Source organism: Stegodyphus dumicola, chromosome 2 (genome assembly GCF_044657685.1).
Source record: "Stegodyphus dumicola isolate Sdum_Otavi_A_Nest chromosome 2, ASM4465768v1".
Classification (NCBI taxonomy): domain Eukaryota; kingdom Metazoa; phylum Arthropoda; class Arachnida; order Araneae; family Eresidae; genus Stegodyphus; species Stegodyphus dumicola.
Window position 1 is genome coordinate 142,564,540 of NC_140769.1, and position 72,089 is coordinate 142,636,628.

Sequence of the window (72,089 nt, forward strand, 5' to 3'; positions counted from 1 at the left end):
CGTACTGTATAATGTATTGGCAAAGAAAATGAAATTATTTTGACTATTCGATTACTTTCCTTTTATTTAAGCCATTCCGAATATTATTCCTTAGAAAGCTAATCTGTGTAAAAACACACCCATTTTTGGAAGTTTATCTATATTTCAGTAGTTACTGCAACTGTATTATTATAAATATTCATACATATGCTCATAATATAAGCATAACGATCATAATAAACACGAATATGAACTGACCACGCGGAACGAGAACAAATTATTAAAATCTTGATAAAAATTCAAACGTGTGCAGTATTTGGGTGGGAGGAAAAGAATACTAAATGTACCGGAATTTTCTACCGTTTTCAATTCTTTGGCCAATAGAACGACGTGCACCTGTCTGTACTCTCGCGCGCACCATAGGTTACGTTGATGCAGAGGAATGGGGGGAAAGCAATTTCCGGGAGTATGATTCACCATCTGACGTTGAATATAAGGAATATAAGGATTTAGTTTCGGCTTTGGTACGGGGAAAAAATGCGCGTTCATTAAAAACAAAGGATTAAAAAAAAAGCACTAAAAGCAAAAAAATAAGGGCTTTAAAGAAAAAGTAAGCACCTATAAGAGCCTATATATTTTATTTTCAAATATAAGGACTTATAAGCACTTGTAAGGATCGCTACGAACCCTGTAAGTAGCTCTACCATGGCAGCTGACCATACGAGGCCCCTAGTTATGTATAATTTAGAACTGAGATTATGTGCACTTCATTTATTTTGAGGATTTTTCTTTTTCACGTTTCTCAGATTCTGTTAAGATCCAGACAGATGTTGTTTCCATTACTTGCTACCAGTGATTGTGACACTAAATAATGATCTTCAGTCTTGACAAGGCAAATTGCTAGAAGATTCTGGAATGGTGGTAATAATCCTGGAACCAGTGTATTGCTGAACAAGGGGTGATTATTTTGAAAGACTGATGTTTAAACTTAGATCAACGATGTATTCCCCCATCAAAGCTAGTCTAGGAAATTTTTATTTATCCTTGTAAATATAGAAGTATAACTTTTTACTACAGAAATACTAAAATTTGAAAATTTTCATTTACCATTGTTAAATTTTCCATGGCTTTTACCCTCAATTACGAGGACAAGCATTATCATGCAAGAGGATAACCCCACGTGACAGCATGCCAAGTTGGCAGTTCTTGACATTCTGTCTCAGTTTCTGCAATATGGCACAATACATGGCAGCAGTGACAGTCTTGCCCATAGGTAGCCATTCCAATACTAGTGGACCATTGATGTCAAAGGCGCACATTAACATGACTTAGTAGCTCTAGTAGATGTGAAAACCTTCTTTAAATGTGGGCATGAAGAATGTCACCATTCCATGCTCATGCTTTCGGTGGCTGTATTAAAGTGATGGCACCATGTTTCATTAATGACAATGATCCTTGAAAGGAATTGGTTCCCCATTTCATGGTACCGCATGGAAAGATGTTGCATGGAAACAGACATACAATGAATCTTTTCTGCTCCTCTGTCAAATGTTTTGGCACCTATAGCACACAAACCTTGCGGTATCGCAACTTTTCGCGCAGTATTTATTGTGTGCACACTTCCTATGCTCATAGACATTTCTTCCACTATTTCTAAAGTGCTGATTAGCCAATTCATTTTCATGAGACGATCCACATTTGCAACTGCTTCCTGGGTGATCACCACATGTACTTGACCAGGTCGTGGCCTGTCGTCACTGCTTTTTCCACTATGAAAATCACTACACCATCGGAATACCGATCTGTGTTTCATACACTTCATACTTTGTATTCGATGATAGATTTCAGAACTCACATTTTCCGATGTAAAAAATTGCACGACCGCATGTTGACACCGTTTGGAGGCATCCATGATACATAAAATGCCTTTAAACGGGCTTCGACGTTATCGCACAATCGTTTGGTGGGATCTGATGATATCACATGCATTCCCAGCACTCTGTGCCCTTTATAGGGGCATGCGCAGTCATCTTTCTCTTCAAATAGCGGAGTTATTACAGCAATGCCACTTTCATTTGAACGGCCTTTATATAAATCAAGTTCCCCCTTTCCCAATTTTATACTTTTCACTGGTATATTTCTATTAGATAAGTGTTGCATTACATTGCATTACTAATGAAAACTGCTGCTTCTACTAAGTAATACAAAGTACTGATATAACACAAATTATAATATGTAGTAACAGGTTTTCCACTGAAATTCAGATTTTAATTTCCTTTACTTTTTCATGACCAAAATGATCAATTTTCTTGACCAAGCATAATGAAGTAGTTATCAAATTAAGTATGAATAACTGATTAATTTTGTCACATAACTAAAAACATTACAAAAATTTAATTTTCCTTACTTATTATCATGAAGTAAGTGAAAGAAATATTTACAGAAAGTATGAATTAAATTGTTCAAAAAAGATACCTGATTTTTTTAAATATTTCTTTTTAGAATTTGCTATTAAATTCTTGAAGAAACCATTGATTTTGCAAAAGAAATTTGTAACGGTAACTCACTCATATTCAATATTACTCTTATGATGTTTTAAAATAAAGCAAAAGAGCTAAGTTAACCCTATGAAGTGAAAAAAATATTGAATTATTCTAATTAATGTACAAAAACATTTCTTAACTATATTACTCATTTTTGAAGGGTATTTACATTAACAGAAGAGTGAAATGCAGCTTATAAACAGTACAAAGGAAAACTACAGGTTGATAAAACTGCAACAGATTTTCTGAAAGGAAAACAACGATTACAATAACTACTTTTGATTTTTAACTTTCTTTAATTTTTAGTAAAAGTTCCAATTCCTCTTAACTTTTTAAAAATTTTCAATGAATTTCCCGGATAGTTTATTTCCTCAACTTTGTAAGTGACTTTTAATTTTCTTTATTTTTTAGTGAAAGTTCCAATTCCTCTTAACCTTTTTTAATTTTCCAGATAGTTTATTTTCTTAACTTTTAACAGGTGGGTAGAACCTGATATAAACAAGAGCAACACATCATTCAAACTTTTTTTTATATATATTAATAAAAAAGCAAATATTCATATCAACAGTTCATATAAATTTACACGCTATTTATGTTTGAATTTCTTCTTCTTGAAGCGATTTTTGACACCTTTTGACTCTTCTGTATCATCATCGTCTGCATTACGATGTCTTCTCTTCTTATCTTTACCTTCGAGTTCTTTCATTTCCTACAAAATGAGATAAACACAAGTCACCACATCTAAATGTAGTTCTATATGACAGCAAAATATACCATGCAATTCACAATGAATTGTTAATTATTTTTAAATCACTCATGCTATGACTAGAAATTTAGATATCTACACCATTTTGACCAGGGTTGGGTTTCTTGCAGGACAGAAAAAGAAATTAAAAATGATGCACCTATAGCAGTGGTGGTGAACCTTTTTGGAGCTGCGTGCCCAAAACCTCTTTGATTAAATCCCTATCCGAGAGCGTTTTACCATGTTTTGCAAGGCACAGTGAAATTTGACAGCTGGCAATTGTTAAATGATTTGTTTTAGATAGATAATTGCAAAAACCAACTTTCTGGTAATTATAATTCTTCAACTTTCCTTCAATAAACAACTTCCGCTCAGCTTCATCAAATTTGGCAACAATCTTGTGGCTGGTGCTAAAGTGCTGTCTGACACTAGATGGGCGACACACAACACTTTTCCCACACGGAATGCATAATGCTTTCCTACTGCATACCTGCCAACCTCTAAAGATAAAAATTCAGAAGATTTCTCCCCCAAATTCAGAAGAACACGAAGAATTAATATCATGCGCTTTGATATTAAAAAAATAACAATTTATACAAATAGAAAAAAGAAAATTGTACTTACATTAGTAAATCTCAATTAAGTAGTAACTAAAAAATTTATTAGGAAACATAAAACAAGAACTTAATGTTACACAAAAAAATTATTGCAATGAATTTAGAGTGCATTTTTTGGCTTTAGCCAAAAATTCTTTGGAAAATTTCCTGTCATAACAATTAGTTTCTTCATAACATTTAGCAATTAAAATGTTTTCTAGAGTTTTTGGTGAAATTGAAGAACGAAACATAGTTTTGTTTTTCTTCACACACTGAAAACTCTCTTGCACTCAGCATTACTGTGTGGAATTATGAGAATAGCACATAAAACTCTTGCTAGTCTATCATATTTTGATGTTCCACAGCTCTTTTTATTCTTTTTAAGGTACCAACGAGGACATCAAGTCTATCTTCTCCAGAAGTGGCAAAGTCTTCAAACTGTGCAGCAGAAAACTGGTTCTGTAGTTCATCTAAAGCATCATTATGGCATTCATTTTCTTTAATTGTTAACAAAAATGGAAATTTATCAATAAAAAAACGAATCTTTTCAAAAGATGAATTTTCACTTTGTTTCAAATTTGCCACTTCAGCATTTAAGAGAACTTCATTTTGCAAAGGAAACTTCCTTACAATGTAATCACAGGCTGAGGAAAAGTACTTTCTAACACATTGAAAAAATTCTTTTTCTCATGATCTTTCAAAGAATTTACAAGTTCCCTGGTTTGATTTCTAATTATAAGATCATTGTCATTCTTTTGATTTGCCAAACTATTATAGGCAACACGAATCAACATGCTGTTTTTCACAACGGACGGTTTTACAAACTTAGTATAAAGTTCTTTCCAAAGATCATTAAGAATTTGGATAAGCAGGGGAGATTTTGGCGAAGCTGATTGTAGAAGGGTAGTTACACTTTCAAAAATCTTAATGGTACTTAACACAAAACTACAATATGCTTTGTTCAAATCCGAGGAAAGAAGATAGAAAATCCTTTCCTCCCGGCTAATAGAAGACTGTTTCTTCTTCCCTTCAACTTCTTTAACAAAGTTGACATTTGAGGAGTCTTCTAAGCATTTTCTTTTTAAAGGGTTTGATTCTGTGTGTTGGCTTTTCCCTTTTAAAGCATTTTGATTAGAAGCAAAGTTGGTTTTCGGAATCTTATATGCTGACAAATTTGATGGGATCTGTGGTTTCGTTTTGGTCTCTTCATGGAAATATTTTAGCAATGCATCCCACTGTTCAATAAACCTTCCCAGCGCTCTGCCTAAGGATAACCATCTCGTGCATACATGTTTCAGAATCTTTCTCATTTCACCAGAGCACACTTCTTGGAAATTCTTTAGGTTTTCTTTCCTTTTTACACTTTTTTCCAGATAGAAAAACACATCAATCAGAAGCTGGTCAATATTTAATGGTAAAGCAGCTGCAGCTTTTTCTGCTGCCAAATTAATTAAGTGGCATGGGCATCCAATAACAATTAATTCATTTTGTTCTTTTTTGAGGAAAGAGGCTACACCACGACACCTTTTTGTCACCCACCACGACATGAGCATTATCTGCACCAAATGAAATGCAATCTGATATTGCAATGTTAAGTTGTTTCAACTCATTAATTACCAAGGAGGCAATATTTCCCCCGTAGCGTCTCCGTTTAACAATGGAAGATGCAAAAGATGAGTTTTCATTTCATTACAAACATCACAGAAATATGTGACAACGATGGGGTAAAGCTTCCAATCGCTGTCGTTGCTGCCATCGATTGACACCGAAAATGCTGAATTCTGGAGTGCAGCTATCGTTTTACTTTGTGCATCACAAGCAATTTCGTTCACAATAGAAGATGTTTTCGTGCGAGCACAAGCATATTTCTGAGCAATCTTGGAGTCGGGAAACATACGTCTGAAAAGTTGACCGCTGTGATTGGCAGCGCATAGTGGCACGTTGTGTTCGATGAGGAATGCAGTAAACAAACACTCTGCCAAAATGACATCGGCATCCGAATTCGTAGCCTAATTTGAAAAAAAATCATCCACTTTCTTGACGTTGTCGAAGCCGAAGCATTAACTTCATGCTTTTTAGACTTAACATGCTTCACAATGTCGCTTCTTCCACCGTGACTTATTATGAAGTCACACACGCACACATTGCAAAATGCATAGTTATTTCCTTTGAAGGATTCTTTAATTGTTGGAAATTCGGCTTTGTAGGCAGGCCAAAAATATTGAGAATATGGTTTTTTTTTAACTCATTTCGTAACAATGACGTATTAACAAAATTCGTAGCACGTGCAAACAAACAAACAAACAAACAAACAAAAACAGAATGCGACAATCCACGCTAAAAAAATAATCTGGCGTCCACAAAGAAAAGAGTGTGAGAAACAAGTTCAGCACATTGGATTGGCTGGTTAAGCGGCGAGTTGGGAGAAACTGCAGGTTACTGGATCCGAAGTAGTCGGTAGTTGGCAGTAAAACACGATGCAATTGGCGAAAATCGCTGAATTGGCGAAAAATTCTAAAATTTCGACAAAAATCACTAAAAACACTTGAAAAAGTAAAAAAAATCATAAAAAATGGATTACGATCATAAAATTGTAAAGATAAACGCATTTTCGTAAAAATTACGAAAAATTCGTAAAAGTTGGCAGGTATGCTATTGTGTTCAATAGCTCCAAATGATTCTGTCCAGGTCTCTTCAAATGATCTTCCACTATCAATGTTTAATTTTGCCTTTTTTGTTGGAGTCATTTGTGAGGGTTCAAGACCTGGAACATAGAAAATCTATTTAGCATTGAAAGTATTAAAGCTCACTGGCAGTCTGCAATAAACTTGAATTTGTTTAGCAAACATTAGCTGCTTCAACTCTGGTGTATTCTTTGCCATGTAACAAGTAATATGACTGGCCCAAATAATTGAAATATCATAAAGTGGGTCAAAAAAATATGTGTATCATTTCTATGGCGATATATGAAAATCTTATATCTAGGCTTAAGCCCTATTCCAGTGACATTATGTGATAAGTAAGCAAGTGAAATGCTCAAGAACAGACTAAAACACTTATTTACGAGGGTTGGAACTTTAATAGTGGCAACTATTTATTTACAAGGAATACAAAAGTGATTCATGTCACCATGTTTTACAGTTCTTCAATATAGTCGCCAGCATTGCGTACAACCCGTTTCCAACGATGTGGAAGTCGCAGAATACCTGTAGCAGCACCTGTTTTGTTGATAGTTTGAATGGACCAGTCTACTGTTGCAAGAATCTTAGGAACAGTTTGGAAGAGAGTGCCACGAAGTGGTTCCTTCATCTTAGGAATTCATCTTAGGAATTAGTCACAAGGGCTTAGATCTGGGGAGTATGGTGGATGGTAAAGCACTTCCCAGCCCCATCGCTTGAACAAATCAGTCACAGCTTGTGCTGCATGTGGCCGAGCATTGTCATGCAAAATGAGAGGGGCATTCTGCAGAAAGTGTCGCCGTTTTTTTCTCAAAGCTGGTCGGAGATTATGCTCCAAAAATGAGCAGTAATACTGCGCAGTGAGTGACAGTCTGCTGTGGGGGAATGGTATGCATTGGGATGACACCATCACAGTCGTACACGAGAATCACCATAACTTTCACATTGCTGGGGTTCTGACGAAATTTAGAACATTGTGGTGACCCGTGATGACGCCATTCGTTTGATTGGTGTTTCAGTTCTGGCTGGTACGATCAGGCCCAAGTCTCATCCAGCGTAATGATACGGAGTAAAAAAGCATCTCCTTCGTAGCACTCCAGGTGGGTTCGGGCAGCATCGTATCGTAGCCATTTCTGCATTTCCGTCAATTGATGTGGAACCCATCGTGAAGCAATTTTTCTAATGGACAGGCGTTCCTTCAGAAATTGCAGCACAGTCGTATGCGCTAATCCTGTTTGTCCGGCCAGCTGACGAATCCTTTGGCGGCGATCACTGTCCATTAGTGCGGCAACAGCTTGCACGTCTGCATCGCTGACACTCGGACGACCTGGCCGCAGCATGTCTGCCACGTTTTGGTGTCCTTCATTGAATGCTTTCACCCATCTTGCTACGGTTCTGTAAGGCAATGCAGATTCCCCGCAAGCCTCTTGATGACACTGTTGTGCTGTACGACCTCTGGCACATTCAATTTTTATCCAACATCGTTATTCTTGTTTTGAAAACATCCTGACAACACTTACTTTAGACCGCGAGCTAAGACAAGGATCCGTTCTTCGTGTCACTCCGCATGCTCGTGACGTAGGCAGGACGAGTCTTTTTGCTGAGAGGTAAGGTAGGTATGTAGTTCACATGTGGTATACGCGATATTCTTTGGTTTCGTTGCGTAGCGTTTTTTCAGCTGTGTTGCCACTATTAAAGTTCCAACCCTCGTAAATTACATAGTATCATTTTATTGTGATTATTTATTAAGGAAGTAATATTTTAGTCGTGTACCGGCTGATGAGGCTCTGCGTGCCATAGGTTCGCCATCGCTGACGTATAGGAGGGGAAATTTACTAATAACAGTTTAATTTATTTGGAAATTTTTTATTATTATTTCTGCAATTATTTTTTATTTTGTTATTACTTTTTTAATTATCATTTACTTTCCCTAAAACATCTAGCAGAATGTATGGTAGAATTCTTACAGATTTACAATATGTTATACTGTGTTGTTGATGTAGATTCACTTTTTTAATAATTAATTCAGTTCTCTTTTCTTTTCTTTCTGAATAAATATGTTAATTTCCTATTTTTACTGCTATTATTAACTGAAATTCAAAATCCATCCAAAAACTCATAGATGTGAAAGCAGATTCCAAAGCAAACTATGAAAGCATACACATACAAAGCCAATCACAAAAAAATATATGCACCCAAAAGGAAATGAAGGATGATCATGAAATTTAACATGTATGTAGTGTATCAAGAGATAAACAAATGATAACCAATTTAGAACAAAAGATAATTTTATTACGAAGTTATAGCATGAAAAATGTTACAAATCAGTTAGTATAGCCACTTCTGCCAGCTATACAAGCCAAAACACAGCGTGGCATCAAATCACGTAGGTCACCTATGACGCCCTTTGGAAGATCATGCCATAATCTTTGCAACTGGGCAGTGAATTCATCAATATTCCAGCTGCAATGGCCTTCCAAGCATGTCCCAAAGTGATCTATTGGCGAGAGGACTGGTGACGTGGCAGGCCATGGGAGTATGTCATATCCTTGAAGACATTGTTGGGAGAGCAGTGAAGTATTAGGATGAGTATTATCTTGCTGATAAATGGCACCTGGGCAACTTGATAGCAGTGCAACCGGCATTACAATGTCGTCCACGTAACTGTGAGCCATCATAGTGTCTTGAAGGACAACTAGATATGACTGTGTGTCCTAACAAATCGCTCCCCTACTGTCATATCTTGTGTAATCACCATATGCCCCTCGACAACAAATGCCAGACTGGACTGCTGGACTGGCTGCCTCAACATGCATGTGCGTTGGTCATCAGCACTGAGACTGAATCGGGATTCATCACTGAAGGTCACAAGTCTCCAGCGATCACACTTCAATTTGCCCGAGAGTTCAGGAAAAATTCAATCGACATTGCCTATGATGTGGGGTCAGTAAAAGGCATCTCAATGGATGTCGGCCAGTCTTTTCCAAATTATTTCCCTTTATACCAAGGGATGCCTGGAAGGTGGGAAGTGGCTTCAAATCGATGCTAGCGATGTTGTTGCACAATCATAAGATATGACCGCTCTTATGATTATGCAATCCACGCACTCATTTGTGTTCCTGGGATGCCCTGATGATTGTAGACTATCTTTCTGTGATCCACTGTCGCCAACACTGAGCAACTACCATATCGTTCTGACCAAGGTAGCAGCCGATACACCTGTTCAACCAACCTGCCTCTCTAAGGCCTACTACAGATGGAGGACAAAATAATAAGAACACCTGTGAAATAATGGAAAATCTTTATTAATAGAGGGTTGGACCACCCTTTGACTGAAGTACAGATTGAATGCAACGTGGGATACATGCACAAAGGTCTGGGGAATAGTCACATGGGATAGATTTAAAGGAATATTATGCCATTCCTCCTACAAAGCAGTCTCTAATTCTGAAAGTCTGGATGTAGGTGGATATCGAGAACAAAGTTTGGATTCCAAATATTTCCATAAATGTTCAATAATATTCAAGTCCAGAGACTGAGGGGGGCCAAGCAAGATGTTCAATTGCATTGTCATGCTCTTCAAACCATTCTTAAATACATCTAGCAGTGTGGATAGCGGGCGTTGTCGTCTGCAAAAAGTGGTCGCTCCCTAGAGAATACAGTCTGGACAAAAGGGTGGACATGATCCCCTAGAATGCTTAGATAGTGATTGGATGTGATCCTCCCATGCAGAATAACAAGTGGCCCAAGACCGCGCCAAGATAATGCACTCTATACCATAATGGCGCCATCTCCATGCTGCACAGTTGGCAAAAGGCAGTCAGGATGAAATGCTTCTTTGGGCATTCTCAGAACATAAACATGTCCGGTCATCTGAAATAGGGTGAATGACGATTCATCTGACCGTATTACCTGTTGCCACTGCTGTGGGGGGCCAGCCTTCGTGATCTCTGCACCATTGGCGTCACTTGATTAGTTCACTTCATTAGTTGCTGTCACCAAGGGTTTACAAATTGCCACTCTGCCATAAATGTTCGCAGCATGAATTTTCCCTTTGACAGTTTTTGTTGAAACAGGGTCCTGGAGATGAATGTCCATTTCGGTGTAATCTAGGATAATGATTGCTTGTGCTTTCGGGCTACTATGCACTTCAAGACCCGTTTATCCCTATCAGCCAGCTTTGACTTTCAGCCAATGTTGTGCTTTAAAGATATCATCTTACCCTCTTTCATGTACACTGTCATAACGGCTAATACCCTACTCCTTGCACACCCACAAGGTTTGCTGTTTCCGTAACTAATGCTCCACTTAAACGCGCTCCAACTATCATTGAACTCTTTGAAACTCTTTGAAACAAAAATCATTGAACAACTTTGAAACTCTGACAGGTCTGACATTTCAACTTCTCACAGACAGTTCGATCGAAGCATGCAATGCAGGTGACTGCTGTTGAGAAACTGATACCTTCCTCTTCACGCTCACTAGGTAGCAGACTTCTGTTGCAGGTGGCGCTGCTGTACTTCAGGTGTGAAATATACTTTTTCACAGGTGTTCGTATTATTTTGTCCCCCATATGTATATGCCCCTATAATATATGTCAACAAGTAAGTCCAGCAACTGTTTGTACTGCTGCCAGTTACGTCTCAGAGACATCTTTAGTTAGTGTCCATCCAAGCCAAGAGATTCATTTGAATAGCCCTATGGTAAGAGCAATCGTACTTTTAAACTCTTCCAGCTGCATATCTCATATGCACATAGCATACTTACCCTTGTCTCATTAGCATCAAAATTTAAATCATTTGCATATCTCTTGCCAGACTACATTCCTACCGCGTTTTCATGATTATGGCTCGATGGAGGCATATATTAATATGATGTGGTTCCCCTTTTGCATATACAACAGCCTGCATACATTTGGGGAGATTTTCCACCATTTTTTGAGAATTGGCCATAGCAATTGACTTCTCGGCATCCAACACAGCTGAAGTGAATGCTTGCAGCGAGGATGGTCGATTTTTCTGGCTATGTAATCTGCATTCTAATTTGCTTCAAAGGTGTTCCATGGGATTAAGATTGAGGCTCTGAGAAGACCAATGCAGTTTTTGAACACTCATTTCATCAAACTTCGCAAGTCTCATTGAGTAACGTAGCAGTTATTCTGCTAGAACGGAAATGAGCCTTCCAAAATATGCATCAGAGTTTTATTACTACAGAAAGTTACTGTATGTAGATAAATGAAGCTGAATGCATATTTCTGGTAATGTATTAAATGGCAGTATTCTATAAAATACCTAAGCATTTTATACAATGCCTGGCATTCTTAGGCAAAGAATAAAACAAAAATTATTGCATAGGCAATTTATATAACACCTAGGCATTCTATAGAATACAAATGCTATTTAGCCAAAATATGAAAAAAGGTCATGATAAAGCATTATTTAAAAAACATACATTTTTCAAAAATACAAATGTTACTTTGAAAAAAGAATGAAAAAGTGCCACTTTTATTAAAAATACATAAAGAAAAATGAAAGTACAAAATAAAATTTACACCTTTCTTGTTAAAGAAAATGAAGTATGAAATTACAGAATGAATGTATTAAATGTATGGATATTCAAAAGGAACCCGAGAGATGTATTTAATACTTTGCCAGTTTTTCATTTGGCATTCTATAAAATGGTTTTATGCATTGCCAGCAATATATATAAGAAAATATTAAAGTTGGTAAGCAATATAAAAGTGTTATATATGAATAAAATATAAAGATATTACTATTAACATTTTGAGGCAGGGGCTTTGGCAACTCTAAAAGCCTTGAAAGGACGGTGTATCTTGAACTGAATGCTCCCCCCTTTAAGAAATCAACAACAAAGATCCTTGTAATTCTTGTTTAATGGATTCTCAGAGGGGTGCATCTGTGTCACAAAAGGAAGGAAAGTATAGGAATTAGTGACCAGACTTCAAGATGCCTTTCGTCATTGAGGGAAAATTTCATATTACAGTTGTTCCAGACTGAGACTACTGCACGTTGTGCAGAAGGAACTGTGTAAACTTCTGTTGGAAAAAAATTTATTCTTTATATTATAATACATTACTTTCATTTTTACATAATTTTGTTTGTATTTTAAATTACACTGCAAAATTACGTGTCTTTACTAAGTTCATACAATAATTATTTCTGTCATATCTTTATATTAATGTTATGTCACAAAACTATTTCAACTATTTGATTATTTCATAGACAATTTAAAATTTAACTATTTGTTTTGGTATATATTATCAAATACAGCTATATCTTTGAACTTTCTTCCATATAAGAAATAATTAAAAAATAAACGCTTAATGCTATAGAAATGATTAATATGAAAGTTCAATGGAACTGTTAAAATTATGCTCTACAGGCGCAATGAAATTTTAATTTTACATAATTATTAAAAATCTGATTGATAACAAACATACTACTTGAGGAGGAAACTTTTAACAAATTAGAATATATATGATTTCATTAAAAATTATTTTGTTTTATTGTAGACTGTTAATATTCCAATGTCCAACTACGTAAGTGTTTCTAATTTAAATTCAGTTCTTTTCCAAAATATGTACATAATAAAACAGAAGCTCCAAAACTATTTTTTAGAATAATATATTTTAATTTTAAAAATTAGGAAAAAAGAAATATTATTTAATCATGTACAGTTTTATACTGTTTATTGAAAATTAGTAAGTGATATATTCAGGTATTAATAATAGAATCAATTAAAAGTAATTAAAAGTGCCAAATTATTTAGTATGCAAACCCATAATTCAAAACGTAAATTCCATTTGTCTTTTTATACTAAATTCCCAGCCTCATTTAGGGAAATGGTTCTCTTGGGTATCAAAATTAAAGTAATTTCTTAGTGCAAAATGTTTTTCAAATTGAACGGAAAATTGTTTGTCGTGTCTGAAAAATTGCGGGACAAAAGTTACACACTTCAATGTTGTATTATATTATTCTATACTTTATTATGCTACATAATTTAGCACATTAAGAGAAATTTCCAGATAATGTCAGGTGCCCGGTCAGCAAAAATCTCTTCTGTTTGAAATCGTTGTCGCATGTGAATTTTTCCATTTCCTCAATTGTCTAAACCAATTTGTTTCAACTCCAGACTGTCTTTGTAGCAGCTTCGGCATCAACCGTGGCAGCATATTTTACGTGGAGAAATTTAAATTCTACTATATATTAGCGAGTATCTTTACTAGCAATTACTGAAAAAAAAAATTCATTGTCAAGTCAAGCGAATTCTATACCAACACAGTTGAATTAACTGTTTTCCCCCTTTTCTGTCGAAAATTTGGCAGCTATTCATTGGTTTCATTAAAACCTTGGTCATTATGCTGTATAATCAAAACTATTTCATAACTGAGTGACCAAGGAATTTTTTTCTGAGCGTAGTTGCTGAGATAGGTTGAATGACAAAGGCTCAATCAGTTAAAAGGTCAAGGTTCAGAAATTCAGATGGGGAACATGTGTTGTCTTAGAACAATGATTTGTACATTATTTGAGAGCTTTTACACCCTGTTTGTTTCCTTGGAACTCAATGGACAGTGGCATTTCACAAACGCTGCTCTAATCCATTCTGAATATCTTATTTTAAAATTATTTTACCATGAAATTGAGACACTAATATGGAGGTACCTTATAAAATGTGCCATCAGTACATCGGTAATCTAATGGCTAGATGTGAACCTCAAGGAGAAACACAATGAAGAAATTCCTCTCCTCTACAAAGGCAAAAGCTTTCAAACTGATTGATTAGTTTTAGTGTATTTATGATTTCCAGGTTTCAGACTGAAATTGTAAAGCTATTCTTGTTTCTTTGACACAATGGATAATGGATATCCTTTGTTTATCTAAACTCTAACGTTTATCTAAACTTTGTTTATCTTTAACGCCATGGCGCGCAATGAATTGGAAGTTGATCTGTCAGCACTATCCTTATCTTCACGGCAGATGTTTTTATTTTATTTGGCTTGTAATTCCTTACCAAATGTAGTACTTCATCTCAATGTACTCTGTCTTTGATACGATTTAAATCAAATTCCTTGTCATTATAATTCGCTTCCGAAAGCGAAGAAAGTGACAGAGGTTATTGAAAACGAAAAAATTTCGACTGACAAATTAGTCGGTATTCTCGACACAGCAATTATAGGACTTGAACAGCGGAACTTTGTAACTGAACAAGAAATTATGTCTGTTTATAGAATTAAAGAGAATGTATTATCACATAAAAAAACGAAACAAATTAAACAATTTACATTGAAAGAAATGTTTAATAAAGTAAACAAATAAATATTAAGCCTTTTTTTTTTTTTTTTTTGTAAATTTTGATACCCTTTAGATCATAATTGTTCTTTATTTCATAAATTACTGTTTCATATTTTTAATTTTATAATTTCTGCATGCCATCTTATCAGATTTAAATTGATGATCTATAATCTGGAATCGCCGAAGTCCCGACGAGTCCGGATTAACGACTTTTGACTGTATATATAAATCTGTAGCATTATCTCTTCACTTAGAATCAACTGTAGTCTCACAAAACAAATCTTCCTTTTTCATATAAATTTTCTGACTACACTATTTTTTTGACAGACATGTGGCCCAAGGATCTTTATGAATTTATTGATGTGGCCCTCCGGCATGAAAGGTTGAAGACCCCTATTTTAGATCATATGGGTGAGGCAAAAGCTTTTTCAACTTTGGGACTTAAACATGGGTTTTTCCTTTTCCATATTCCCGTAAAGGTGCTCGAAATGTTTGGCAGTTATTATACAATATGAAATTTTACTAGATATTTCATCAACAACAACAAAAAAAGAAGTGTGAATGAAAATTAATTTAAGGTGACATTGTAACAGTAAAATAAAGTTCTGAAATATGAAAAAGCTTAATTTAGAAGTCAAACAACAAAAATCAGTGTTATATTTTAAAATTTTCACAGGACTAGTTTTGATGGTTTTACCGAACCATCATATCCTCAGCTGCAAAAGCGCAAATGAACGAGATAAGATATAATGATTAGATAAGATAAGAAAGTCTGGACATGAGATAAGCTACTGGTGCCATCTGGTGATGAAACCAGAACTAAACCATAATTTCTTTAAAGGCTGAAGGCAAAGATAGATTGGAATTAGGGTCATTAACTAGAACAGAAAGATTTTTTTGAATGTGAAATGCCTTTGGAAAATCCAGTTCACCAAGAAGATGTCTTTTGAATAATTTTTACAGCAGAAAAATTGAAAGTGTGAAAAATTTAAAGTGTGTTTTCTGCAGCCAAAATTATTCAAAAAACATCTTCCATTGGTGAAGTGCATTTTCTAGAAGCATTTCACATTCAAAAAAATTTTTCTGTTCTAGTTAACGACCCTAATTCCAATCCATCTTTGTTTTCAGCCTTTAAAGAAATTATGTTTTAGTTCTGGTTTCATTAACAGATGGCACCAGTAGCTTATCTCCTGTACAGACTTTTATCTTAGCTAATCATTGTATCTTATTTCGTTCATTTTCGCTTTTGCAGCTGAAGATATGATGGGTCGGTAAAACCATCTAAACTAGTCCTGTGAAAATTTGAAAATATAATGTTGATTTTGTTGTTTGACTTCTAAATTAATATTTGTTCAACATGTTATTGTATCTTAATTATGAAAAAGCTTATTGGCAGTATTGATGGAAACAAAGAAAACAAATACAATATGCATGTCTAAAGAAAACCTCATTAAACATTTAAAATGAACCTCCAAAATACTAACCTTGTTAGCAAAAAGTTGTGCTTCTGTTACTCTGTCTAAAAGAACCATTACTTCCTCTGTTACTGTTGGATATAAAGGAAGCTTTTTGTCTATCAGACTTTCAATTTTTTGGTATAATTCAACATCATATCTGTAAGAAGATTACAATTTAAGTAATTTTGCATGTTATAAAATTAAGTGTCCTATAAACTGAACAAAAGAAAAGGAAAAATCATTCTAATGCTGCGAAGAGAAAACTTTTTCTATCTGATCACTTTTTAGATACAAACTATGAATTGCTTTATTCAAAAAAATTATATTTAATAAAAACATGAATATAATTACATTATTCTGATATAAAATTATATTTTAATTACTGTACAAACAAATAAATTACGGTGTACACCTTTGAAAGTGTTGCATTTTTGACAACACAGTTTTAAAATAGCAATTTGAAAATTTCAGATCACAGCACACTTGCTCGAAACAGAGATTGTAATTAAAAGTTTAAAAGGAAAAAATAATAATATACATGAAAAATATTTTTTATATAAAAAAGTTATATAAATCTTATACTTTTCTTCTTAATAGAAAATAATGACTGCTGTTGACAACTAATAAAATTAATCTTTATGGCTAAATAAAATTAAAACTCACCTTTAATTTCAAAAAGCTCTAATTTTTGTCCCTGCATTTCTCTTCAGATTGTAATACAGTATGAAACAATAAATACCAAAAGTATATTACAATCTGAACAAATTTACAAGAGAGATGCAAACTATACATTACTACTATAAAAATTCATTAAAGTCTTTTATTTGTAACGCAGATGATAGTGTACGAAGCAGAATGACCCAAATCACCCTATTCGAGTGTTACAAACCTGTTTCACTTATGGTATTTAAATAGTTGCTACAAAATATTTAAAAAAGAACAAATAACACATCGTTCAATAAGTCCCGGGACTAACCAGCAGATGGTGTAGTAATATCAACCTGACTTCGTTGTTCGAAACAATTAACCTTCAAATGACACATGTCTGATTTTCATGGCCTTCGGACCGGAAACAGCACAGCTACTATGGTGAAAGTGATACTACTTGTTCATTTGGGGACAAAATGGAGAAAAATTAATTTCGAGTGTTGATTAAACATTGCTATTTAATGGGCAAAAATACCGTCCAAGCTCAGCAATGGCTTGAAAAATCCAGACTCTGCTCCATCGAAAACAACCATTTGTTGTTGGTATGCTGACTTCAAGCGCAGTCACACGGATACAAATGATGCGGCACGCTCGGGTAGGCCAAATGAAGCAGTCACTTCGGAAAATGTGAAACAAGTGTTGAAAATCATGATGAATGACCGCAAAGTGAAAGTTTGTGAGATTGCCGAGATCATAAACATATCAACTGGAAGTGTAAGTGTGATTTTACATGAAAAGTTAAACATGAAAAAAGTGTTTTCCAAATGGGTGCCACGTGTACTCAAATTGGAACAAAAGCAATAACATTTAGATGATTCACAGAGCTGTTTGTCTCCAGAATCGAAGAGGCAGTCAGCTGAGTGGCGTGCAGCCGACGAAGGCTGTCCAAAGCGTCCAAAAACGCAACAGTCAGCTGGCATCAGTGTTTTGGGATGCGCGAGGTATAATTTACATCGACTACCTTGAAACGGGAAAATCTATTAATAGTGCCTATTACAGCGAGTTACTGGTGCATCTGAAGAACGAAATTGCAAAAAAAAAAAGACCACACATGAAGAAGAAAAATATCATCTTCCATCAAGACAATGCCCCTTGCCACAAGTCAATTCAAACATTGGTTACATTGAACAAGTTGGGCTTCACTCTGCTTTCCCACCCACCATACTCCCCAGATCTAACCCCTAGCGACTACTGGTTGCTTGCTGATCTGAAAAAGATGCTCCAGGGAGAAAGATTTGGCTCAAATGAGGAAGTCATAGCTGCCACTGAAGCTTATTTTGTGGACGAGGACAAATTGTTTTACAAGCATGATATAGAAAAGTTAGAAAATTGTTGGAATGATTGCATAGCTCTTGATGGTGATTATGTTGATGAATAAATGTTAATTTTGTGAAATGGATGTTGTTTTCTTAGTTAGCCTCGGGACTTATTGAACGATGTGTTAAAATTATTTTAAATGATTAACTTCAATGCTGTATAAAGCAAAGCACTTCTATAATATCTAAAGTAATTGAAAGAAATGAATCAAAGGCATTGCAATCAATAAATAAAAATATTCATTGCTAACTGGTAAATAATTACCTAATTATATCAGGCATGATTTTATTGAAAATGAAAATAATAATACCACTTCAATGTATTAATAATGGTACTAATAATAATGTTCTCTAATGCACCCTCTTCCAAAGACAGTCAAAATTGTCTGAACCTGTAGTGCTAAGCCTTAGAGAGGTTTTATTAACTTTAACATAAAACACATCTTTATACTGAATGCTTAAATTTCTAACAAAACCTTTCATTAATATCATTTGATGCAAATTAAAAAAACTTACAAAATTATATAACTTTTATAGAATACTAAAAATATAAAACGACACGAATTATATATCAATATGTATTTATGTGTTAATATAAAAAACATCTAAATCAAAATACTAACTTTAATTTGCAATACTTCCTTAATGCTTCATTTTAATTTGGCTATTTTTCCTTTCTGTCCTAAAAACAGTTACTGCTTATAATAGCTGTTTCTATAAACTGTCATTTCAAAATGAATCCAATCCATAGCATATGATTCTTACATAATGCTCATAATGCTAACAATAACAATGCAAGTACTTGTATATATGCTTCATCAAATAAGATTTCAGTTTAGAAACCAAAAGTTTTTAATAGCACACCGGGAAATTCATTCAAATCACTCTGAACCCAACTTTCATTTCGGACATACCACATTATTGCTCTTGTCAGGTTCCCTGCCAACATGTCACTAATTACCTCTCTTCCATCAACTGTATTGTCATAAGATATAGAAAAGATAAAAATGAGATCAAGAAAAAGCTATCAGATTGTACCCATTGCAATGTGTTATTCATATTAAGATTGTGCTCCTCAAGAATAAAGAAAATTTAAAATCAGCATGACTGCTAACACCAAGTTCATTCTCTCTATAAATCATGTTCACCATTCTTTTGTAATATTAACTTCTACATCATTACCCATACATATATTTCATCTGCAAAAAACTAAGCCTTATTAACAGTGTAAATTTATTATAACACATACTTACTGTGTTACAAATGTGATTGATTTCCCTCCACGTCCAGCTCTAGCTGTTCGGCCAACTCTGTGAATGTAGTCTTTAGAATGTGAAGGAATATCAAAGTTTATAACCACATCTACATGTGGAATATCTAGACCTCTAAAAGAATAATTACATAAATTCAATTTCAATGAAATAATAGACTACGAAACTGTATAGCACAAAAAGAACAAAGGAGTTACTATACCTGCTAGCTACATCTGTAGCTATTAATATTGATCTTGATTTAGCTTTAAATTTTTGAAGTGCACCTAAACGTTTTGCCTACAATTACAAATCATGTATCAGTCAGTCATAAAATAACAAAAAAAAAAAAAAAAATTTCCAGTTGAGAAAACACACAAAGCATTCTGCAATGATGGCCTAAAATTAGTTTTATTAAAACTAATATTACTAATTACATTTTAAAAATTCTTTGTTTTAACGCTATTATTAGAACACATTTTTAACATCTTTAGAAAATACTGAAGTACTAGCGGCCAAGCCCGCCAGATCAGTGGGCAATAGTAAAAGCAAAATTTAGAAGTTCTAGGTACCACTGAAAAGCAAATGTATAAAAACATTTCAGTACGAATGAAATCAGTTTATTCTTTCCAAGCAACAACCAATTTATAAATAAATTTGTTACTTACACACCAGGAAAAAAAAACTGTTGACACTTCGGTTAATACGTACGATGTCATGATTTAAATTTAATGTAATATAACAACATTTTCTCAATATCAATAAAAGAATTAATGTGGCATTAATATATCATGTCAGTTATACTAAACTGAAACACAAAAGTTGTTAACAGCAGCTATTTGTTTAAAATGCTAACATAATGAAAAATTTTTGACATACAATGACATAGCATGCAACCGTGTGCTTTCTGCAATGGCAGAATATAATCTTATATAATAATAATATGTTTAAAGTTTGGCAATGGTATTATTATTTCATATTTTGTAAAACTTACAAATTTTTTATTAACAAACTCTGCTACATAAAAGTGAGCAGTGGCAACAATTTTCGATGGGAATGGTCAAAATGGCTTCCCAAGAATTTTTAGAATCGGGAATAATATATTTAATGTTTGGCAATGCTTTTCTTGTTTCATAGTTTGTAAAACTAAGACATATTTTATTATTATATTCTACAATTTGAAAGCGAGCAGTTGCAACACTTTTTGAAATAAAGCAGGTAATATCTCCAGCGTGCCAAACTGTTGCCACTCGGAAAAATTAGGGTGAAACTTAGCATTTTTAGAGTTTTTAATTACTGTTTTGGCTAATTAAAGTCGTACGAAGATGAGATGAGTCAAAATGGCTTCCCATGAATTTTTGGCATACGAGGGTACCTCTCTCAAAGTTCAACTCCCCGCCATCCCAATAATGCCACAAACAAACATACAGACATGCACAGATTTTAGCAGTATAGATGTTGATTTACAGATTGCACAGATTTTAGTAGTATAGTGTTGATTTTAGTAGTACAGTCAAAAGTCGTTAATCAGGACTCGTCGGGACTTCGGTGATTCCAGATTAACGATTTTTCCGGATTATAGATCATCAGTTTAAATCTGGTAAGATGGCATGCAGAAATTATAAAATTAAAAATATGAAACCGTAATTTATGAAACAAAGAACGATTATGATCTAAAGAGTATCAAAATTTACAAAAAAAAAAAAAAAAAAAAAAGGCTTAATATTTATTTGTTTGCTTTATTAAACATTTCTTTCAATGTAAGTTGTTGCTTCATTTTATGTGTTAATACTTTCTCTTTAATTCTATAAACAGACATAATTTCTTGTTCAGTTACAAAGTCCCGCTGTTCAAGTCCTATAATTGCTGTATCGAGAATACCGACTAATTTGTCAATCGAAATTTTTTCGTTTTCGATAACCTCTGTGTCACTTTCTTCACTATCGGAAGCGAATTATAATGACGGGAATTTGATTTAAATCATATAAAAGACAAAGTACATCGAGATGAATTACTACAATTAGTAAGGAATTATAAGCCAAATAAAATAAAAACATCTGCTCTAAAGATAAGGATAGTGCTGACAGATCAACTTCCAATTCATTGCGCTCCGTGGCATCCCCCCCCCTGCGCAGAACAGCGTGAAATTGATAAACAGATTTCGGAATGGTTAGAAAAACAATCCATTTTTTGCAATTCCACTTTTTGTTTCATAGACATCGAAACATGCTTTCCCTTTGTAGATCCAGCATTGAAAATTCTATTTGACATAATCGAAAGTTCAAGCTTACTTTTATAAAATTGCTCTAACAGTCTGCAAAAAATAAAAAGCCGGATCCAATTCGAAGATTACGGTACAACGCAATCTGCAACATTAACTGAAATAGATAATTAGATAATTTTAGCTCATACCATCCGTTATACATTAAACGCGCATGCATAAACGTATTATGCACATTCTTACGCACATGGATAAACACCTATGCGGATGCGTCAACGCAACGCATGCACAGAAAGTTTGTAGCTTTGAGGTGCGGATTTTAGATCATTTCACATTATGGGTGCCCGAATTAACGACTTTTGACTGTATAGATGTTGCACAAATTTTAGTAGTACAGATTTAAGCTTGATTTGAGCAAAAAAAGATTTTGAACACAAATTTTCATTCCTCCAATCAAATATTATAAGATAATGCGAATCTGTAATATTACCTGACTCAGCTTGCCATGTAAAGGAATGGCAGTAAAGCCAAGGTTTCTTAGCAGAAAAGCAGTTCGTTGAGTATTTGCGCAGGTAGCACAAAATACCATGATAGAATCACCTGGTAATTCATTTAACACATGTACCAAATACACATCCTAAATAGGAAAGAATATTATGTTACATAAAGCATTTAATTTAAAAACATATATTTTATAATTCATAAGAACACTTTTACAATTATCAGAAGTCTGTAATTTTAAAATTAATAAAGTATACATTTTTTAATAAAGTACACATCACTCTTTTTTTTTAATATCAATTACTTGTAAAATCTCTTTATAGTATCTACCAATATAAAGCAATGGTTTACTAATTTTCACATTTTCAGTTTTACCATCTAATAATCAAAAGCAATTTTGAAGATGTCTGAACAAAATAAATGAATAATTTGATGGAAATAATAAGTCTTCTTTTTAAACTTATATTAATATTTGAAAAATTAAAGAGTTTAAATGCATAATAGTAGTATTTTATTTACTGTTTATGCAATGCAGATACAGTGCCATTTTTACAAACTGCCAATTTATAAACTATTTTAATGAAAGTTACAAAGGTACAAAGTTATAAAAAATGTAAACCTTTTGGAACAGGCACATTTAATGTGCCAACTTGTGTGTAACCGCAACGTGTTGCTGAAAATAAAACTGCAGATTTAATCTGCCTTCGCCTCCAATTTTCCTGGTAACTGATTCTGAGTTTGAATATATTACAATCCTGCTCCTGACATATATATATATATACATTTTTATGCAAAAGTTTTATTTAAATAAAGAAAAACAGCAAGATTATTTATTACTTACTTTATGCTTTAAAGGAATGAATAAATAATATTGTTGTAATTTTTCAACTGTTTGATATTTCCTTGAAACTTCAACTTTAACAGGATCTGTAAGTGATGCCCTTTGCAATTTTTGAACCTAAAATAAAAATACTGAAAAATGAATTTAACTATATAAAAATTATAATGCACTTTTTAACAGTAACCAATTGAATTAATAACAAAACATACTTTCTGAGTCATTGTAGCTGAATATAAGTATGTGTTCCTTTCTCTTGGTATTGCTTTCAGTATTTTATCAACTTCTTGCTCAAAATCCATATCTAATATTCTGTCAGCTTCATCCATGATCTGCATAAAGTACATATTTTAATGCATTCATTTAAACAAAGATGGAGAAACAGCTTCAAATCACAACTAATTTTCACACAACAAAACTTTAATTTGAGAATTTTTTTTTTTTTTTTTTTTTTTTTTTTTTTTAAATTCAGTTAAGCATAAAATAACTGCCTTTACAAAAAGGATGCCTTTTCATGGACATACTCTCTAAGAAGATTGGGCTTATACATTTTCATAATAAAGAGCGTTTCAAAAAGAAGCATACAATTTTAAAAATCATAACTATTCAGCTTTTAATCTGTTTTGATCAAATAATGTATAGATAGAAAAAAGGAAATCTCAAGTTTCATGCAGTTCAGTAGTGGTGGGGTAGCGCCAAACACTCTTTCATTGTTTGCCATTTCAGTGTTTGTCAAGATGGTGACTGCGTAACAGAAATTGTCATATGTTCTAGGCTTCACAAAGGATAGTCCATAACAACTGTTCAGCATATTTTTTTTAATAACTAGCCTGGTGTTCAACATGGCATTTCTGTGGTATTATCCACAAAGAGTATCTGAAAAAAGTCAAATCCTTCAAATCCTTGACAGTAAGGTGTACAGTGAGATGCTAATCTGTGTTTATGCTGCTATTAAGGAAAACTGAATTCAGAAGCAAAAAGGTAATGTTCCATTTAGATAATGCATGTGTCTGCATTCACTGGCTGTACTTGATACGGACTCGAATGGGATTTTTTGCCACATAGCCCCAACATCCTCCTCCTCATCACCATATAGCCCCAACATCGCTCCTTCGGATTTCTACCTTTTTTCACACCTGCAGCTGCATCTTTCATTGTGCACAGAACATTGGAAATGAGGTTGATCTGTTTTTGGACTCGCGACTACCAAGTTTCTGGGCCAAAGGCTTTAAAAAACTACCAAAATGTAGGCAGAAGATCATAAATTTTGATAGTGATTACTATCCGCACTAAAGGTACTGCATTTTTTTTATTATTATTTTATTTTATTAAGAATGTTTTTTGGCAGGAAATTTTCATTACAACCAGATATTTTATGCATGTACTCAACTGTCAGGAACTTAAAATTCAAACAGAGCACTAATGTTCACTTATAAATATGCTTTAAATACAGGTTGTCAATATATCATCAAATGAATATACAGTCAAAAGTCGTTAATCCGGACACCCATAATCCGAAACGATCTATAATACGGACCTCAAAGCTATAAACTTTCTGTGCATGCGCATATGAGTGTACGCATGCGCATAATACGTTTACGCATGCGCGTTTAATGTATAACGGACAGTATAAGCTAAGCTAAAACTATCTAATTATCTATTTCAGTTAATGTTGCAAATTGCGCTGTTCCTTAATCTTCAAATTGGAACCGGCTTATTATTTTTTGCAGACTGTTAGAGCAATTTTATAAAAGTAAGTTGGAACTTTCGATTATGTCAAATAGAATTTCCGATGCTGGATCTACAAAGGGAAAGCATGTTTCGATGTCTATGAAACAAAAAGTGGAATTGCTGCAAAAAATGGATAAACACTCCTTTGTTTCTTTAACCATTCCGAAATCTGTTTATCAATTTCACTGTTTATCAATGTAATCTAATAATCTGTTTATCGATGTCGCGGAACGCAATGAACTGGAAGTTGATCTGTCAGCACTATCCTTATCTTCAGGGCAGACGTTTTTATTTTATTTGGCTTATAATGTTGTATTTCATCTCGATGTACTCCATCTTTGATATGATTTAAATCAAATTCCTCGTCATTATAAATATCACGAATACAAATTAAACAGTTTTCTGGTTGCAATTTTCTAATTTCGACTATGCGTAATATATGCTTTACGCATGCGCGCGTTGAAAGAAATGTTTAATAAAGTAAACAAATAAATATTAAGCTTTTTTTTTTGTAAATTTTGATACCCTTTAGATAATAATTGCTCTTTATTTCATAAATTACGGTTTCACATTTTTAATTTTATAATTTCTGCATGCAATCTTACCAGATTTAAATTTATGATCTATAATCCGGAATCGCCGAAGTCCCGACGAGTCCGAATTAAAGACTTTTGACTGCAATTGCTTGGCATCTTTAAGCACACACACAAAGTAAAAAAAGAGAGAAGGAAAAAAGAACAAAGATGCAAAATTTGTAAACACAAAGTCATACAACTGTAAGGATTTGGAAAAAATTATGAAAAATTCACAAAAGTATGCAGACTTGTTAACTTGTTAACTTTGTTGCATTCTAAGTAACGCATATCTCTTTAAACATTTCTAAGCAGATATTTGAGCATTTCAGCCAACTTTTTTCTTATTTCTTTTGCCTCAGCAAACCTATCCTTCTTCACTTTTCCAGTTTGCCTTTACATGTTCATCCTTTTAGATTAGGTTTCTCAAGGATTCAAAAACCAAGGAAATATTTTCTTTGATTTATGGACTTCAGTGCAAGCTCACTAATGTGAATGCATTTATTTCACTCCATTTGCAAACTTCTGAAAATCAGTTTAAACATATAAAGTACATATACATACATACTTAAAATCTTGTAACTTATAAAACAACTTTCAAATATTTTCCATTTTTAGTTTAAAACTTCAGAAATGAAATTCTGATATTTTACTTAGGCATATGAAAAATAAATATATCTGGAAAAAAAAGACAGGAAACTAAATACAGTACAAAGTCTTTAATCCGGATTCATCAGGACTTCGGCGATTCTGGATTAAGGATCATGAACTTAAATCTGGTAAGATGGCATGCAGAAATTATAAAATTAAAAATATGAAACCATAATTTATGAAATAAAGAGCAATTATGATCTAAAGGGTATCAAAATTTACAAAAAAAAAAAAAAAAAGCTTAATATTTATTTGTTTACTTTATTAAACATTTCTTTTAACGCGCGCATGCGTAAAGCATACATTACGCATAGTTGAAATTAGAAAATTGCAACCGTGATATTTATAATGACGAGGAATTTGATTTAAATTATATCAAGATGGAGTACATCGAGATGAAATAATACATTTAGTAAGAATTTTAGTAAGAAAAGATTTCGGAATGGTTAGAGAAACAAAGGAGTCTTTATCCATTTTTTGCAGCAATTCCACTTTTTGTTTCATAGACATCGAAACATGCTTTCCCTTTGTAGATCCAGCATCGGAAATTCTATTTGACATAATCGAAAGTTCCAACTTACTTTTATAAAATTGCTCTAACAGTCTGCAAAAAATAATAAGCCGGTTCCAATTTGAAGATTAAGGAACAGCGCAATTTGCAACATTAACTGAAATAGATAATTAGATAGTTTTAGCTTAGCTTATACTGTCCGTTATACATTAAACGCGCATGCGTAAACGTATTATGCGCATGCGTACACTCATATGCGCATGCACAGAAAGTTTATAGCTTTGAGGTCCGTATTATAGATCGTTTCGGATTATGGGTGTCCGGATTAACGACTTTTGACTGTATATTCATTTGATGATATATTGACAACCTGTATTTAAAGCATATTTATAAGTGAACATTAGTGCTCTGTTTGAATTTTAAGTTCCTGACAGTTGAGTACATGCATAAAATATCTGGTTGTAATGAAAATTTCCTGCCAAAAAACATTCTTAATAAAATAAAATAATAATAAAAAAAAATGCAGTACCTTTAGTGCGGATAGTAATCACTATCAAAATTTATGATCTTCTGCCTACATTTTGGTAGTTTTTTAAAGCCTTTGGCCCAGAAACTTGGTAGTCGCGAGTCCAAAAACAGATCAACCTCATTTCCAATGTTCTGTGCACAATGAAAGATGCAGCTGCAGGTGTGAAAAAAGGTAGAAGTCCGAAGGAGCGATGTTGGGGCTATAAGGTGATGAGGAGGAGGATGTTGGGGCTATGTGGCAAAAAATCCCATTCGAGTCCATATCAAGTACAGCCAGTGAATGCAGACACATGCATTATCTAAATGGAACATTACCTTTTTGCTTCTGAATTCAGTTTTCCTTAATAGCAGCATAAACACAGATTAGCATCTCACTGTACACCTTACTGTCAAGGATTTGACTTTTTTCAGATACTCTTTGTGGATAATACCACAGAAATGCCATGTTGAACACCAGGCTAATTATAAGCTGAATAAAATAAAAATATCTGCCCTGAAGACGCCCCCCCCCCCTGCAGAGCAGCATGAAATTGATAAACAGATTTCGGAATGGTTAGAGAAACAAAGGATATGCCTTTATATACTTTTTGCAGCAATTCCACTTTTTGTTTGATGGACATCGAAACATGCTTTCGCTTTGTAGATCCTTTGGCAGCTCCAAAATTGTAAACTCTTTTTGACATAATCAAAAGTTCAAGCTTACTTTTCATAAAATTGCTGTAACAGTCTGCAAAAAATAATAAGCCAGATCCAATTTTAAGATAATTAGATAATTTTAGCCTAGCTTAAACCATCCGCTATACATTAAACGCACATGCGTAAAGGTATTATGCGCCTGCGTAAACGCATATGTGCATGTGTAAATGCATAAGGCATTAAGCTTGTAGCTTTGAGATCCGGATTATAGATCATTCCAGATTATGGAGGTCCGGATTAAAGACTTTGTACCGTAATACTCAAACATGATTAATAAATACTATAAACATTTTTTAGAAGAAAGATTAACACTTACCAAGAATTTCAAAGCCCTGAGACTAAAACCTTTTGTATTTTCCAGGTGATCTACTAGTCGTCCAGGAGTAGCTATAAAGAATTAAAGCATATTCATAAAGAATTAAAGCACTGTTTTTTAAAAAACTACAATGAGCTGGCTCTATATTGTATGAACACTAACTTAATCTTTCATGTTAATAAGAATCCTATTCTTGCTATTATTTAATACTTGTATAAGTTATCATTCATAACAATATGTAATAAGGATTTTCAAACTTATTTCAGAGCAGAATCTGCAGACTTCTTTGTCGCATGCTGCCTTTGTAGTGTAGCAATTTTAAGAGCCAGCAATGTATATGGATATTAAATTAGCTGTCATGCTGAATTTTGAACATACACAAAATATTATAAAATTAGTCAGTTAAATCAAATTTAAACTAGACATTTTAATCATAGAATTAAAATCATTTACAATCTGAGACATGTGAATAAAACCTATGGATCTCTTCGTATATACATATCTTTAAATTTCAGGCTACATATCTCTTTTGTGCAGTCATACACAGAGAGAAGCCGCAGTTATTTTTGGAAAGAATAAAAATGTAGGTTAACTCTGTGGAAAGTATTAAAGTGCAGGATAGCTCTGCAAAAAGAATAAAAATGAAAATTAACTCTGATATAAAACTAATTGTTCTTTAACCAAAAATTCAGAATTTAGCTAAGCTAAATAAATTTATGCAATGGACCAGACTTTTTTTCATAACTTAAGCCATGTTAAGTTCTTATTTAGATGGCTCATATCAAGAGCCCCCTAAAGATATTCAAGATGTCTTGGTGGGTTTTGAATATCATGTAAACTATGATATAGATTAATAGCAATCCGTATGATAAATTAATGAGATCTCCTATAAAATCAAATAAACTTTAACCCTCTGATCAGCAAGGCCATTATGAAAGTATAAATACAGGCTTTTTAAAACATGTCCAAAATATTAAGGCAATATATAAGAAGTACATAAATTCAGTTATAAAGTAGTGTATTTTGGCATTAAAATAACGAAAATGCCTCTTTCTCATGGCAGTTTTGGAAAATTCGGGCTTTTTTAGCAAAATCCTGTACCAGTCAAAGAGTTAACCAAATTTCAAACGAGTTTTTATCAAAATTTTATTATGGAAATATAAATGAAAAACATGTTGCAATTTGAAATACAGTACAAAGTAAATAATCAGGACTCGTCAGGACTTCAGCGACTTCGGATTAGGGATTTTTTCCGGATTATAGATCATCATTTTAAATCTGGTAAGATGGCATGCAGAAATTATACAATAAAAAATATGAAACCGTAATTTATGAAATTAAGAGCAATTACGATCTAAAGGGTATCAAAATTTATAAAAAAAAAGCTTAATATTCATTTGTTTACTTTATTAAACATTTCTTTCAATGTAAGTTAAGTTGCTTCGTTTTTTGTGCTAATACTTTCTCTTTAATTCTCTCTTCTATAAACAGACATAATTTCTTGTTCAGTTACAAAGTTCCACTGTTCAAATCCTGTAATTGCTGTGTCAAGAATACCGACTAACTTGTCAATCGAAATTTTTTCGTTTTCAATAAACTCTCTGTTACTTTCTTCACTATCGGAAGCGTGCATGTGTAAACGCTTTACTGCCTTTACGTGCATGCGTAAGTTTGTGGCTTTGAGGTCCGGATTATAGATCATTTCGGATAATGGACGTCCAGATTACGGACTTTGTACTGTACTAAAAATTCAAATTCTGGGTTAAAAACAGATGAAAAATATATTTTACCTATTATTATATGGGGTTTCTTTGACAATGCCAGACTCTGAGTCATCATGTCCATTCCACCAACAATAACAGCTATAAAAAAACATATATGCAACATTTACATTACAAAAAAGAAATTTTATAATATATTTTAGACGTAGCATAAAATGCACAAACATTATAGAAACATACCTGTTTTTACACCAATGGATGAACCCAGTGCTTCAAATTGTTCGGCTATCTGAAAGGCTAATTCTCTTGTAGGAGTAAGAACAAGTGCAAAAAATCTCTGTGGAGTTTTCAGCAAGGCTTGTAACACTGGTATGGCAAATGCACCAGTTTTCCCTGACCCAGTTTCAGCCAATCCAATAATGTCTCGTCCTATATCAATTTCAAAATACTTCATACCAGTATTTGTATTTGTATTTTATACCATTATATAATACATTCTGGGATAGCAATAGCATTTCATTTGTAATATTGTAGAATCAGCTCTTAAAATGTACAAAAGTACAGTATATTTTGCAAATGATTCAAGAAGAGATGCTATAAATAAGTAAAAAAAAATCATAGTTCACTTTTTGGAAATTGAATTTTATAATCCATAGCATGTGCTGGGGCTATGGATAAAATATTTTTAACCCTTTGAGACGTGTGCAATATTATTTTTATAATTTTTTAACTGAAAACTCTAGAAATTGGATATTATGATCCTAGAGACAAATACATGAATTAAAAAAAAATGTACTTTTGCCCATTGTTCTCTGGGTGGTGGTCGCACTGTGAAACCACCACACGTCTACGACTTTGAAACTTACTGAGGTAGTAGGAAAAAAAACTTCAATAAATGACAAAATTTAAGATTTATTTTTTAATGTACGTAAGAATTGCATTATATATAATTTTTTTACATTATTTTACAAAGTAAATCATCAGAAAAAATTAAAAAATAAACATTTATGTAATTTTTCTATAGCAGTGAAAATATAATTACCTACATAATAAGGACATTTGGCTAAATGGATAAAAAACTCAGTAAAATAAGGATAAAAAAAAGACTCTGTGGTTTTTTTGGGGGGGAGGGGTTCATGCATAGACCAACATTGCACATTTTGCACATGTATCTTCTGTGAGGTTTCTCTCTTGTGCTGCAAAATGTACACTGCCTAGATCTAAATTTCACTGCTATATATGCTGCATTATTTACTTTCTTTTCATATGGCACATGAAATTTGTGTTTTTTTATGTTAATGGGGGGGGGGGCTTGGTCTTTTCGACTTTAATACGGATCATTCGTTTCTCATTCATATTTATTTTATTCGCATTTCGTCCCAAAGTATTCAGAAAATATTTTTAATTTAAATAAATCTTTACACAATTTCTATTTTTAATTATAGCAAAGTATATTTATATTCAATTTAAACCACAAGAAATAATTTATAAAATCACAATACTAGCTTGTGGAGCAAAGTATGTTGAGGTCAGAGAAAAGTCTCTGGAAAAGAAAGACCTTTTTACTGGGCAGGTGCATGTATTGTTTAGTAATAAAATAACTCTGTGCTTTTCAAAACCCCTTATCTATATCCAGGTAAAAATAAACATTCCTATTTGAGAAGCAAGCAAACGCCATTGTGAAGAACAGTGGTTTCAAGGCGCGACCTTTGAGCCTCTAGAGCATTGTGACACAATGTTCAAGTGGCACAGTGGTAGCGGCCTGAAACCACAAAACAAATGCCATACATATAGAGGGGTTTTTTTATATATACAGTTTAATTATTGCTATTTTTTATTGTTTATGATAGAAATTATGATGGGCGAGGGATAACATTTGAAATTTAAAGTTGTTTATATTAATAAAAGGAAGTTATTTTGTCCCATTGAAAATGAATTTTAAAAGGCATCCGGTTTGAAGTACTAAGACCTAAAACAATTATGATTCTGCAGTCATTTTGTGTTATTTGAGGTAAAAGATCAGTAATCAATTGATTTTCACTCAAAAATTTTGGAAAGAAGAGGAGAAAACAATTCGAAAATTGGTGGTTTCAAGGCGTGACTACCGCGCATCAAAGGGTTAAAGCATTAAATAAATATGTGGCAATCATTTTATATATTTATATGGCAATCATTTTTGTAATGGGTAGCAACTCAACTAAAAAAAAAACCTCATCATCTTAATTATTAAATGTTTTAAACTTTCCCTTGAATCCTTCCAAATTTTTGCTGTCCTGAGATGGGATCTTCAGAAGTTTCATTGATTAACATGTTACTTCTCTTTTATAAAGAAATTACTATTGGTCATTGATATTTTGAAATTCATATATACATAAGTCTCTTTTCTAAGCTGAAAACAACAAATGTCAACATGTACGACATTACAGCAGAAGACCGAGATGTATTTTTAATGTAATCTTCAGAGTGAACAATTTGAAATTCATCTCAGAGGGAAAAAGTACAATACAGTGATTCACATATGTTCCCTACAGCAAATATAGGAGTGGCTAAGAAATTTGAAAACTAAAAGATTTTCTTAACCTATTGAAAACTATATAAGAAAAATCAGGGATAAATAATAAGAAATAAATAAAATTTTAATTTAACCAAAAAAATAATATAGAAATGCACCAAATACACAGTATCAAAATTTTAAATAAAATTAAGTTGCACACAAAATTTGTAAACAACAAGAAAAACAGATTTCAAAGTAGCAGAAAGCTTTCTATTATATTTAAGAAAAATTGTGATGCCGTTCAAGTATTATATGGATACTCTTCTGTCATCAGGACCAGATTCAGAATTTATGTATGTAAATTGTAAGTGCATAGAAATGCACCAAATACACAGTATCAAAATTTTAAATAAAATTAAGTTGCACACAAAATTTGTAAACAACAAGAAAAACAGATTTCAAAGTAGCAGAAAGCTGACTATTATATTTAAGAAAAATTGTGATGCCGTTCAAGTATTATATGGATACTCTTCTGTCATCAGGACCAGATTCAGAATTTATGTATGTAAATTGTAAGTGCATAGAAATGCACCAAATACACAGTATCGAAATTTTAAATAAAATTATGTTGCACACAACAACAAAAACAGATTTCAAAGTAGTAAGTAGAAAGCTGACTATTATATTTAAGAAAAATTGTGATGCCTTTCAAGTATTATATGCATACTCTTCTGTCATCAGGAATAGATTCAGAAGTGTATGTATGTAAGTTGTAAGTGCATATATATGTGTGTGTACACACAGAGATACATATATATGTACACTGTGGAAAAAAAGGGGGGACAGTTTATCTTCCATTCTACTGGGTCGGCTGACGAAATTCAAATTGTGTTTTTAAGTGCAACTTAGGATATATATTACATTTATATATAGCACTATTCTAGCATAGGTATTTTGACACAAAATCGGACTTTCTCTGAGTTGATGTGCCAGTTTTTTTCCATATTTTGATTCTACGACTCATATTATGCCTAAATATTAAATTTTTAATATTTGGTGCGAAACTTACAGAAAAATTCAAAAATTTACCTTGGCCCAATTTTTTTCAGTTTGAGCCAAGAATAATTCACTTGGCAAATTTCTTAATTTATAGCAACCTATTTTCCTTTCCTTTTTTTCATTGTAGGCGAATGGGAAAAAAGTCATCATTCACACTTTCAAATAATTCGATCAAGGCGCATTAACCACATTTTTTTTATTATAGCTTATAATAAATACGCCAAATTTCAAAACGTGCCAAAATGTGAATTCATATATCTTAGGAAATTTGAAATTAAAAAAACCCTAATTTTTTGCAGGTATGCTTAGAATTACATCTACTTTAAGATGATGGCAAAAATTTTATATTATAATTCAAAGTTTTTTTTGAAAAATTTTAAAAAATCATTTAAAAATACAAATTTAAAAAATAAATCATAAAAAATGAGCAAATTTTATTTGGTATGAGCCTAAATTTCAAAATGTGAAAGGAAGAATCAAATAAGTTTAATAAAAAAAAGATTAATAAATGTTTACCAAATTGAATTAACTTTAAGGAGGTAAAATTTTGAGAGCTAATTTTTTTAAAACTACTCGTGCGATTTTTACCAAACTTGAGTCGTAGAATCGAAATATGGAAAAAAATTGGCATGTCATTTCAGAAAAAATTAGATTTTTGTGTCAAAATACCTATTATATTATAGAACAATGCTATATATAAATCTAATACATACCCTAAGTTATGCTTTCGAGACGTGAAAGACGCAAGATGAATTTCATCAATCGGCCCAGTAGAACAGGAGATATAGAGCTGTCCCCCCCTTTATTTTTTTGCAGTTTACTGCTTAGAAAGTGACACTAGAATCAGCATGATGAAGCGGTTTTTTTTTTTTTTTTTTTTTTTTTTTTTTTTTTTTTTTTTTAAGTGTACATACATTATCATTTGTGCATACATCAACACATCCATCTGTTCATACACAGATATATACATACATTTCTAGACTCAGTCCCGATAACAGAACAGTATCATTATATGAGCCCATACTTGTTAACCATGATGGCAAACAAATATAGATTTATATATAATTTATTTTATAATTTTTCCTAAAATTACTTTTAAAACTTGATCTCGCCATTTATTATTTTAAAGAATCCGTCTTTCTGTGACTATGAAACTTTAAAGCCATGAGGTTACAATGAGAAGAGCCAGCAACATATTTCACATTATTCTGTAATACACAGAATTTTGTGATGAGATGTTAGAAGGCTTCTTGCATGGATTAATTATGCGGGCTTCTTTAAAAACTGCATCTTAATAACAATCGTAATATCTTTCATACAGCTTCTTTCTGTCCCACTTGAACACTTGAAATGATTCTAAAGAATTCATGTAACAGTAGGAGGTATCTGTACTGCAGTATTTACTTCATATATAATAAACCATATGCTGAACAATTTGTTTTGTAGACAGAACTTTGTACGAAATTCTTCAGTCTCTAATTCCTTCTCTCGATGAGGATTCCGGTTGTAAAGAAACTGATAGCTCATCTTCAAACTGCGCAGAATCTGGGTGATTCTCTTCAAACTTCATTAAATCAAGATGATTCATCCAACAGCATAGAATAAGAATGTTTTTCTTCAGACTTTCTCAAATCAGGATGATTCATCCAACAGCACAGAATCAGGATGATTCTCTTCAAATTTCATTGAATCAGGATGATTCATCCAATAGCATAGAATCAAGATGACTTTCAACAAACTTCACTGAATCAGGATAAATCATTTAACTGCGTATAATCAGGTTGATTCTCGAAAAACTCACCATGTAGAGTTGAATCTCCCCCTGATTCGAAGCAACTCTTCAGTTCTTAAACACTGGTTGTTCTTTAGCTGGATAAATTACTGGGGTCCTGCGTTGGGCTGCCAGTATATAGGCAGGCAGCCATACATCTAAGCACTGTTAACTTCTATTGTTTTATGTCAGTTTCTGTTTTTCTTAAAAACATTAAAACTGTATCTTGTTATTGACATTTACTATTTTAAAAAAAAATCTATCTTGCCATCTCTATACACTTGAGGCCATGAGGTTGCAGATTCAAAAAAAAAAAAAAAAAAGAGAGAGAGAGAGAGAGAGATTTTCTTGGCTTTACAAAAAAAAAAAAAAAAAAAAAAAAAAATATGGTGAAGTAAAACATCCAACGAACAATACAAACTTTAGATTTTTATTACATTTTTGGTTGTTATTAACCCAATTGTAGAATACATAAGTTGAACATATGAGCAAAAGTAGCACAGGAATTTAATTTCATAAAAGCCCTTCTGCTGGGGTTTCTGCAAGCAGAGTATTTATTCATTTTCTTCCTTTAAAACATAAAACTGACTTTTAAACTAACATATTTTGGTACTTTTCTATTATCGGAAGTAATTGGATGTGTGCATGTATGTATGTACGTACATATGTGTACATACACATACAGATTTCTGAACGATAAGATAAGTACATACAAATTTCTGAATGACTGATAAGTCCCGATAAGATAAGTACCCATATTTCATTGCATTTTATGCAAAAGAATTCTTTACTTAATTAAAAAGCTTTCAAATTCTTTATTCTTTTTTCTGTCCACTGAGTTTATATCTTACAATGACATTATTTTCTCTTTATATGATTTTACTTGAAAAATTTGTTTTGCTTTCAATAAATCTTAATGAAATAATTTTTAAAACATGAGTATGTTTTGGCTATTTATTTATACACAAACATGAGAAATTTAACATAAAAATTAGAGAAAAATGCTAATTATTAAAAAAATGCAACCTGTAAAATTCTTTATATAAACCAATGACCCCAAGTTCATCCAGATTGTTGAAATTTTCTGTATATATTCCTGAAACCCCACTCAAATGAATAAATATATAGGCATATACACATATAGCTATCGTCCTGTCATTAATAGTTCAAAAATAAAGAGTACACTCCACAAGTATTTACATTTCCAGATTTTCATTTTTATGCTACATGGACTTGAAATCACATATCAAATGTTTTTACACTGAAACTTGGATACTGTTCTGTTATCAGGAGAAGGGTTCAGAAATTTATGTTTATATACATGTATATATGTAGAACGATCCTGCAGAACTGGAAATTCTTCTTTCTACAACGTATATTTCCACAACATTAACACCAAATTTTGTTGTATGACAAACAAATTAAAAAGGCAAAGAAAGTCATCCATGAACTTTCATAAGAATGAAATTATTCTCAGAACAATTGAAGTATTCAAATCAGGACACTCAAACTGCAGACACTGCAACCGAGTCTCTATCATCCTTTTCCAGTGATGAACTAGATTTTGAGAAATATTTGGGTAATATTGAAAAGGCTAAGGTAAAGCAAATGAAAATAAAGAACCAAGAGCCTTTAGATATAAAAATGGAAAAAAAATACAAACAAGATTTCTACACAGCCTTTGAAAAAATAGAAAAATATGATTTCTCTTGCAAGACACCTCTTTTAGAACTTATAAAAATCTATTCTGAAAGGTTTAAAGAAGTAGCCGTAACAGTAAGAGCTCTTCCTCCTACTCAAGTTAGTGTGGAAAAACTCTTCTCAGCTCTGAGATTTATCAAATTGGATCTTCAGTAATCTAACAAAGAAGATCTTGTCAAAGCTATACTGTTTGCCAGAAATTACTAATGCCAGTTTTTCCACTTCATAATAAATGCTTCATAATATGTTATCATTTTTTTTCAGTAGCATCTAATACTTTTATATAAAAAAATTTTTTTTTAATGATGCTCTAACACATGTGTATATGTTTACATATATATGAGCAAGTCAGAGTCTGTCACTATTCCAGGAGTCTGTCATTTGCCCTACCGACTCCTCAGCCCTGATAAAAATGTCATGAATTTTTTCATTAGAAAAGATATTATTTTACTGATTATGAGATAAAAGGCACATTTTAGAAACTTATAAGAGAAGAAATATACTATTTTTTTTTTTTTTTTTTTTTTTACCTTGAAGAGCAACAGGTATTGCTTCAATCTGAATAGCTGTGGGAGTTTTCCATTTTAATTGATCACAAGCTTCACAAAGCACATCTACTACACCCTGAAATAATTTCAATACTTACAAGTTACAAAACAAAAACAAAATAGCTCTCCTTCAGTCAAATTCATTAAATTTGTATAATAACAACACATTAAAAATTAAATAAAACTTCTAACTCTGCATCATAAAGGTATGTAACATCATCTTAATTATACATCAAATAATCAGGCCATCTTAATTATTTTGCCATATTTCTAATCAAAAAAGCATTACTGAGATGACACTGTAGTCCTATTTCTTGATTAAAAAAAGTTTGAAAACGTAGAAAGAAGTATGAAACTGCAAACATTAGCATTTTTAAGAATGAATTATTAATTCTATTACTCTTATTGCTTAGGGCTGCACTAAAGTATATTAAAGCGATTCTATAACAAAATTTTTTAAGATTATTGTAGTCTTGGTATTTTTCCAATTCTAGTGTCTTTATGAATTCATGTGTTTTGCACATATTCACAATTTACATTTCATTAATTTTATTCATGTGTAAATGATATTGAATGATAAGTTACACAGTCTGCATATAATGGTTCATGAGTTTTACCTGTATGGAAATGATGCAGAAGCCTACTTGCCAACCTACAACACTCAGAAATTGGGATAATTTTTTAAGAAATAAGGTGATTTTTCTTAGTGAGAAAAAGATTTTTAAATGTTAAAAATGTATTTTTAGTAATAAATTAACTTTAAATAGTTACTAATTAATATCTGACAGTTCAGTTACTAATTCTTAAAATCCAAATTTTGTTTGGTCCTTTGTTTCCATAGAAAAAATTCCTTTTTCCTTTTTCGATAAAACTCATTTTGTCCTTGTGTTTTTGTGTATACACATGTTTGAGATCATTGGCCCTTCCACCATACAAAATCAAAAAAATCACAATGACAAACCATACACATTGCAAATGTATTACATTTCCTTAGACAAATAATAGAAGAAAAGTCATCTGTGTACGATTTTTGAAAAGTGCACAAGTATTTACCTTCTCTGCAGAGATAACTAAAACAAAATGTCATAATTTCTTAAACTATTTCTTGAAAGGATCTGTGCGCTTACACAGCTTAGCGAGAAGATGAACAAAATATCAACCTCGATCTTGTTTTGCACTCGTTGGCTAAAACGTGCCAAATGACATGCAGTGGCCCTTGATGCTCACTAAAGAAATGGAACACGGCATTTTCAGACATGTGCTCTCACTCACAAAGCAGAAGCACGCCACAATTTCTCCCTGATAAAACTACTTTGGTTTTCTATGCAGTCTACAGAAAAACCAGATGCTTTCAGATACCCAAAATCACTTTTTTTGGGGTGCAAATAACAAAGTATTAAGCCAAGCTACATTAAAATTGTGAGAAATTTTAAGAATAAGAGAAAGTGAGAAAGTCAGGAGAAATATGTTGTAAATCGGGTTGGTGGGAAAACAGTCGGAAATCGAGATTCTCCCAGCTAAATCGGAAGATTTGGCAACTCTGCAGAAGTCAAGCAGTTTTTTTTTTTTTTTTTTTTTTTTTTTTTTTTTTTTTTTTTCCCAGTTTACACAGATGCTATCAATGAATGTCAATTTCTAGATTAATTTAAAAAGTTTTGAAATGGAAATTTTAACAAAGAAGATGGGAACAGAAGTTCATGACCAAGAAAAGTAGAAAATGCACTCAAAATTAAATCAAAAATATTGATGATGCTGATTCCATTTATCACTAATAAAAAAGAAAGGAGAGACTTTCAAAACTAGTAAATAACATTAAATCATTTCAAACAAATAGCAAAATTTACTCATGAGGTAGTTTGTGTTTCATATGAATGCCATGCTGAAAACCATCAGCAACCAATACTCTTTACTCAGAAAAAAATGAAATGTGGAACTCCTGGTAAAAATTTTATCACAATTTCAGGAGAATCTTGGAACTGACACATTGGTAGGCATTGTTAAAATTGCTCAGTTATCTCAACAGTATTAAATCCTACAAGTTAAAAATACAGTCAAAAGTCGTTAATTCGGACACCCATAATCCGAAATGATCTATAATCCGCACCTCAACGCTAAAAACTTTCTGCGCATGCGCCGCGTGCAGCTAAGGTGTTGCTGAGGACAAAAAAACACCGGTTAATCTTCAAATTATGGTAACTTGGTGATTTTTTGGCGAAAATTTGGCGACCAACCCTGCTACAGCAACCTGCTAGTATTTTTTTTTTTTTTTGGATGCCATTTTGTTTTCACGAAGTAAAGGTGTTTTTTTTTTTTTTTTTTTTTTTTTTTCTTTTTTCTTTTACTCAACATTTTTTTCCAACAATCTGCTAACCGAATTATGCTTATGCTAGAACTTTTATGGAACAAAAGTGCTTAAAACATGACGAAGATTAGGTGCGAAATTGGGAGAAAGTGCAGAATCGCCCACTGCTTGCCGCGTTTTTAATAATTGCACATACACGGTATCATCCATGTACATGTCCACCTATTGTTACTTTAAAAAAAAAAAAATCCCAGAATTGCACAAAAATGGCAGGCTAATCTTTGGAATATGGTAACAGGTAGTTTGACGACATTTTGGTAAGGCAATAAAGGTTACTAGCTAGGACTTTAGCAGTGTACATGGATATAGTCAAGAGTGTGCGCAATGCCATTTTTGTGCAATTCTGGGATTTTATTTTTTTAAGAGAAAATAGGTTGACGTGTACATGGATGATACCGTGTATGTGCAATTCGTAAAAACGCGGCAAGCAGTGGGCTATTCTGCACTTTGTCCCAATTTCGGACCTAATCTTCGTCATGATTAAGCAATTTTATTCCATAAAAGTTCTAGCATAAGCGTAATTCGGCTAGCAGATTGTTGGAAATGTTGAGAAAAAAAAAAAAAAAAAAAAACATGCCTTTACTTCGTGAAAACAAAATGGCGTCCAAACAAAAACTAGCAGGTTGCTGTAGCAGGGTTGGTCGCCAAATTTTCGCCAAAAAATCGCCGAATTACCATAATCCAAAGATTAACCAAATGGCATTGAGCATACTTTTGACTTTATCTATGTACACTGCTAAAGTCCTAGCTAGTAACCTTTATCGCCTTACCAAAATGTCGCTAAACTACCTGTTACCATATTCCAAAGATTAGCCAAACACCTTTAAAGTTTGATTTGAAAACATGTAAACTATTTTGCGATAAAATTTTTTTCTAAATCACTAATGAAAATAATTGAACTCTTAAGTATAGCGAGATAAAAAACCAAAAAAATAGTTGAATTCTTAAGTACAGTGAAATACAATATCATTTTATTAGAATTCTGATGACTGATGCGGTGTTTGACCTCGAGTTCATTCCTAACAAATAAAATAGTGCTGAGTTGAAAGCAGTAACTGCTATGGAGTTGAGGTTTTGTGCAAGTATATATAAAATATTCTAGAAAAATGTGTTACGTCCATGTTATAGAACTACAGGGTGTTTCATAGATCATGGAACAAACTTGGAGGGGTGGTGGAGCGTATTAAATCACGCATTTTTTGTATAGGAATGTAGGGTCTTAAGTAACGGATTAAGGCAGGAATGAAAAAAAAAAAAAAAAGACACGAGAGGAAAATGTGTTTATGTACAAAATCAATGCAAAGTGCTTTTTTGCAGCAATACAGTATTCACAATAAATGTTCAAAAAATGGAATACTAACAGTAATAGGAACTACAGCTGAGATTGGCTGGCAATGCAGCGGTACAGGGCAGTAGTGAGCAGGACAAATCACGATCCGATGCATCACAGGATCATTCGAAACTCTGATGTCGAGCGTGATGGGTGAGTTTATGCACAGGAAAAAAGCTGACATGCATCTCATGTATGGTGCTGCTGATGGGAACAGCAGAGCAGCGCTACGGTTGTACCAGGAACGGTTTCCGAACAAGTATATGCCAAAGCACACGATGTTCGAGAGGTTGCATCGGTCTCTGTATGAAAACGGGTCATTTGAAGCCATATCTGACACTAGGAGTGGAAGAAGAAGTGCACGACAACCTCATATTAAAGAATCCATCTTGAACATTGTGCATGAATCACCTCAGACAAGTACAAGAGCTAATGCACAGCGTCTGCAGCTGAGTCATTCCACCGTTTGGAGAGTATTGCATGAAAATGGTTTATACCCATACCATTTGCAGAGAGTCCAAGCCTTGCAAGACACAGATTACCCTCTTGAAGTTCATTTCTGTCATTGACTCTTGCAGCAGTGTGCGGCACAGGTGGATTTCCCATCAGATGTGCTATTCACGGACGAGGCAACTTTCTCACAGGAGGGCATTTTCAATAGCCACAACATGCATATGAGGGCAACTCATAATCCACATGGCACACGTCCACATGCATTCCAAACCCGCTCAGTCATGTGATCATTAGCATGATGATTTATCTGGAAAGTCACACGACACCCAAATGCAATAGAAAGAAAATAGTCCAAATATCTTTTTTTTTCCCTCTATTTTACTCAACATCTGAACTAATAACCTACACTCTTCGCATTGTTTGGCGCATAATGCCCAAGTTGCCTAACGCAATTTCAGGGAGCTTGTCAAGTACCGATTATCTGAGTACTCCCAAAAATATTATAATTCCTTTAAATATCAGACCTCAGAAATTTATCCTTTGTAAAATTCATACAAAAATTGGCTTGAATATATCATTTTTATGTAACAGTGCACATGTTAAAGCTTATATAATGGAAAAAAATATGGAACCCCAACCAATGTCACATACCTAAATTTGGAACTTGCTTCTCCAAAGCAGTTCCCAGTGGTGACTTGGAATTGATTTCAGAGTTGATTAATGCAGAATTAAGACATGTGTAACTTTATTCATTATACGTTTGAATTCTTTTTCGACTATTTCGATACATCACCCTACCTTCATTATGTACATGTTTCTACACTCAACTTTTTTATAAACAAAGTCCAAATATTTATGTAAATTTAGTTCACAACAATTCTGAAACCTAGGAAACGTGCACAGTGTTATGGTTTTCTATAGCTTTAGATTTCTAGTTACAGTTGTTAAGCTACAACATACCTTGCATATCAATACTTGTGCTACTAACTGCATGTCTATGGAATTCTTTGAAAAGTTTGCACCGTAGTACGTTCTTTTAAAAACCTCTAGCTATTTCCTAAATACTGCTATTCTTATGATTGGGCAATTAAGCTGGTGTTTTCTGTCTCTGACAAATGAGTTTCAGTTTGATTTATTATATCAGATAATAATAAAAATTCATTTGCTATTAAAGTTTCCGTTTAATCATAGCATACGGTACACACGGGATTAGGCGGCATTATCATGAGCAGTAAACGCGGTGTTTATAATGAGCTGTAAACGAGTCATTTTGTTTGTCATTATGCCAAAATTTCTACAGGAAATATTTGGTAAGTCACCAAATGTAATGAATACGGCGTCATTGGACAATTCATTAACGAAAACACATAAAATTCATGATATAAATCAATACGCACGGAATGCGAACTAATGTTTCTTCATTTTGTTTGCAAAATACACACACAGCCGCATTTTATTACTGATTAAACATAATGAAGTTTGATGATGCATTAACATCGCGTGTAATGCTATAACTATACAATTAAGTAGTCTGATACTTGGTGCGAACTCTAAATTTTTAAATCTAATATCAGAAAACAAAATACGCTGTATAAACATACCAAAGACTGGAAAGAGACATCAGCTTTAACTTCACTCTCACTTAAACTGTTTCCTTCATCCGACTCCATTTTAAAAACCCCAGGTTAATTCTCTAATGCGATTAAAACATTTAATTATAGCACGCTTTATTGAACCCGAGTGCAATTCTGAAACATAGGAAACGTGCAAATTGTTATGATGCCATTCCAAAAATTAAAAAGTGGGAATCTGCAAGGCCATCTCTCCCACTCCCATCAAGACAAAGAAGGTCTTCATATATGAATTTTACAGATATCTGAGACCCTGATACCGGAAGTTTACAGAAAATGTGTACTTTTTCCCATGATGCCTTTCGAAATCGCTGTAGCATTTTAAGGTTACCAGAATAAATTTTGAAGCCAAGCAAGGTTTTGATCAGGTCAAAAGCAGCCAAGGTTTTGATCCAGTTAATGTTTGTTGCGAGGTAATGGTAGGGAAGTGTTAATTCTTTCAAATTCTTAAATGAACAATATTTATATCATCATCAAATTTCAGCTGCAAACTGCAAATAAGCTCTGTTGTTGATCGTGGAAATTTTACGGCATCTGCAATTATTATTTTTGGTGGTTCAGCAGATGTAACTGAAAGTTCTAATCCAAATGTTTACTTCTATTCACTTATAAGTATGTTTCATACAGATGCCCTTGAAGGAACTAATAGTTGTATAAAAGATATTAAAAGTAAGCATTTAAAAATTTGTGAGGTTTGTAAGAGGTGTTATACTTCAAAGCAATCTTTTTGTAATCATAAGAGTAAATGTAAAGCTTCATCTGGTTCAGTAGGAATATCGGGTGCTAAACAGTCGATGTTAGAACAATTAATAAATGTGTTAATGATGATGAGGTTGAACTTTCTAGCAGAGTTATTGGTAGTTTCCAAGTAAAGTATCCGAGAACATGTGAACTGTGTATGAAATCCTAAATTTCATTTGTAATAAATGTCATAAAAATTGTGAGATATAGTAAGTTTTTTAATCATATAAAAGTTTGTAATGCTCAAAATAATTAAGATAAATATGTTCCATGTATCTTTCCTGATTGTCAGATGTCTTTTAGATTTATTAGTCAATGTAATAAACATTTAGTTCTTGCCCATGGCATAAATGTACCTTTACAAGAGCATGCTTTTAAACAGTTATCAGACTTTCAGTTGTGGTTAGAAAGTACTAATTCATTTTAAAAATATTGTGGCAATAAAATTAAGCCAGTAAAACCTATCATTATTACTGTTGTCAGTTTTACATAACACAGACTAAACCAACAAGGCTGTCAAAAGAAAAATGTTAAAGGCACTATACCTGTGGATATCAAATGTCCTTCAAGAATTTTAATGGGGAGCTAATTTCTTTAACCGTTTTGGCTAATCTTTGGAATATGGTAACAGGTAGTTTGGCGACATTTTGGAGGCGATAAAGGATACTACCTAGGACTTTGGGAATAATGTGAGAAGTACTCAGTTCCGATTACGCATTATTTTGTGTGAGGGAAATGAGATATCATGAGATATGTCATGTGACATTAATGGACGAATCACTGTTCTTTAATCGGAAAAGGGGGTAAATTTGTAAAAATATCTGCTGTACTTTATAGGATTAGTTTCATTCTATATTCTGTGAAACAGTGTTGTTTAATATTTGGATCCCATTGCCCTATATAAAGTAAATCCGAAATTTTTATTGCGTTTATGTGTAATTGAAAAGAATTGTTTAATTGCGGATAAGTATGAATGTCCAACATGTGAGAATGAAATGAGATTGTGTGAAAGGAAGAATATTACAGATAAGTTTGAATGGCGGTGCAAGAAATCTGGTGAAAATTCACATTTCGTGATCCGCCATGCACTCAAGATTCTGTAGAAGATTAGGTAAGTTGTTATTTTTAACTATTTGAGGATATTATTTTTATGCATTATTCTAACTGTAAGGAGTAAATAAATTAATATGGTATTATTGGAAAATTTTATTAGCAATGATTTAGTTTAAAGTAATTAGGATTGTAAGCTAATTTTTATTAATGGTTAAAATGCGGTTTAGCCCACTGCTTGGCAATTGTTTTTCAATGGGCAATAAACGCGCCAACATGGCTAACCCGATGTTTTGAAGCTGTGTTGTCATTCTGTTGCCACTAAATGTTATCGCCCTGTGTTATATTTAAAGAAATTAAATATGTAAAAATCTGCATAAATGTTTCCCGCATTGTGATAAAACAACGGTACCTAGAGCCATAAAATTTTGAATAACATACGTTTCCAACCTAATATGGGTATCTGGAAGCCCAAACTTGGAATTTTTTTATTATCTGATTGATATTTTGTAAAACTTGAACGAATTTTTGATTAGCAAACTCAAAGATTTCAAAGCGAGCAACGGCAACACAGTGCGGGAAAAAAAAAAACATTTTTACGTGCAGAGTGCAAAACTGTGTATCGGAAATTCTAAAGATATGCTCATTTTAAAATTATATTGCGATATTGCTGTTGAACTGAATTTTATGGTTTAAGTGTAAAGAACATTATATTTGATAAAGAAAGGTAACACACAAAACGTTAAAAAAAACGCCCCTTTGGGCGTAATGTAAAATCTAAAAGCTTTCATTTTTTAAAATTTATTTATTTATTTATTTTTATTTTTACTTGTTAATTCTGATGTGGTTTAAATATTCTTATGCGGTGGTTCTTTTTTTAGTCGAGTGTTTTCCACCCCTGTGGGTTTTAGCCTTTTTTCTGCATATATTACGGAAACGGCGTATAAAACGTTAGTAAATTTATTTAAAGATGAGGAGGGATCCAAAAGGGTTTCCCCCTGAGATAAATTCATATATAAAATCCCTCTAAAAGACTTTATATTTTTCTTGAAAAGGCTAAGTGAAAAATTTTTCTTGTATGGTTCGTTTTAAAGTTGCTTATTTTTAATATTTTGTATTTCTTTTTGGCTCAATCCTAGAAGATTGGAAAAGCTGGCGTTGTGCTATTCTCTGATGTTTTCTTAATGAAAACAGATCGATATGTACATGGGCAGAGCACTACAGACCAGGCTTCCGGCCTCAGATATAACCAATCGAAATAGTGCCAAGCCAATGCAGTGCGCAATGCAGACGTTGTGCGTGATGCCGAGTATGTGCAATTCTGGGATGATTTTTTGAAGTGAAAATAGATCGATGTGCACATGGGCAAAGCCAATGTGGTGCGCAATGCCGAGGTTTTGCGCGATGCCGAGTTTGTGCAATTCTGGGATGTTTTTTAAGTGAAAATAGATCTATGTGCACATGGCCAAAGCCAATGTGGTGCGCGATGCCAAGTTTGTGCAATTCTGGGATGTTTTTTTAAGTGAAAATAGATCGATGAGCACATATGCAAAGCCAATGTAGTGTGCAATGCCGAGTTTGTGCAAATCTCGGATGTTTTTTTAAGTGAAAATAGATCAATGTGCACATGGGAAAAGCCAATGTGGTTCGTAATGCCGAGTTGGTGCAATTCTGGGATGTTTTTTAAGTGAAAATAGATCGATGTGCACATGGGCAGAGCACTACAGACCAGGCTTCCGGCCTCAGGTATAACCAATCGGAATAGTGCCTGACCTGTAGAAATCATCTACTATCTACTTCCGCCACTGCCAGAGCGGGCCCCGCAAACCAGCGGCATTTATTGAGTCTAAGTCAGAAGTTACCGATTCACAGTAATGGTTGTTACAATGGCACCTTTGCAGACGTTGTCTGCTACATGAAAAGATGTAAGTGCTGTACTGAGCTGAGTATTATTCATACGCGCGTGTAATTACAATTGCTCTGATTGTGTAATGTTCCATCGGCAGTAATGGGTTAAGAGCACTGCATGAAATTTAGTACATTGAGTTAGTAAGGTGTCCGGACTTCACTACAAATCGTTATTGGTGAACTTGGCTTAATCTATGCTGCGTATCTGTCCGTGTCACATACTAAAGACATACTGTACATACATACATACATAGCATGATGATATACATAGCATGAAGATTACATGCATAGTATGAAGTTTATACATAGCACTAAAAATTACACATAGCATTAAAAAAATATACATAGTATCAAACATTATTACTGTTTTGCTCAATGAACAAATTATATAACTTACTATCCGCACAAATATTGTACTCATTAGTAGCTGTGCACACAGAATATTATAAACATTAAATAGGTCCTAGCAGACACACGTTATTTACATATTACATAATATATGCGTTTCATAATATGCGCTTACATAATATATAGGATTATAAGATAAATAATTAAATACTCGAATGGAGAACATTGCAAATTTGAATAGGTAAGTAAATGAATGATACTGAGATACATCAATAACGATTAATTGTGAGTAACTAAAGAATAGTATTTAATACTAAAGCTCATAAGTGCATAACAAAGTTCGCAAATAGTACTATAAGTTTCAAAATTTCTTAATTTAATGCAAAACATACAGCTGTGTTTCAGGAATTTTGTGCGGAAATCGAAATGATGCAACTATCTTATAACTATTAATACTAAGTAAGCGCATGATAAATTCTAGATTAGATATGCTTGCTTAGTAGGTTACACGATTTGCAATAAGGCATAATTACATAGCAGTAAAATAATAAAGAATATAGGGAAGTGCTATGGCTGACATGACTTAGTGCACATTTTGATTACATGACACTTCTTGGTAATATGCAATAAAAACATAAGAGATAAAAATGGCAACATACTGAGATGAATGAGTACTAAGAATGAAGTTTCTGAGTAGAGTAAGTAAAGCACAGAATACCATGGTACAATGATTAAACAAGCATGAAATTTTGTACAACTGGCAACACATATTATTGATACGCATACAGGATCTTGCTTACATTATTTATGGCAATGCTTAAATATACATAATATAATACATTCTTAAGATAATTTGCTTATGAAATATACTTATAAGAGTGTCAGTTCATTACTTAATGCTGATGGGAATCCACTTACATATATATACGTTGGATTATGTATTTACTACATTCAATTTAAGTGGAAGGCATAAGATTACGATTATAATGATTAAATTAATATATTAAACACGTTAATGTGTTGACAACATATACTGTAGTTACAAAATTCAGATTAAAATGAAAGCATATGATATCAATTATAATAATTAAGTTAATACTATAAACACATCGAGGATGATTATTACAGTCAAGTAAAAGTCACATAAAGTGTAGTATTTAAGGTAATACGTTAAATGCATCTAACGAATAGGATAAGAGTATGATGAAAATAATATGGACATAACAGTAGCAAATAGATATTACTTATCTGGTAGCAGGGTTATGCTCTGGGAGGTATTAGGTGACAAATGAAAAGTGTACCCTGCAGAACTTGATGATCTTGTGAAGCTTAAAGCACGCACCCCTCCGTTCTAGTAGCACTTTTGTCCATTCCCTCCAATATCTATCTGAAGGAAGACGCATGTGGTGCGCCTCTGTCAATCTGCATGTAAATGCATAATGGTCTGGCGTTCCGATTAGTCCACATTCACAGAGATCATAGTCTCTAAGTCCAAATCTGTGTAGGTAATCAGGAAACGGGCCGTGCCCAGACAGGAACGTAGTCAATGAAGATGAGTTGGAGAAGACAAGGTCTGTAACTTTTGGGATAAATTTAAACGTCCTTCGACCTGTCCGGGAAGTATCCCATCTCTGCTGCCATTCTGCGTAAAGGTCGCCGCGTGTAATCTTTTTGAGATAAGAGGAAGGCAGAGGTAGAGCATGTTCTGGCAGGAAGATACCCGAAGCCGCTTGTTTTGCCTGTTCATCCGCCAGCTCGTTGCCGACTACACCTGTGTGCGCTGGTACCCAGCTAATGATGGGACGATAATTGAGTGGGAGGTTGACTAATGCCCTTTGTATGTTGAGTACGAAGGGGTCTCGGCTGGCTGGTCCTTCTATGGCGGCTATGCTCGACAGTGAGTCACTATAGATATAGACAGTTTCTTGGTCACCATATGAGAGATCGATTGCTTTTTTAATAGCTAACAATTCAGCTTGGTAGACTGTGTTGTTCGGATTGAGTCTACGTTTCCAGCGGTATTTGATTTCTCCATCGATCATTGTGCATAAGCCGCATCCAGTGCCATCCTTTGTTTTGGAACCATCCGTGTAGATGGCTATTGAGTTCTGCCGACAGAGAAGTGTCTGCGTGTATATATTTTCCGCGAGGTTATGCTGGGCTGGGTGGCAGGGATAGTCAAAGATCTCGTGCATATACTCCGAGGTATGCAAGTTCCTGTTCCAGAGTTTATAGTCTTTCCCAAGTCGGAGAGTATTGGAGATGGCCGCCTCTCGCTCTGCCACCAAGTCTAGTGGTGGTATCCCTGTTAGGACTTGCAGTGCCGCTGTTGAAGTTGTCCTGTATCCTCTGCTTATTTGCAAAAGGTGTGGGCGTTGGAGTGAGTTAAGTAGGCGCCTCTCTTGTACCGTTAGATGTTTTGCCCAAATGCCGGATCCGTATAAAACTATGGCCTGAGTAACGGTGAGATACCAATGTTTTAGCAGTTTCGATGAAATGCCCCAGGTTGGAGCCGTTGTTCTCTGCATGTAATTTTTAAGACTGTCTGTTTTTATTTTTAGATACGGAAGCCAGGATGACCTTGATTCAAGGATTAAGCCCAAGTATTTGAGTTGTTTAACTATCTTGATGGGGTTGCCATAAAGTTTGATGGATGGATTCCTTTTGAGAGGTCTTTTGGCGCCTATGAGCAAAGCTTGGGATTTTGAGGCAGAGATCGTGATCTTGTGGTCCCTTGCCCAGAAGCTAAACTCTTCGAGGTAGAATTGCGCTGTCATTTCTAATTTGGATCTTCCATGGACTATAATCAAGAAGTCGTCCGCGTAGGCCAGTATGTCACAGTCCTGGCAATTGTCATCAAATTCCTTGAAGATTGAGTTGGCAACTATCGACCACAGTACTGGTCCAAGGCATGAGCCCTGGGGTATCCTTTCTTTAGGTGATGTCTGACTATACCATCGTTCGCTGTATACTGGAGTGTGCGATCGCTGAGGTAACTATGAATTAGCTCTTGAGTTCTGCCGGGCAGTTCATCTGAGATAAAGCCTGTATAACGTCTGGCCACCACAGGGAGTCAAATGCTCCCTGGATGTCCAGACTAATGATCAAGGAGTGGTGCCCCTTGTTTCTGTTGCACTCAATCAAGTTCATTAACTTGGAGATGGCGTGTTCTGTAGAAAGTCCTCCTCGGATGCCAAATTGCCTGGGGTCTATGGAATTGTTTCTTTGTAGGAAAAAAATTAGTCTTCCAAGTACTACCCTTTCTAGCAGCTTGGCAAACGATGGGATGAGACATGTTGGCCTGTAGGATGTGGGTTGTTGTGGATCTTTGCCCGTTTTATGGAAGAGTGCTACCTCTGCATTTTTGGTCGATTTCGGAAAGTATCTATTCTTCCAACAGGCACCGATGTACTCTTCGACTAGGTCAGGCGCAAAAGCATAAATCATGCGTATTACGGCATTGTCTAGCCCGTCCGGGCCTGGTGCCTTCTTTGTGTTTAGGTGTTTGACGATAGCCTCTATCTCATGCCTAGTAGGAGAGGGTTCCAAAGAAGTCTGATATCTGGTGAAGTTATTGAATGAAGTTCTTATCTCTGATTGCGCAAGGTTGTCATCTGTCGGTGGGTCTTCTTTGAAGAGTGACTTAAGTATGTAGCTGATTGCTTCGGTTGCACTAGTGGCTGTTGGAGCTATTGACAGGGGGATTTGTGTTGGTCTAAAGACCTTGTTGGTTGCAATCTTGAAAACCTTGTCGTATTTCTCAACGGTGCGAGAGCAGTATTCGCGCCAGGAGTCTTGCTTGGCTATAGAGATCTGTCGCTTATATTGCGCTTGTTGTATTTTGTAACGGGCGAAGAGTGTCCTGCGGACCATTGGCTCCTGTGTGGATTGAGCTTGCCGTCTCAGTTTTCTGAGTTTGCTCCGTTCCTGTGACAATTGGGGTGTCCACCATGAGGCTGATGTCCGAATTTTAATTTTTTTGTCTAAAAGTCTTGCGGCAGGCATCAGTGCATTGGTCAATTAATTGGTCATAGGCTTTGTCTAGAGCTGCTCTGGTCGTGCTATTCTGAAATGCTGTTTTAATAGAGGGGATGAAGGGAGAAAGGTGTTGTTCCAGTTTTTGTGTCCCACCATATGCCGTCTTAAATCTTTGTTTAATTACAATGCTGCGTGGGGATTGCAAGTTAAACATGATAGCTTGATGGTCACTAAGAGAAGGGAAGTCTGTTACTGTCCAGGCTGCAATATGTGAGGATAGCTGTGGTGTTGCCAAAGAGAGATCAGGCCAGCCTCTGGCACGTATTGTGTCAAAGGTGGGAGGGGAGTCGCTTTTATTTAGGATGACCAATCCATGAGAACTTATGAAATCTATGACAGGAAAGGAGCGAGGACTGTCTGTTGGTGAGCCCCAAAGGCGGTTAGCAGCGTTAAAATCCCCGCAGATCAGGATGTGGGTTAGAGGAGTATGGTGTAAGAAGTCAAGTTCAGTTAGGAGGTCGTTGATACTGAGACTAGGGGGAAAGTAGCATGAAATGACCATGAGGCTTCCCTCTATTGAGTCCAGAATGATGGCAATTGTGTGGTTTGTCGTTCTCCAGACCATGGGATTCATTGCACCGTTATAGACGATCATAGCTAGCTTGTTATGGGAAAGAAAAATTTTGTTGTGTGAAGTTGAGCCAACTGGAAGACCTTCTTTAGTAATATAAACCTCTTGAAAGATACCTAAGTCCGCCTGCTGTTGGAATTGGACATGCAGCATGTGACTTGTGGCTACTGAGGATCTTTGTAAGTTACATTGTATGACTTTGAGAACTGGAATTCTTGATTTTTGGGTGTTATCTAATGTTGTCCTGCTGTCCGCATTATTTTCTGGACCGCAGTCCTGTATACAGGACATTGTCTTGAACTAGCCGCGTGGTGGCAGTCGTGATCTGTACCTTGTTGCTGATTTGCCAATGTGCAGTTTTTGCATATAGGATGCTCCTTGCAGGATCCTATGGGCATGGAATGTGGGTCTGCGCACTGCACACAAGAGGGTTGTTCTTGGCAATTCCTGCTGATGTGGCCTAGACCTTGACAGTTGAAGCAACGAAGGACACGGAGGTATCTTCTAAAAGGGCAGGAGAAGAAGCCTAAGTAGATGCGGCCGCTAGATCCAAGCCTGTTGAAGTACTCCCTATCCAATTGGATAATCCAGTTATTCTTGGAGTTGGATTGGTGTAGGGGAGTTCTTGGGTGGGTAGTCCCTACTTTGTTGGACGGGAGATGTAACTCAAATGCCGTAACTATGTCTTTTGTAGTGAATTCTTCCGGTGCACCAAAGAGGATTATCGACTCTCTTCTTGGCTTTGGCTCTCGAAGGGTGAGTGAATCTTTTAAAGATGGTACTTGTTCTATTGAACTTTTCAGCTTGAGTAATTGCTCGCGGGTGTTACACCTGACTAAAAGCTCTTTGGATCTTGTGGTGCGAATCTGCTCTATAGGGATGCCCAGTCTAGAGGGGTTTAGCTGAGAAGTAAGCTGCTTTTGGATGGCAATCGGGGAAGTGGTGGAATCTATGGGGGCTAGAAGTAGGACGTTGTCCGACAGCTTTTTCTGTGGCCGTTTCTTTTTCCGTTGAATCAAGGTGAATGGACCTCCCTCGTCTTCTTGAACTTCCTGCTGTGCCTCTGCAGTGGTGGGGAAATGAGAGGAGGTTGGAACAGAAACTGATGTTGAGGAAGGTTCGAATAATGTTAGCAATTTCTGCAGGGAATCTGCTTGTCCGTTGTAGACTTCCAGTTGTGCTTGATGGGAGTTTATTATTAATTCCTGTTCAAGCACCAATTTCTGAGCCAGGTCCACAAAGTCCAGGATTATTTTTAGATCCTCTTTGTTCAGTTTGCGTTTGGCGTTGTTGGCTGCCAGGAACCGGGAAATGAAGGCGATCTGAGCCAAAACGTTCTGCGTTCTTGAAAGGGATGAGTCGATAACGGGTGGACACGGTAAGCCTTCTGATGTAACGGAGGGGGGTGCGGAGGGAGGGAGTGAGGAGTCTTTAGCGGCCATTAGAAAATGGTCATATGATGAAATGGCATACACCGTGATTGACAACAGTATTATGACTGATAAAATGGCGAATTAATAATAAAGGTACTATACACTTATTGGTGTAAAGTAACAGGTCTTAAATGCAGCTTTGCAAAATAATTAACAAGGATTTGGTGTAGGTGACAAAATGGCCTACATACAGGATTTAGAAAAAAAATTAAACCTACATATGCTAATACAAAATCAAAACACTAATTAATGCAATTAAACAAAATTAATAATATAGAATGATGCAGTAATAAATTCCAAGATAATAAATACTTCTTTAGATGGTAAAATACCACAATTCATTACTGAGAAATTGATTTACAAAAATAAAGCAGTTGTTTAAGACTTAGAATCTGTCAACTGTAACTCTGTCAACTCTTAGATACTGTCAACAGGTAATATCACATATACGCTTATTAATGTAGGCAATTAAAGAGATAATGCAGTACCAAATATAGAGATAACATAAATTAGCACTCTGGCTCAACAACGAAAATAGCCTAACGAGATTAATTTAACAATGAATAAATGATGTACTTAAGGTATAAATGCAGCATTTTAGAGTAAACAATTAGATATATGAACAGTCGTTAGTAATGAAAATCATGAATGCAAGCATTTTAAATACGGTTAAAACATCTGTAAATAGCTGGGATATTAAACAGAAAACTCCCCTTAAGTTTCTGAACTACCTAAGCGGCTAGGTTTGAAGATTAATTACTAATTAACAAGAACACATTTTAGCAAGAGATCATTATAAACCACACTAAAGTATATGTAGATTAAGATTAAGAGCTTAGTAAATGTATAAGAACATTTCAAATCAGTTAAAAATTGCTTAAAAGTGACTGTAGCAGCCGAATTTACTTCAGTAAATATTCTAAGACCTGGTTATGCTGAATAGAACCAGTGTTCATAACTTTTATACATATTAATTTTTTTTTAATTAAACAAAAAGAATGATCAAAATTCTGCCTCGACAAGTTTGCCAAACTCGATCTACTATATTGATATAAAAATTTTGGTTGTTCTAAGTATATTAGAAAAATATGACACTTTATATTACAAGAGGTACATTGAAGAGTTGACACGCAGACGGGAACCAGTGAACATCTTACTATTAAGATTGCTGTTGCATACAAGATATTACAAAAACATAGTTATTAAACATTTAGATGTGATGTACAAAGAGAAACTTTCAGTTAAGAGTAGATAGGCGTATTAAATGCTAATAGCTGTATTACAATTAATATAAACTATTGAGTTAAAATTGTTCAATCATAGAAACTGTGATACAAAGGAAGTGCCTGTTACTAGGCTCTATTGAGCTGTGTATGTGACCTTTGCCAAGGACGAGTTGTTGTTGCGTCCTCTTGGCAAGATGGCTGACGTAAAAAATCAGAGTCAACAGTACAAAATTACATAAGATATTACGATTTAGCTAACAATGCTTTAACATGAATTATCAAAGATATTAAGAAAATACACAGCTCAATAGCAAGTTAAAAATTTGCCTACTTTGGTAATGATGAGATGAACTTGTTACAACGAGGTAATCCAAAGAAATGAATTTTACACAATTAATGCACTAATTTTGAGACTTAGAAAAAAAAATCCCATACACTTATCCTATGCTTCCCAATGCTGTAAACACGCAATGAACACTAACAATGACACAGCAATAGACGAATCACAAGAAAACTTATTACTTAAAAACTACTGCACGCACAAACACAAAACTTATATCGAATTGCTCCGCTAACACTTAGACAACTGATTATCAACTTTGTTTGCACTTTTAATTAGGATTTCCGCTAATTACGAAAGATAATTCAGGAACTTCAACACACACGTCTTTTCTCCTCGGTGGAGGTATGGGCTCTTTGTGCACATGGGCAAAGCCAATGTGATGCGCAATGCCGAGGTTGTGTGCGATGCCGAGTTTGAGCAATTCTGGGATGTTTTTTAAGTGAAAATAGATCGATGTGCACATGGGCAAAGCCAATGTGGTGCGCAATGCCGAGTTTGTGCAGTTCTGGGATGTTTTTTAAGTGAAAATAGATCGATGTGCACATGGGCAAAGCCAATGTAGTGCGCAATGCCGAGGTTGTGTGCGATGCCAAATTTGTGCAATTCTGGGATGTTTTTTAAGTGAAAATAGATCGATGTGCACATGGGCAAAGCCAATGTGGTGCGCAATGCCGAGGTTGTGCGCGATGCCGAGTTTGTGCAATTCTGGGATGTTTTTTTAAGTGAAAACAGATCGATGTGCACATGGGCAAAACAAATGTGGTGCGCAATGCCGACGTTGTGTGCGATGCCGAGTTTGTACAATTCTGGGATGTTTTTTAAGTGAAAATAGATCGATGTGCACATGGGCAAAGCCAATGTGGTGCGCAATGCCGAGGTTGTGCAATTCTGGGATGTTTTTTTAAGTGAAAATTGATCGATGTGCACATGGGCAAGGCCAATGTAGTGCGCAATGCCGAGTTTGTGCAATTCTGGGATTTTTTTGAAGTGAAAATAGATCGATATGCACATGGGCAAAGCCAATGTAGTGCGCAATGCCGAGTTTTTGCGCGTTGCCGAGTTTGTGCAATTCTGGGATGTTTTTTTAAGTGAAAATAGATCGATGTGCACATGGGCAGAGCACTACAGACCAGGCTTCCGGCCTCAGGTATAACCAATCGGAATAGTGCCTGACCTGTAGAAATTATCTACTATCTACTTCCGCCACTGCCAGGGCGAACCCCGCAAACCAGCGGCATTTATTGAGTCTAAGTCAGAAGTTACCGATTCACAGTAATGGTTGTTACAATGGCACCTTTGCAGACGTTGTCTACTACATGAAAAGATGTAAGTGCTGTACTGAGCTGAGTATTATTCATACGCGCGTGTAATTACAATTGCTCTGATTGTGTAATGTTCCATCGGCAGTAATGGGTTAAGAGCACTGCATGAAATTTAGTACATTGAGATAGTAAGGTGTCCGGACTTCACTACAAATCGTTATTGGTGAACTTGGCTTAATCTATGCTGCGTATCTGTCCGTGTCACATACTAAAGACATACTGTACATACATACATACATAGCATGATGATATACATAGCATGAAGATTACATACATAGTATGAAGATTATACATAGCACTAAAAATTACACATAGCATTAAAAAATATACATAGTATCAAACATTATTACTGTTTTGCTCAATGAACAAATTATATAACTTACTATCCGCACAAATATTGTACTCATTAGTAGCTGTGCACACAGAATATTATAAACATTAAATAGGTCCTAGCAGACACACGTTATTTACATATTACATAATATATGCGTTTCATAATATGCGCTTACATAATATATAGGATTATAAGATAAATAATTAAATACTCGAATGCAGAACATGGCAAATTTGAATAGGTAAGTAAATGAATGATACTGAGATACATTAATAACAATAAATAGTGAGTAACTAAAGAATAGTATTTAATACTAAAGCTCATAAGTGCATAACAAAGTTCGCAAATAGTACTATAAGTTTCAAAATTTCTTAATTTAATGCAAAACATACAGCTGTGTTTCAGGAATTTTGTGCGGAAATCGAAATGATGCAACTATCTTATAACTATTAATACTAAGTAAGCGCATGATAAATTCTAGATTAGATATGCTTGCTTAGTAGGTTACACGATTTGCAATAAGGCATAATTACATTGCAGTAAAATAATAAAGAATATAGGGAAGTGCTATGGCTGACATGACTTAGTGCGCATTTTGATTACATGACACTTCTTGGTAATATGCAATAAAAACATAAGAGATAAAAATGGCAACATACTGAGATGAATGAGTACTAAGAATGAAGTTTCTGAGTACAGTAAGTAAAGCACAGAATACCATGGTACAATGATTAAACAAGCATGAAATTTTGTACAACTGGCAACACATATTATTGATACGCATACAGGATCTTGCTTACATTACTTATGGCAATGCTTAAATATACATAATATAATACATTCTTAAGATAATTTGCTTATGAAACATACTTATAAGAGTGTCAGTTCATTACTTAATGCTGATGGGAATCCACTTACATATATATACGTTGGATTATGTATTTACTACATTCAATTTAAGTGGAAGGCATAAGATTACGATTATAATGATTAAATTAATATATTAGACACGTTAATGTGTTGACAACATATACTGTAGTTACAAAATTCAGATTAAAATGAAAGCATATGATATCAATTATAATAATTAAGTTAATACTATAAACACATCGAGGATGATTATTACAGTCAAGTAAAAGTCACATAAAGTGTAGTATTTAAGGTAATACGTTAAATGCATCTAACGAATAGGATAAGAGTATGATGAAAATAATATGGACATAACAGTAGCAAACAGATATTACTTATCTGGTAGCAGGGTTATGCGCTGGGAGGTATTAGGTGACAAATGAAAAGTGTACCCTGCAGAACTTGATGATCTTGTGAAGCTTAAAGCACGCACCCCTCCGTTCTAGTAGCACTTTTGTCCATTCCCTCCAATATCTATCTGAAGGAGGACGCATGTGGTGCACCTCTGTCAATCTGCATGTAAATGCATAATGGTCTGGCGTTCCGATTAGTCCACATTCACAGAGATCACAGTCTCTTAAGTCCAAATCTGTGTAGGTAATCAGGAAACGGGCCGTGCCCAGAGAGGAACGTAGTCAATGAAGATGAGTTGGTGAAGACGAGGTCTGTAACTTTTGGGATAAATTTAAACGTCCTTCGACCTGTCCGGGAAGTATCCCATCTCTGCTGCCATTCTGCGTAAAGGTCGCCGCGTGTAATCTTTTTGAGATAAGAGGAAAGCAGAGGTAGAGCATGTTCTGGCAGGAAGATACCCGAAGCCGCTTGTTTTGCCTGTTCATCCGCCAGCTCGTTGCCGACTACACCTGTGTGCGCTGGTACCCAGCTAATGATGGGACGATAATTGAGTGGGAGGTTGACTAATGCCCTTTGTATGTTGAGTACGAAGGGGTCTCGGCTGGCTGGTCCTTCTATGGCGGCTATGCTCGACAGTGAGTCACTATAGATATAGACAGTTTCTTGGTGACCATATGAGAGATCGATTGCTTTTTTAATAGCTAACAATTCAGCTTGGTAGACTGTGTTGTTCGGATTGAGTCTACGTTTCCAGCGGTATTTGATTTCTCCATCGATCATTGTGCATAAGCCGCATCCAGTGCCATCCTTTGTTTTGGAACCATCCGTGTAGATGGCTATTGAGTTCTGCCGACAGAGAAGTGTCTGCGTGTATATATTTTCCGTGAGGTTATGCTGGGCTGGGTGGCAGGGATAGTCAAAGATCTTGTGCATATACTCCGAGGTATGCAAGTTCCTGTTCCAGAGTTTATAGTCTTTCCCAAGTCGGAGAGTATTGGAGATGGCCGCCTCTCGCTCTGCCACCAAGTCTAGTGGTGGTATCCCTGTTAGGACTTGCAGTGCCGCTGTTGAAGTTGTCCTGTATCCTCTGCTTATTTGCAAAAGGTGTGGGCGTTGGAGTGAGTTAAGTAGGCGCCTCTCTTGTACCGTTAGATGTTTTGCCCAAATGCCGGATCCGTATAAAACTATGGCCTGAGTAACGGTGAGATACCAATGTTTTAGCAGTTTCGATGAAATGCCCCAGGTTGGAGCCGCTGTTCTCTGCATGTAATTTTTAAGACTGTCTGTTTTTATTTTTAGATACTGAAGATACGGAAGCCAGGATAACCTTGAGTTAATGATTAAGCCCAAGTATTTGAGTTGTTTAACTATCTTGATGGGGTTGCCATAAAGTTTGATGGATGGATTCCTTTTGAGAGGTCTTTTGGCGCCTATGAGCAAAGCTTGGGATTTTGAGGCAGAGATCGTGATCTTGTGGTCCCTTGCCCAGAAGCTAAACTTGTCGAGGTAGAATTGCGCTGTCATTTCTAATTTGGATCTTCCATGGACTATAATCAAGAAGTCGTCCGCGTAGGCCAGTATATCACAGTCCTGGCAATTGTCATCAAATTCCTTGAAGATTGAGTTGGCAACTATCGACCAAAGTACTGGTCCAAGGCATGAGCCCTGGGGGCATCCTTTCTTTAGGTGACGTCTGACTATACCATCGTTCGCTGTATACTGGAGTGTGCGATCGCTGAGGTAACTATGAATTAGCTCTTGAGTTCTGCCGGGCAGTTCATCTGAGATAAAGCCTGTATAACGTCTGGCCACCACAGGGAGTCAAATGCTCCCTGAATGTCCAGACTAATGATCAAGGAGTGGTGCCCCTTGTTTCTGTTGCACTCTATCAAGTTCATTAACTTGGAGATGGCGTGTTCTGTAGAAAGTCCTCCTCGGAAGCCAAATTGCCTGGGGTCTATGGAATTGTTTCTTTGTAGGAAAAAATTTAGTCTTCCAAGTACTACCCTTTCTAGCAGCTTGCCAAACGAGGGGATGAGACATATTGGCCTGTAGGATGTGGGTTGTTGTGGATCTTTGCCCGTTTTACGGAAGAGTGCTACCTCTGCATTTTTGGTCGATTTCGGAAAGTATCTATTCTTCCAACAGGCACCGATGTACTCTTCGACTAGGTCAGGCGCAAAAGCATAAATCATGCGTATTACGGCATTGTCTAGCCCGTCCGGGCCTGGTGCCTTCTTTGTGTTTAGGTGTTTGACGATAGCCTCTATCTCATGCCTAGTAGGAGGGGGTTCCAAAGAAGTCTGATATCTGGTGAAGTTATTGAATGAAGTTCTTATCTCTGATTGCGCAAGGTTGTCATCTGTCGGTGGGTCTTCTTTGAAGAGTGACTTAAGTATGTAGCTGATTGCTTCGGTTGCACTAGTGGCTGTTGGAGCTATTGACAGGGGGATTTGTGTTGGTCTAAAGACCTTGTTGGTTGCAATCTTGAAAACCTTGTCGTATTTCTCAACGGTGCGAGAGCAGTATTCGCGTCAGGAGTCTTGCTTGGCTATAGAGATCTGTCGCTTATATTGCGCTTGTTGTATTTTGTAACGGGCGAAGAGTGTCCTGCGGACCATTGGCTCCTGTGTGGATTGAGCTTGCCGTCTCAGTTTTCTGAGTTTGCTCCGTTCCTGTGACAATTGGGGTGTCCACCATGAGGCTGATGTCCGAATTTTAATTTTTTTTGTCTTGAAAGTCTTGCGGCAGGCATCAGTGCATTGGTCAATTAATTGGTCATAGGCTTTGTCTAGAGCTGCTCTGGTCGTGCTATTCTGAAATGCTGTTTTAATAGAGGGGATGAAGGGAGAAAGGTGTTGTTCCAGTTTTTGTGTCCCACCATATGCCGTCTTAAATCTTTGTTTAATTACAATGCTGCGTGGGGATTGCAAGTTAAACATGATAGCTTGATGGTCACTAAGAGAAGGGAAGTCTGCTACTGTCCAGGCTGCAATATGTGAGGATAGCTGTGGTGTTGCCAAAGAGAGATCAGGCCAGCCTCTGGCACGTATTGTGTCAAAGGTGGGAGGGGAGTCGCTTTTATTGAGGATGACCAATCCATGAGAACTTATGAAATCTATGACAGGAAAGGAGCGAGGACTGTCTGTTGGTGAGCCCCAAAGGCGGTTAGCAGCGTTAAAATCCCCGCAGATCAGGATGTGGGTTAGAGGAGTATGGTGTAAGAAGTCAAGTTCAGTTAGGAGGTCGTTGATACTGAGACTAGGGGGAAAGTAGCATGAAATGACCATGAGGCTTCCCTCTATTGAGTCCAGAATGATGGCAATTGTGTGGTTTGTCGTTCTCCAGACCATGGGATTCATTGCACCGTTATAGACGATCATAGCTAGCTTGTTATGGGAAAGAAAAATTTTGTTGTGTGAAGTTGAGCCAACTGGAAGACCTTCTTTAGTAATATAAACCTTTTGAAAGATACCTAAGTCCGCCTGCTGTTGGAATTGGACATGCAGCATGTGACTTATGGCTACTGAGGATCTTTGTAAGTTACATTGTATGACTTTGAGAACTGGAATTCTTGATTTTTGGGTGTTATCTAATGTTGTCCTGCTGTCCGCAGGATTTTCTGGACCGCAGTCCTGTATACAGGACATTGTCTTGAACTAGCCGCGTGGTGGCAGTCGTGATCTGTACCTTGTTGCTGATTTGCCAATGTGCAGTTTTTGCATATAGGATGCTCCTTGCAGGATCCTATGGGCATGGAATGTGGGTCTGCGCACTGCACACAAGAGGGTTGTTCTTGGCAATTCCTGCTGATGTGGCCTAGACCTTGACAGTTGAAGCAACGAGGGACACGGAGGTATCTTCTAAAAGGGCAGGAGAAGAAGCCTAAGTAGATGCGGCCGCTAGATCCAAGCCTGTTGAAGTACTCCCTATCCAATTGGATAATCCAGTTATTCTTGGAGTTGGATTGGTGTAGGGGAGTTCTTGGGTGGATAGTCCCTACTTTGTTGGACGGGAGATGTAACTCAAATGCCGTAACTATGTCTTTTGTAGTGAATTCTTCCGGTGCACCAAAGAGGATTATCGACTCTCTTCTTGGCTTTGGCTCTCGAAGGGTGAGTGAATCTTTTAAAGATGGTACTTGTTCTATTGAACTTTTCAGCTTGAGTAATTGCTCGCGGGTGTTACACCTGACTAAAAGCTCTTTGGATCTTGTGGTGCGAATCTGCTCTATAGGGATGCCCAGTCTAGAGGGGTTTAGCTGAGAAGTAAGCTGCTTTTGGATAGCAATCGGGGAAGTGGTGGAATCTATGGGGGCTAGAAGTAGGACGTTGTCCGACAGCTTTTTCTGTGGCCGTTTCTTTTTCCGTTGAATCAAGGTGAATGGACCTCCCTCGTCTTCTTGAACTTCCTGCTGTGCCTCTGCAGTGGTGGGGAAATGAGAGGAGGTTGGAACAGAAACTGATGTTGAGGAAGGTTCGAATAATGTTAGCAATTTCTGCAGGGAATCTGCTTGTCCGTTGTAGACTTCCAGTTGTGCTTGATGGGAGTTTATTATTAATTCCTGTTCAAGCACCAATTTCTGAGCCAGGTCCACAAAGTCCAGGATTATTTTTAGATCCTCTTTGTTCAGTTTGCGTTTGGCGTTGTTTGCTGCCAGGAACCGGGAAATGAAGGCGATCTGAGCCAAAACGTTCTGCGTTCTTGAAAGGGATGAGTCGATAACGGGTGGACACGGTAAGCCTTCTGATGTAACGGAGGGGGTGCGGAGGGAGGGAGTGAGGAGTCTTTAGCGGCCATTAGAAAATGGTCATATGATGAAATGGCATACACAGTGATTGACAACAGTATTATGACTGATAAAATGGCGAATTAATAATAAAGGTACTATACACTTATTGGTGTAAAGTAACAGGTCTTAAATGCAGCTTTGCAAAATAATTAACAAGGATTTGGTGTAGGTGACAAAATGGCCGACATACAGGATTTAGAAAAAAAAATTAAACATACATATGCTAATACAAAATCAAAACACTAATTAATGCAATTAAACAAAATTGATAATATAGAATGATGCAGTAATAAATTCCAAGATAATAAATACTTCTTTAGATGGTAAAATACCACAATTCATTACTGAGAAATTGATTTACAAAAATAAAGCAGTTGTTTAAGACTTAGAATCTGTCAACTGTAACTCTGTCAACTCTTAGATACTGTCAACAGGTAATATCACATATACGCTTATTAATGTAGGCAATTAAAGAGATAATGCAGTACCAAATATAGAGATAACATAAATTAGCACTCTGGCTCAACAACGAAAATAGCCTAACGAGATTAATTTAACAATGAATAAATGATGTACTTAAGGTATAAATGCAACATTTTAGAGTAAACAATTAGATATATGAACAGTCGTTAGTAATGAAAATCATGAATGCAAGCATTTAAATACGATTAAAACATCTGTAAATAGCTGGGATATTAAACAGAAAACTCCCCTTAAGTTTCTGAACTACCTAAGCGGCTAGGTTTGAAGATTAATTACTAATTAACAAGAACACATTTTAGCAAGAGATCATTATAAACCACACTAAAGTATATGTAGATTAAGATTAAGAGCTTAGTAAATGTATAAGAACATTTCAAATCAGTTAAAAATTGCTTAAAAGTGACTGTAGCAGCCGAATTTACTTCAGTAAATATTCTAAGACCTGGTTATGCTGAATAGAACCAGTGTTCATAACTTTTATACATATTAATTTTTTTTAATTAAACAAAAAGAATGATCAAAATTCTGCCTCGACAAGTTTGCCAAACTCGATCTACTATATTGATATAAAAATTTTGGTTGTTCTAAGTATATTAGAAAAATATGACACTTTATATTACAAGAGGTACATTGAAGAGTTGACACGCAGACGGGAACCAGTGAACATCTTACTATTAAGATTGCTGTTGCATACAAGATATTACAAAAACATAGTTATTAAACATTTAGATGTGATGTACAAAGAGAAACTTTCAGTTAAGAGTAGATAGGCGTATTAAATGCTAATAGCTGTATTACAATTAATATAAACTATTGAGTTAAAATTGTTCAATCATACAAACTGTGATACAAAGGAAGTGCCTGTTACTAGGCTCTACTGAGCTGTGTATGTGACCTTTGCCAAGGACGAGTTGTTGTTGCGTCCTCTTGGCAAGATGGCTGACGTAAGAAATCAGAGTCAACAGTACAAAATTACATAAGATATTACGATTTAGCTAACAATGCTTTAACATGAATTATCAAAGATATTAAGAAAATACACAGCTCAATAGCAAGTTAAAAATTTGCCTACTTTGGTAATGATGAGATGAACTTGTTACAACGAGGTAATCCAAAGAAATGAATTTTACACAATTAATGCACTAATTTTGAGACTTAGAAAAAAAATCCCATACACTTATCCTATGCTTCCCAATGCTGTAAACACGCAATGAACACTAACAATGACACAGCAATAGACGAATCACAAGAACACTTATTACTTAAAAACTACTGCACGCACAAACACAAAACTTATATCGAATTGCTCCGCTAACACTTAGACAACTGATTATCAACTTTGTTTGCACTTTTAATTAGGATTTCCGCTAATTACGAAAGATAATTCAGGAACTTCAACACACACGTCTTTTCTCCTCGGCGGAGGGATGGGCTCTTTGTGCACATGGGCAAAGCCAATGTGATGCGCAATGCCGAGGTTGTGTGCGATGCCGAATTTGAGCAATTCTGAGATGTTTTTTTAAGTGAAAATAGATAGATGTGCACATGGGCAAAGCCAATGTGGTGCGCAATGCCGAGTTTGTGCAGTTCTGGGATGTTTTTTAAGTGAAAATAGATCGATGTGCACATGGGCAAAGCCAATGTAGTGCGCAATGCCGAGGTTGTGTGCGATGCCAAATTTGTGCAATTCTGGGATGTTTTTTAAGTGAAAATAGATCGATGTGCACATGGGCAAAGCCAATGTGGTGCGCAATGCCGAGGTTGTGCGCGATGCCGAGTTTGTGCAATTCTGGGATGCTTTTTAAGTGAAAACAGATCGATGTGCACATGGGCAAAACAAATGTGGTGCGCAGTGCCGACGTTGTGTGCGATGCCGAGTTTGTACAATTCTGGGATGTTTTTTAAGTGAAAATAGATCGATGTGCACATGGGCAAAGCCAATGTGGTGCGCAATGCCGAGGTTGTGCAATTCTGGGATGTTTTTTTAAGTGAAAATTGATCGATGTGCACATGGGCAAGGCCAATGTAGTGCGCAATGCCGAGTTTGTGCAATTCTGGGATTTTTTTGAAGTGAAAATAGATCGATATGCACATGGGCAAAGCCAATGTAGTGCGCAATGCCGAGTTTTTGCGCGATGCCGAGTTTGTGCAATTCTGGGATGTTTTTTTAAGTGAAAATAGATCGATGTGCACATGGGCAGAGCACTACAGACCAGGCTTCCGGCCTCAGGTATAACCAATCGGAATAGTGCCTGACCTGTAGAAATTATCTACTATCTACTTCCGCCACTGCCAGGGCGAGCCCCGCAAACCAGCGGCATTTATTGAGTCTAAGTCAGAAGTTACCGATTCACAGTAATGGTTGTTACAATGGCACCTTTGCAGACGTTGTCTGCTACATGAAAAGATGTAAGTGCTGTACTGAGCTGAGTATTATTCATACGCGCGTGTAATTACAATTGCTCTGATTGTGTAATGTTCCATCGGCAGTAATGGGTTAAGAGCACTGCATGAAATTTAGTACATTGAGTTAGTAAGGTGTCCGGACTTCACTACAAATCGTTATTGGTGAACTTGGCTTAATCTATGCTGCGTATCTGTCCGTGTCACATACTAAAGACATACTGTACATACATACATACATAGCATGATGATATACATAGCATGGAGATTACATACATAGTATGAAGATTATACATAGCACTAAAAATTACACATAGCATTAAAAAAATATACATAGTATCAAACATTATTACTGTTTTGCTCAATGAACAAATTATATAACTTACTATCCGCACAAATATTGTACTCATTAGTAGCTGTGCACACAGATTATTATAAACATTAAATAGGTCCTAGCAGACACACGTTATTTACATATTACATAATATATGCGTTTCATAATATGCGCTTACATAATATATAGGATTATAAGATAAATAATTAAATACTCGAATGCAGAACATGGCAAATTTGAATAGGTAAGTAAATGAATGATACTGAGATACATTAATAACAATTAATAGTGAGTAACTAAAGAATAGTATTTAATACTAAAGCTCATAAGTGCATAACAAAGGTCGCAAATAGTACTATAAGTTTCAAAATTTCTTAATGTAATGCAAAACATACAGCTGTGTTTCAGGAATTTTGTGCGGAAATCGAAATGATGCAACTATCTTATAACTATTAATACTAAGTAAGCGCATGATAAATTCTAGATTAGATATGCTTGCTTAGTAGGTTACACGATTTGCAATAAGGCATAATTACATTGCAGTAAAATAATAAAGAATATAGGGAAGTGCTATGGCTGACATGACTTAGTGCGCATTTTGATTACATGACACTTCTTGGTAATATGCAATAAAAACATAAGAGATAAAAATGGCAACATACTGAGATGAATGAGTACTAAGAATGAAGTTTCTGAGTACAGTAAGTAAAGCACAGAATACCATGGTACAATGATTAAACAAGCATGAAATTTTGTACAACTGGCAACACATATTATTGATACGCATACAGGATCTTGCTTACATTACTTATGGCAATGCTTAAATATACATAATATAATACATTCTTAAGATAATTTGCTTATGAAACATACTTATAAGAGTGTCAGTTCATTACTTAATGCTGATGGGAATCCACTTACATATATATACGTTGGATTATGTATTTACTACATTCAATTTAAGTGGAAGGCATAAGATTACGATTATAATGATTAAATTAATATATTAGACACGTTAATGTGTTGACAATATATACTGTAGTTACAAAATTCAGATTAAAATGAAAGCATATGATATCAATTATAATAATTAAGTTAATACTATAAACACATCGAGGATGATTATTACAGTCAAGTAAAAGTCACATAAAGTGTAGTATTTAAGGTAATACGTTAAATGCATCTAACGAATAGGATAAGAGTATGATGAAAATAATATGGACATAACAGTAGCAAACAGATATTACTTATCTGGTAGCAGGGTTATGCGCTGGGAGGTATTAGGTGACAAATGAAAAGTGTACCCTGCAGAACTTGATGATCTTGTGAAGCTTAAAGCACGCACCCCTCCGTTCTAGTAGCACTTTTGTCCATTCCCTCCAATATCTATCTGAAGGAGGACGCATGTGGTGCACCTCTGTCAATCTGCATGTAAATGCATAATGGTCTGGCGTTCCGATTAGTCCACATTCACAGAGATCACAGTCTCTAAGTCCAAATCTGTGTAGGTAATCAGGAAACGGGCCGTGCCCAGAGAGGAACGTAGTCAATGAAGATGAGTTGGAGAAGACAAGGTCTGTAACTTTTGGGATAAATTTAAACGTCCTTCGACCTGTCCGGGAAGTATCCCATCTCTGCTGCCATTCTGCGTAAAGGTCGCCGCGTGTAATCTTTTTGAGATAAAAGGCAGAGGTAGAGCATGTTCTGGCAGGAAGATACCCGAAGCCGCTTGTTTTGCCTGTTCATCCGCCAGCTCGTTGCCGACTACACCTGTGTGCGCTGGTACCCAGCTAATGATGGGACGATAATTGAGTGGGAGGTTGACTAATGCCCTTTGTATGTTGAGTACGAAGGGGTCTCGGCTGGCTGGTCCTTCTATGGCGGCTATGCTCGACAGTGAGTCACTATAGATATAGACAGTTTCTTGGTGACCATATGAGAGATCGATTGCTTTTTTAATAGCTAACAATTCAGCTTGGTAGACTGTGTTGTTCGGATTGAGTCTACGTTTCCAGCGGTATTTGATTTCTCCATCGATCATTGTGCATAAGCCGCATCCAGTGCCATCCTTTGTTTTGGAACCATCCGTGTAGATGGCTATTGAGTTCTGCCGACAGAGAAGTGTCTGCGTGTATATATTTTCCGCGAGGTTATGCTGGGCTGGGTGGCAGGGATAGTCAAAGATCTTGTGCATATACTCCGAGGTATGCAAGTTCCTGTTCCAGAGTTTATAGTCTTTCCCAAGTCGGAGAGTATTGGAGATGGCCGCCTCTCGCTCTGCCACCAAGTCTAGTGGTGGTATCCCTGTTAGGACTTGCAGTGCCGCTGTTGAAGTTGTCCTGTATCCTCTGCTTATTTGCAAAAGGTGTGGGCGTTGGAGTGAGTTAAGTAGGCGCCTCTCTTGTACCGTTAGATGTTTTGCCCAAATGCCGGATCCGTATAAAACTATGGCCTGAGTAACGGTGAGATACCAATGTTTTAGCAGTTTCGATGAAATGCCCCAGGTTGGAGCCGCTGTTCTCTGCATGTAATTTTTAAGACTGTCTGTTTTTATTTTTAGATACTGAAGATACGGAAGCCAGGATAACCTTGAGTCAATGATTAAGCCCAAGTATTTGAGTTGTTTAACTATCTTGATGGGGTTGCCATATAGTTTGATGGATCGATTCCTTTTGAGAGGTCTTTTGGCGTCTATGAGCAAAGCTTGGTATTTTGAGGCAGAGATCGTGATCTTGTGGTCCCTTGCCCAGAAGCTAAACTTGTCGAGGTAGAATTGCGCTGTCATTTCTAATTTGGATCTTCCATGGACTATAATCAAGAAGTCGTCCGCGTAGGCCAGTATGTCACAGTCCTGGCAATTGTCATCAAACTCCTTGAAGATTGAGTTGGCAACTATCGACCAAAGTACTGGTCCAAGGCATGAGCCCTAGGGGCATCCTTTCTTTAGGTGATGTCTGACTATAACATCGTTTGCTGTATACTGGAGTGTGCGATCGCTGAGGTAACTATGAATTAGCTCTTGAGTTCTGCCGGGCAGTTCATCTGAGATAAAGCCTGTATAACGTCTGGCCACCACAGGGAGTCAAATGCTCTCTGAATGTCCAGACTAATGATCAAGGAGTGGTGCCCCTTGTTTCTGTTGCACTCTATCAAGTTCATTAACTTGGAGATGGCGTGTTCTGTAGAAAGTCCTCCTCGGAAGCCAAATTGCCTGGGGTCTATGGAATTGTTTCTTTGTAGGAAAAAATTTAGTCTTCCAAGTACTACCCTTTCTAGCAGCTTGCCAAACGAGGGGATGAGACATATTGGCCTGTAGGATGTGGGTTGTTGTGGATCTTTGCCCGTTTTACGGAAGAGTGCTACCTCTGCATTTTTGGTCGATTTCGGAAAGTATCTATTCTTCCAACAGGCACCGATGTACTCTTCGACTAGGTCAGGCGCAAAAGCATAAATCATGCGTATTACGGCATTGTCTAGCCCGTCCGGGCCTGGTGCCTTCTTTGTGTTTAGGTGTTTGACGATAGCCTCTATCTCATGCCTAGTAGGAGGGGGTTCCAAAGAAGTCTGATATCTGGTGAAGTTATTGAATGAAGTTCTTATCTCTGATTGCGCAAGGTTGTCATCTGTCGGTGGGTCTTCTTTGAAGAGTGACTTAAGTATGTAGCTGATTGCTTCGGTTGTACTAGTGGCTGTTGGAGCTATTGACAGGGGGATTTGTGTTGGTCTAAAGACCTTGTTGGTTGCAATCTTGAAAACCTTGTCGTATTTCTCAACGGTGCGAGAGCAGCATTCGCGCCAGGAGTCTTGCTTGGCTATAGAGATCTGTCGCTTATATTGCGCTTGTTGTATTTTGTAACGGGCGAAGAGTGTCCTGCGGACCATTGGCTCCTGTGTGGATTGAGCTTGCCGTCTCAGTTTTCTGAGTTTGCTCCGTTCCTGTGACAATTGGGGTGTCCACCATGAGGCTGATGTCCGAATTTTAATTTTTTTTGTCTTGAAAGTCTTGCGGCAGGCATCAGTGCATTGGTCAATTAATTGGTCATAGGCTTTGTCTAGAGCTGCTCTGGTCGTGCTATTCTGAAATGCTGTTTTAATAGAGGGGATGAAGGGAGAAAGGTGTTGTTCCAGTTTTTATGTCCCACCATATGCCGTCTTAAATCTTTGTTTAATTACAATGCTGCGTGGGGATTGCAAGTTAAACATGATAGCTTGATGGTCACTAAGAGAAGGGAAGTCTGCTACTGTCCAGGCTGCAATATGTGAGGATAGCTGTGGTGTTGCCAAAGAGAGATCAGGCCAGCCTCTGGCACGTATTGTGTCAAAGGTGGGAGGGGAGTCGCTTTTATTGAGGATGACCAATCCATGAGAACTTATGAAATCTATGACAGGAAAGGAGCGAGGACTGTCTGTTGGTGAGCCCCAAAGGCGGTTAGCAGCGTTAAAATCCCCGCAGATCAGGATGTGGGTTAGAGGAGTATGGTGTAAGAAGTCAAGTTCAGTTAGGAGGTCGTTGATACTGAGACTAGGGGGAAAGTAGCATGAAATGACCATGAGGCTTCCCTCTATTGAGTCCAGAATGATGGCAATTGTGTGGTTTGTCGTTCTCCAGACCATGGGATTCATTGCACCGTTATAGACGATCATAGCTAGCTTGTTATGGGAAAGAAAAATTTTGTTGTGTGAAGTTGAGCCAACTGGAAGACCTTCTTTAGTAATATAAACCTCTTGAAAGATACCTAAGTCCGCCTGCTGTTGGAATTGGACATGCAGCATGTGACTTGTGGCTACTGAGGATCTTTGTAAGTTACATTGTATGACTTTGAGAACTGGAATTCTTGATTTTTGGGTGTTATCTAATGTTGTCCTGCTGTCCGCAGGATTTTCTGGACCGCAGTCCTGTATACAGGACATTGTCTTGAACTAGCCGCGTGGTGGCAGTCGTGATCTGTACCTTGTTGCTGATTTGCCAATGTGCAGTTTTTGCATATAGGATGCTCCTTGCAGGATCCTATGGGCATGGAATGTGGGTCTGCGCACTGCACACAAGAGGGTTGTTCTTGGCAATTCCTGCTGATGTGGCCTAGACCTTGACAGTTGAAGCAACGAGGGACACGGAGGTATCTTCTAAAAGGGCAGGAGAAGAAGCCTAAGTAGATGCGGCCGCTAGATCCAAGCCTGTTGAAGTAGTCCCTATCCAATTGGATAATCCAGTTATTCTTGGAGTTGGATTGGTGTAGGGGAGTTCTTGGGTGGATAGTCCCTACTTTGTTGGACGGGAGATGTAACTCAAATGCCGTAACGATGTCTTTTGTAGTGAATTCTTCCGGTGCACCAAAGAGGATTATCGACTCTCTTCTTGGCTTTGGCTCTCGAAGGGTGAGTGAATCTTTTAAAGATGGTACTTGTTCTATTGAACTTTTCAGCTTGAGTAATTGCTCGCGGGTGTTACACCTGACTAAAAGCTCTTTGGATCTTGTGGTGCGAATCTGCTCTATAGGGATGCCCAGTCTAGAGGGGTTTAGCTGAGAAGTAAGCTGCTTTTGGATGGCAATCGGGGAAGTGGTGGAATCTATGGGGGCTAGAAGTAGGACGTTGTCCGACAGCTTTTTCTGTGGCCGTTTCTTTTTCCGTTGAATCAAGGTGAATGGACCTCCCTCGTCTTCTTGAACTTCCTGCTGTGCCTCTGCAGTGGTGGGGAAATGAGAGGAGGTTGGAACAGAAACTGATGTTGAGGAAGGTTCGAATAATGTTAGCAATTTCTGCAGGGAATCTGCTTGTCCGTTGTAGACTTCCAGTTGTGCTTGATGGGAGTTTATTATTAATTCCTGTTCAAGCACCAATTTCTGAGCCAGGTCCACAAAGTCCAGGATTATTTTTAGATCCTCTTTGTTCAGTTTGCGTTTGGCGTTGTTGGCTGCCAGGAACCGGGAAATGAAGGCGATCTGAGCCAAAACGTTCTGCGTTCTTGAAAGGGATGAGTCGATAACGGGTGGACACGGTAAGCCTTCTGATGTAACGGAGGGGGTGCGGAGGGAGGGAGTGAGGAGTCTTTAGCGGCCATTAGAAAATGGTCATATGATGAAATGGCATACACCGTGATTGACAACAGTATTATGACTGATAAAATGGCGAATTAATAATAAAGGTACTATACACTTATTGGTGTAAAGTAACAGGTCTTAAATGCAGCTTTGCAAAATAATTAACAAGGATTTGGTGTAGGTGACAAAATGGCCGACATACAGGATTTAGAAAAAAAAATTAAACATACATATGCTAAT

At 35.7% G+C, this 72,089-nt stretch overlaps 1 protein-coding gene across 1 annotated transcript; it reads right to left on the bottom strand.

The window, feature by feature from the left end:
* Positions 1 to 3,034: 3,034 nt before the first annotated feature.
* On the bottom strand, positions 3,035 to 43,436 carry pths (probable ATP-dependent RNA helicase DDX47). The gene is made up of 12 exons (XM_085811154.1): positions 43,190 to 43,436; positions 37,426 to 37,519; positions 30,111 to 30,299; positions 29,940 to 30,011; positions 28,150 to 28,220; positions 23,357 to 23,476; positions 23,148 to 23,264; positions 22,296 to 22,442; positions 19,808 to 19,884; positions 19,588 to 19,719; positions 16,338 to 16,467; positions 3,035 to 3,231 (listed from the first exon to the last, which is right to left on the bottom strand). Exons 1-12 carry the CDS (start codon positions 43,256 to 43,258, stop codon positions 3,109 to 3,111), a joined length of 1,341 nt encoding a protein of 446 aa, XP_085667280.1. The 5' UTR covers positions 43,259 to 43,436; the 3' UTR covers positions 3,035 to 3,108.
* Positions 43,437 to 72,089: the final 28,653 nt, after the last annotated feature.

Coding starts and splice junctions, on each gene's coding strand:
- pths (XM_085811154.1), bottom strand. CDS start 43,258: ATGGAGTCGGATGAAGGAAACAGTTTAAGTGAGAGTGAAGTTAAAGCT. Junction 30,300..37,425: donor AATACCTGTTGCTCTTCAAG/GTAAAAAAAAAA, acceptor AAATTGATATAG/GACGAGACATTATTGGATTG. Junction 28,221..29,939: donor GAAACCCCATATAATAATAG/GTAAAATATATT, acceptor AATTCTTTATAG/CTACTCCTGGACGACTAGTA.